General features: G+C 39.9%; 1 long non-coding RNA gene across 1 annotated transcript; it reads right to left on the bottom strand.

Moving 5' to 3' along the window:
• Positions 1-9,517: 9,517 nt before the first annotated feature.
• Positions 9,518-56,773, bottom strand: LOC135275870 (uncharacterized). The gene is made up of 3 exons (XR_010343436.1): positions 56,644-56,773; positions 50,132-50,218; positions 9,518-9,629 (listed from the first exon to the last, which is right to left on the bottom strand). It is a non-coding gene; the product is annotated as an uncharacterized LOC135275870 (long non-coding RNA).
• Between the last annotated feature and the right edge of the window lie 15,316 nt (positions 56,774-72,089).

A 72,089-nucleotide genomic window follows, 5' to 3' on the forward strand; every position in this document is an offset into this window, starting at 1 on the left:
CTAAGATAGAGTTATTTTTGCAGATGTTTAAGTTCATCTGCTATACGCTGATGCTGACTAGTGTTGCTTACAGAAGGGAGTCCTCTTTATGCATTCTAGAAAAAACAATAGCATGCATGAAGTAGCTTGATGTCTATGACACAATATATTATATTAACACTATGTATTCCAGCAAAGATAAAATAACCAAGATCCGTTTTATCTTCCCACCTGAAACAAATAAAAAGCTGGAAACACCAGGTCTCAAGATATTGAACATTGGGCAAAGAAGGATCATAATTCCTGAGACATGTGGAACAGAGGACGTGAGTCCTGCAAGGGCGTCAACTTACTCCCTGGAGCAAGATTCCAGGCTGTGCTGCAGGGAAGGGGAATCCAGGCAGAGCAGCCAGACTCTCTGAGTTGAAGGAATGGAGATGGGAGTGCAGAGAAGCCAGAGAAAAAACTTTCAAGATTTGCAGAGGGTCTCCCTCAAGTATTCAGCTAAGTACTGATGAGCAAATGAGAGTGAGAAAACTACCCAAAGGGATTTGAGGGATCAGTGCCCAGAACTTACCCAGAGCCAATAATAGTGTCTTCACAGCCAGAGCAGACATTCTCATAAATCATGGTTTATGGATTCAATCAAGAGTAGGCAAACTATGACCCACAGGCCAAATACAGTCTGCCACCTATTTTTGTAAATACAGTTTTATTGGAACACAGCCACACCCATTTATTTATGTATCTTCTATGGCTGCTTTAAGGCTATGAAAGTTGAGTAGTTGGAACTGAAACCAGATGTCCCACAAAGCCTAAATTACTTACTATCTACCCTTTACAGAAAAAGTTTGCCGACTCCTAGGCTAAAGTACTAAGAAGTGCCTTGCCTACGTAGTGGGAAAAAATTAATCATAGACTAAGTGCTGCTATGGTCCCAAATAAAGTTTGCTTTTAAAGTAAGAGCCAGGAGATGATCCAAGATGGCCGAATAGGAGCAGCTCTGGAGTGCAGTTTCCAGCTAGAATGCAGAGAGGTAGTGATCACTGCATTTCCAAATGAATTTTTACTGCCCACAGACCAGGAGATTCCAGGGCAGAAAAGCAGCACAAGTCTCCAGCACAGCTGTTTCAGCCGGCACAGCAGGTCTCTGCACAAAAACTCACATAAATCTGGGCAGATTCAACTGGCTCCTCTAATGCCTGGGAGACAGAGTCACCCATCCAACTGAAAAAAAGGGGGCTGAAACAGGGAGCCAGGTGATCTGGCTTGGTGGGTCCCACCCCCGCAAAGACCAACAGTCTGAAACATTCTGGATTGAGAGTTTCACAGCAAGCACAGCTGGGTCAGAATGGTCCAACTCTGTTGGAGGAAGGGTGTCCACCATTACCTAAGTAGTCGACCACTACTGAGGCCATCCACCATTACCAAAACAGTCCACAATCTGCCATTACTGAGGCAATCTGCCTTCAGAGACAGTTTGCATTATTGAGGCAGACCGCCATTACCAAGGCAATTCTAACTATACCTCTATAAACAAAACCACAAGGAAGTTCACACAGCAGCTTGGCAGAGCCCATGGCAGCTCAGCAATGCCTCTGCTGGCAGATTGTGACTAGGCTACTTCTTTGCTGGGCAGGGCATCTCTGAAAAAAAGCAGCAGCACATCAGGAACTTATAAATAAAGCACCACCTTCCCAGGAAAGAGCACCTGGGGAAAAAAAGGCAGTTATGAGCTCCACTGCAGCAGACTTAAACGTACTTGCCCAGCAGCTCTGAACAGAATAACGATGCTCACAGCTCAGCACTTGAGCTCCTATAAAGGACAGACTGTCTCCTCAAGCAGCTCCCTGACCCCCATATATCCAAAGAGACACCGCATAAAGGAGAGCTCAGGCTGACATCTGGCGGGTATCCTTCTGGGATGAAGATAACAGAAGGAGAAACTGGCAGCAACCCTTACTGTTCTGCAGCCACCACAGGTGACGCCCAGGCAAGCAGGGTCTGGAGTGGACCTCAGCAGTCCTACAGCAGGGGGGCTTGACTGTTAAAAGGAAAACTAAGAAACAGAAAGAAATAACTTCATCATCAACACAAAGGACGTCCACTCAGAGACCCCATCTGAAAGTCACCAACTACAAAGACTACAGATAGATAAATCCACAAAGATGGGAAGGAACCAGGCAAAAAGGATGAAAACACCCAAACCAGAACACCTCTCCTCCTCCAAGGGATTGCAACTCCTCACCAGCAAGGAAACAAAGCTGGATGGAGAATGAGTCTGTTGAATTGATGGAAAAAGGCTTCAGAAGGTGGGTAATAACAAACTTCTCTGAGCTAAAACGACATGTCCTAATCCAATGCAAAGAAACTAAGAAACTTAAAAAAAGGTATGATGAAATGCTAAAGAGAATAAACAGCTTGGAGAAGAAAATAAATGAATTGATGGAGCTGAAAAACACAACATGAGAACTTCGCAAAGCATACACAAGTTTCAATAGCTGAATTGACCAAGCAGAAGAAAGGATATCAGAGTTTGAAGATCAACTCAATGAAATAAAATGAGAAGGCAAGATTAGGGAAAAAAGAGTGAAAACAAATGAACAAAGCCTCCAAGAAATATGGGATTATATGAAAAGACCTAATCTACGTTTGATAGGTGTACCTGAACATGACAGAGAGAATGAATCCAAGCTGGAAAACACTCTTCAGGATATTATCCAGGAGAATTTCCCCAACCTAGCAAGGCAGGCTAATATTCAAGTCCAGGAAATACAGAGAACACCACAAAGATATTCCTCAAGAAGAGCAACCCCAAGGGACATAATCGTCAGATTCCCCAGGGTTGAAATGAAGGAAAAAATGCTAAGGGCAGCCAGAGAGAAAGGCCAGGTTACACACAAAGGGAAGCCCATCAGACTCACAGCAGATCTCTTGGCAGAAACCCTACAAGCCAGAAGAGAGTGGGGGCCAATATTCAATGTCTTTAAAGAAAAGAACTTTCAACCTAGAATTTCATATCCAGCCAAACTAAGCTTCATAAGCGAAGGAGAAATAAAATACTTTATGAACAAGCAATTGCTCAAAGATTTCATCACCACCAGGCCTGCCTTACAAACAGCTCGTGAAAGAAGCATTAAACACAGAAAGGAACAACCAGTACCAGTCACTCCAAAAACATACCAAATAGTAAAGAACATCAACACAATGAAGAAACTGTGTCAACTAATGGGCAAAACAGCCAGCTAGCATCAAAATGGCAGTATCAAATTCACACATAACAATATTAAGGTTAAATGTAAATGCCCCAATCAAAAGACACAGACTGGCAAATTGGATAAAAAGTCAAAACCCATCTGTGTGCTGTACCCAGGAAACCCATCTCACATGCAAGGACACAAATAGGCTCAAAATAAAGGGATGGAGGAAGATTTACCAAGCAAATGGAGAGGAAAAAAAGCAGAAGTTGCAATCCTAGTCTCTGATAAAATAGACTTCAAACTAACAAAGATCAAAAGCAACAAAGAAAGGCATTACATAACAGTAAAAGAATCAATGCAACAAGAAGAGCTAATGATCCTAAATATATACGCACCCAACACAGGAGCACACAGATACATAAAGCAAGTTCTTAATGACCTACAAAGAGACATAGACTACCACACAATAATAGTGGGAGACTTTAACATTCCACTGTCAATATTAGACAGATCAATGAGACAGAAAATTAACAAGCATATCCAGGACTTGAACTCAGATCTGGACCAAGCAAACCTAATCGACATCTACAGAACTCTCCAACCCAAATCCACAGAATATACATTCTTCTCAGCACCACATCACACCTACTCTAAAATTTACCACATAATTGGAAGTAAATCACTCCTCAGCAAATACAAAAGAATGATTTCATAACAAACAGTCTCAGACCACAGTGCAATCAAATTAGAACTCAGGATTAAGAAACTAACTGAGAACTGAAAAACTTCATGAAAAATGAATAACTGGCTCTTAAATGTTGACTGGATAAACAATGAAATGAAGGCAGAAATAAAGATGTTCTTCGAAACCAACGAGAATGATGACACAACGTACCAGAATCTCTGGGACACATTTAAAGAATTGTCTAGAGGAAAACTTACAGCAATAAATGCCCACTTGAGAAAGAAGGAAAGATCTAAAATTGACACCCTATCATCAAAATTGAAAGAGCTAGAGGAGCAAGATCAAAAAAACTCAAAACCTAGCAAAAGACAAGAAATAACTAAGATAAGAGCAGAATTGAAGGAGATAGAGACACAAACCCTGCAAAAAATTAATAAATCCAGGAGCTGGTTTTTTTGAAAGGATCAACAAAATAGACAGACCACTAGCCAGATTAATAAAAAAGAAAAGAGAGAAGAATCAAATAGAGGCAATAAAAAATGTTAAAGGGGATATCACCACTGATTCCACAGAAATACAAACGACCATCAGAGATTACTACAAAAAACTCTATGCACATAAAGCAGTAAACCTGGAAGAAATGGATAAATTCCTGGACACCTGCACCCTCCCAAGCCTAAACCAGGATGAAGTTGAAACCCTGAATAGACCAATAACAAGGGCTTAAGTTGAGGCAGCAATTAATAGCCTACCCACCAAAAAAAGCCTAGGTCCAGATGTGTTCACAGCCGAATTCTACCAGACATACAAAGAGGAGCTGGTACCACTCCTTCTGAAACTATTCCAAACAATCCAAAAGGAGGGAATCCTTTCCAAATCATTTTATGAGATCAACGTAATCCTGATACCAAAACCCGGCAGAGACTCAACAAGAAAAGAAAACTTCAGGCCAATATCCATGATGAACATAGATGCAAAAATCTTCAATAAAATACTGGCAAATCGATTGCAACAGCACATCAAAAAGCTTATCCACCATGATCAAGTAGGCTTCATCCAGGGGATGCAAGGCTGGTTCAACATTTGCAAATCTATAAATGCAATTCACCACATAAACAGAACCAAAGACAAAAACCACATGATTATCTCAATAGATGCAGAGAAGGCTTTCAACAAAATTCAACAGCCCTGTATGCTAAAAACTCTCAAAAAACTAGGTATCAATGGAATGTATCTCAAAATAATAGAAGCTACTGACAACAAACCCACAGCCAATATCATACTGAATGGGCAAAAGCTGGAAGCATTCCCTTTGAAATCTGGCACTAGACAAAGATGCCCTCTCTCACCACTCCTATTCAGTATAGTATTGGAAGTTCTAGCCAGAGAAATCAGGCAAGAAAAAGAAATAAAGGATATTCAATTAGGAAAGGAGGAAGTCTAACTGTCTCTATTTGCAGATGACATGATTGTATATTTAGCAGACCCCATCATCTCAGCCCAAAATCTTCTGAAACTGATAAGCAACTTCAGCAAAGGCTCAGGATACAAAATCAATGTCCAGAAATCACAAGCATTCCTGTACACCAATAACAGACTTAAAGAGAGTCAAATCAAGAACGAACTGCCATTCACAATTGCTACAAAGAGAATAAAATACCTAGGAATACAACTAACAAAGGATGTAAAGGACCTCTTCAAGGAGAACTACAAACCACTGCTCAAGGAAATAAGAGAGGACACGAACAGATGGAAAAATATTCCATGCTCATGGTTAGGAAGAATCAATATTGTGAAAATTGCTATACTGCCAAAGTACTTTATGGATTCAATGCCATCCCCATCAATCTACCACTGACCTCCTTCACAGAACTGGGAAAAAACACTTTACACTTCATATGGAACCAAAAGAGAGCCCACATAGCCAAGACAATCCTAAGCAAAAAGAACAAAGCTGGAGGCATCACACTACTTGACTTCAAACAATACAAGGCTACAGTAATCAAAATAGCATGGTACTGGTACCAAAACAGAGATATAGACCAATGGAACAGAACAGAGGCCTCGGAGGCAATGCCACACATCTACAACCATCTGATCTTTGACAGACCCGACAAAAACAAGCAATGGGGAATGGATTCCCTGTTTAATAAATGGTGTTGGGGAAACTGGCTAGCCATGTGCAGAAAGCTGAAACTGGATCCCTTCCTGACACCTTACACTAAAATTAACTCCGGATGGATTAACGACTTGAACATAAGACCTAACACCATAAAAACCCTAGAAGAAAACCTAGGCAAAACCATCAAGGATATAGGCATAGGCAAGGACTTCATAACTGAAACACCAAAAGCATTGGCAACAAAAGCCAAAATAGACAAATGGGATCTAATCAAACTCCAGAGCTTCTGTACAGCAAAAGAAACAATCATTAGAGTGAACAGCAACCAACAGAATGGGAAAAATTTTGCAATCTACTCATCTGACAAAGGGCTAATATCCAGAATCTACAAAGAACTAAAACAGATTTACAAGAAAAAAACAAACAAACCCATTCGAAAGTGGGTGAGGGATATGAACTGACACTTTTCAAAAGAAGACATATATGAGGCCAACAAGCATGAAAAAATGCTCATCATCACTGGTCATTAGAGAAATGCAAATCAAAACCACATTAAGATACCATTTCATGCCAGTTAGAATGGCAATCATTAAAAAATCTGGAGACAACAGATACTGGAGAGAATGTGGAGAAATAGGAACAGTTTTATACTGTTGATGGAGTGTAAATTAATTCAACCACTGTAGAAGATAGTGTGGCGATTCCTCAAGGACCTAGAAATAGAAATTCCATTTGATCCAGCAGTTCCATTACTGGGTATATATCCAAAGGATTATAAATCGTTGTATTATAAAGACACATGCACACGTATGTTCATTGTGGCACTGTTTACAATAGCAAAGACCTGGAACAAACCCAAATGCCCATTGATGATAGACTGGACAGGGAAAATGTGGCACATATTCACCATGGAATACCATGCAGCTATAAAAAATGATGAGTTCGTGTCCCTTGTAGAGACATGGATGAACCTGGAAACCATCATTCTCAGCAAACTGACACAAGAACAGAAAGTCAAATACTGCATGTTCTCACTCGTAGGCGGGTGTTAAACAATGAGAACACATGGACACAGGGATGGGACCATCACACACTGGGGTCTGTTGGGGGAATTAGGGGAGGGACAGCAAAGGGGTAGGGAGTTGAGGAGGAATAACATGGGGAGAAGTGCCAGATATAGGTGATGGGGATGGAGGCAGCATGTATGTACCTATGCAACAATCCTGCATGTTCCTCACATGTACTCCAGAACCTAAAGTGCAATAAAATATATAAAAATAAATAAAAATATAAGTAAAATAAAGTAAGAGCCAAGAGGGTCAAATTGTTTCCAAGTAACTTAACTATGCTCTAGCTCAAAAATATCTACATAAAAACAAACATATCGAGCACCCAACAATGTATTAATAAAATTCATAATTTCTGGCATCTAATCAAAAGTTACCTAACATGCAAAAAAGGATAATACAATCTATAATGTGTGTGTGAGGTGGGAGGAGGAGGCCAGTCAATTAAAATTAACCAAGAAATGATATTGATGATAAATTAACAGACAAGAACATTAAAACAGCTATTATTACTGTATTCCATGTGTTAGTGCCTAAGACTGAACTTGTTGAATAGAGACAATAAAAATACTTTCATGCAAACCAAAATCACAATGAGATACCATCTCATGCTAGTCAGAATGGCAATTATTAAGAAGTCAAGAGAGAACAGATGCTAGTAAAGCTGTGGAGAAACAGGAATGCTTTCATGTTGCTGGTGGGAATGTAAGTTAGTTCAACCATCGTTGGAGACAGTATGGCAATTTCTTAAGGATCTAGAGGGAGAAATACCATTTGACTCAGCAATCCCATTACTGGATTATACCCAAAGGAATATGAATCATTCTACTATAAAGATACATGAACATGTATGTTTATTGCAGCACTATTTACAATAGCAAAATCATGGAGCCAACCCAAATGCCCATCAGTGATAGACTGGATAAAGAAAATATGGTACATATATACCATGGAATACTATGCAGCCATGAAAAGGAATAAGATCATGTCCTTTGCAGGGACATGGATGAAGCTGGAAGGCATCATCCTCAGTAAATTGACACAGGAACAGAAAACCAAACACTGCATGTTCTCACTCATAAGTGGGAGTTGCACAATGAGAACAGGTGGACACAGAAAGAGGAACAACATACACCAAGGCCTGTTGGAGGGGTGGTGTGGTGTGAGGGAGGGAACTTAGAGGATGGGTCAATAGCAAACCACCGTGGCACATGTATACCTATGTAACAAACCTGCACATTCTGCACATGTATCCCAGAACTTGAAGTAAAATAAAAAAAGGAAAAAAAGAAAAAAAAATTAAAGACTAAAATTGAACTGTTAACTATTTAAAACAAAATAGTGATGATTTATTTTAGAATTTTAACATATTTACAAGTGAAATTTACAAGGAGGGGGCTTTCAAAAAGTTTGTGAGAAAATGGAATTAAAAGATAAAAGCTTCATCAAGTTCAAGGCACTTTTTGTAGGTGATGATACCAGCCATGAAAGATCTGAGGGTCCTGGCAATTTCACCATACCAATGTAGTCTTTTTTGCCTCATTAACTGACAATAAAATGGATGATCTTTAAAGATTTTTTTTAAGATTTGGAAACAAAAAGAAGTCAGAAGGAGCCAAATAAGGGCTGTAAGGTGAATGCCTACTGATTTCCTACTGAAACCCTTGCAAAATTATCCTTATTTGATGAGAGGAATCAGCAGGAGCATTGTGGTGGTGGACTGTCTGTTGAAGCTTTCCTGATCATTTTTCTGCTAAAGCTCTGGCTGACTTCTCAAAATACTTTCACAATAATCAGATGTCATTATTTATTGGCCCTCCAGAAAGTCAATAAGCAAAATGTCTATAGCATCCTAAAAAACTGTTCCTAGGACTTTTGCTCTTGACTAGTCTGCTTTTGTTTTGACTGACCACTTCCACCTCTTAGTAGCCATTGCTTGGATTGTGCTTTGTCTTCAAAATCACACTGGTAAAGCTATGTTCCATTTCCTGTTACAATGCTTTGAAGAAATGCTTCAGGATTTGAATCCCAAAGTGCTGGGATTACAGGCATGAGCCACTGTGCCTGGCCTATGACCTTGAATATCAACAACTTATTCACGTTGTTGTTGACACTGTCAAGCAGTGGTCTCTTGGGACTGTCTCCATCCCTATGGAAATGAGTACTTACAGTTTAAAATGAAGAACACAGTTTGGCCAGTTGTCACAAGAATTTAAAAGGTGGTAGAAACAAAGAGGCATTTGTATTAATTCAGACTTTAAATTAGAAAAAAAGATATTAAACCACTAACTTGGCCAGGCGCAGTGGTTCACATCTGTAATCTCAGCCACTTGGGAGGCAGAGGCAGGAGGATCATTAGAGCCTGGGAGTTTGAATCTAGCCCACACAACACAGCAAGACCTCGTCTTTACTAAAAATAAAAAATAAAAAATTTAGCCAGATGTGGCGGTACTTGCCTGTAGTACCAGCTACTCCAGAGGCTGAGGCAGGAGGAATGCTTGAGCCCAGGAGTTTGAGATTGCAGTGAGCTATGGTCACACCACTTCACTCCAGCCTGGGTGACAGAGTAAAAGACCCTATGTCAAAAAAAAAAAAGAAAGAAAGAAAGAAAGAAAGAAAGAAAAACCACTGACTCATGAGACTTGAAAACAAACTACCTTAATAAATTATTTGCATAGTTTGCTAATTAATTAATTAAAAATAAATTAGTTGCATAAGTCCAACATTCTATCTTGAAAAGGAACCTCTCCTAGACTCAACTAAAATTTGAGTTGGTGAGACCTTAGAGAACATCTAAGCCAAAGGTTTTCCCACAGAGTACAAAGAACCCTAGGTGTTAATAAAAGACTATTTAGAACTCCCACAATATGTGAGTGAAAGTCTAGTCTGCTCTGGGTCCCCTTCTCCAAACATATCAATTCTGCTTTAATCAATTTTATATGTTGGATTTTGAGTTAAATATCATTTGAAATAGATGTTCTGATCTCTTCAAAACTATAAAAATCACAATCATAACTCCCTCTCTCACACACACAAACAACACACACATAGATATACATACATTTTGTTGTCAAGCAGCTGAGGCAGACATAGAAAGTGATTACGCTAAGGTCACATAGCTGATACCAGAGATGATACTAGAAACTCTCCCACCAGGTACATTTTCTTCTCCACGTGTTCCTTCTCATGACTAATTAATCTTCCTGTCCTGGACTATTGTAATTCTTACCACGTTGGTCAATTTCAATGTGGAATCGTGGATGAGCAGGTTTTGTTGGATTGATGAATGATCCTAGAGCTTTGGAAACTCTAGTGTGACATCAGCTGGGCCCAGGTGAAATGGTAATCGCCAGTGGATAAATGATTTGGACACTGTAATTTCCCCCGTGATCTAGTTTGCTTGCTTCCGCTGCTTTATTTAGAATGTGCTTTGCTACATCTCCCAACCTTGCTACACTTTGAGTGCCAATAAACGTCAAACAGATTAGACAGGCCCATTACTCAATGGGCACATTTCTAAAAATGGTACAAAGGTGAAATCCCAACAGTTTCAGATAATTGGAGTATTTACACGATGTTAGGAAAACATCTGCTTCAAAAATTCAGAGGTTTAAGAGTTGATATAATGTTTTATTAGGAGCCTACACCACCACTACTCACTGCACAGAAAATATTAAGCCATGTCAGAGTGAATGAGTTTTGAGTACCTATTATATAGAATGGGCTGTACAGAGATGGGCCCTCTAATAGCCACTTAGAGTGAATACATTTTGCTTTTATCAAAAGAGAAGAGAATAGAGCCCACTTTTATAGCTTCGCTCATAGATAAATGCAGGTAGAAAGAAAGAGATATTTTTTCCTTCAGTACTGACCACTTAGGTTTGAGCATATAACATCCTTGCTCTAATATAGTCACTAGCTTCAAGAGGCAGATAAAAGGTAGCAACAGTTCACTAGAACAAATCTTGAATTTTTGTTTATCTTTACTGTTACCACAGTAAAGTGGAGTGAATCACCAGTTATGGAGCCAAGCACCATATACTCTCTCAATCTGTATAAGAATTCTGAGATATAGGTACAATTATTGCCATTTTACACATGAAGAAACTGAGGCTTGGAGAGCTTAAACAACTTGCTTTCGTCACATATCTAGTAAATGAAAAAGCTGGGTTTCTAATCCAATCAGTTTCATTCCAAAGTCTTCACTTCTTGCCATTGCTGTCGTCAGTTGTGCAGAAAATAAGCAGATGAAAGTTGAAATAATAACAACTAGATTAGGTTGTTCTGGTTATTTCATAACCACAAGAAATTTACAATATCCTTCAAGGAATCATCTAGAATAGAGTTTGTTGGTGGGGACACACCCCATTACTAATGGATTAGTGCTAGAATCACACTTCCACATTTCCTCTTCACCAAGATTTAATTACATCTCCAGTGTTTTCTTTGTGATATCGTTCCGTTTTTATACCTAACGGGGTAGTCGGTGGGAAGTTTGTAAATGAGGAAGCTGTATGTCTAAAGAGGGAGAGAGACAGAATATGAGCTGGGCTTTGCAGGAGCCAACCAGTATTTCCAGTCTACGATGCTAAATTTACCATGCAGTTTTTACACATACATAAATGTACACACGTGCAGGCACAGGCCTCCCTATGCCAAAAAAGAGATGGGGAGAGGACAAAGTATTGCTTCCTTCTTTTTCCTTTGCAATTCTGAGGAAACGGCTCTTAGATTCGTAACTTATTAATCACAAATTTTGGTGCTATGTCTTTAGACTGGAAAAGCACCACTTGATTTTCAATGCATATTCTGCTAACGGGTAGGTTTTGCCTCTCAACTAAACTGTACAGGGGAAGGTGCATTCTAAACTGATTGCCCTACTTAGGCAGCTCCTGGCAGGAATGCTAAGATGGATTAACATGCATAACAGAAGGCTTATGTGACCCTGGGAGACGGTAGAACCTGAAATAACCTTAATATCCTGTCAACTTTCATTACCAGACCCCACTGAACAAGAAAAGCCTATTTAACAATCTGTCTGGGAAGGAAAAATCCATATCTTTTTTTTAAACCAGTATTTTTCATCCTGTTCTTTTTTATCCTGGGGATATTTTCTTCCACCTCACTTCTCAGAACAATATCACTGCACTAGACCAAGTAATCTGGCATCCTGATTTCATCAGATTTCTCAGTATATATGGCACTCCACAGCCCCTGCTGCCACAGACCTTCTTCAAACATACCCTCATACATCTGGAACACAGGGTCCATGCTGAACAGTTAGCAGTCTAGTTTTAGCAGTGTGTCTGGACAGAAACAACTCCATCTTCACAGTTGTTTTTCTAGGTTCAGCCCTAGGAAGGTGTTCCGGCTCAAGAAAGAGGAGAAGTTTTAATTCAACTAAAGATTCTAAAGCAAAAATATCTTGGAGAAGTACCTGACTTTCTCAGACATACACAAACCCAGATGTCTGGTCAAGCTGTCAATTGCATTTGCTGAAAGCATCCTGAGTTACTTTAGCAAGCCAAGTGCTGTATGTTCCTCAAGGGAGGTGTTTATGGGAAATTCTAAAAATACTGAAGCACTAAAATCCAAAATAATTGCATTCCTGTCGCTTTTTAACAGCGCTTTCAAGAAATAGACCATTCTTTCTGTCTCAGTAAATGCTTTCCAAATTTTCAAATTAGATGTCATATCCTGAGGTTCCAAACATCTTCCATTCACAAGATATGACTTAGCTATAGATTTAATTCCGTTTAATCAGAGTAGTTGAAATCATGTTTTTAAAAAAATCACTAGGCAGTCGAGAGAGATCTGGATTCTTCAAAATTAGTAGCAGTGTGACCTTGGGCAAGTTACTTCTCTAAACCATTAAAGGGAAGGAGGAAAGTCATAAAATCTGTTGAATGATTGGGCATTTTAGCATCACTACCTTTACTAAATGGTTTTCAGTATTTCTTCTAGTTTTAGTTTTCTATTCTACTGAGTTCTTAAATTGATTTAACAAATGTTTGCTGAGAAATTCTATAAGCCAAGCACATTGCTATGCACTAAAAGAGTCTTCAAAATCAATATGAGGGCCGGGTGCAGTGGCTGATGCCTGTCACCCCAGTGTTTGGGGAGGCTGAGGTGGGCAGATTGCTTGAGCTCAGGAGTTGAGGACCAGCCTGGGCAACATGGCAAAACCCCATATCTACAAAAAATACAAAAATTAGTCAGGTGTGGTGGCACACACCTGTAGTCCCAGCTACTTGGGAGGCTGAGGTTGAAGGATCGCTTGAGCCCCGGAGGTGGAGGTTGCAGTGAGCCAAGACTGTGCCACTGAACTCCAGCTTGGGAGACACAGCCAGGCCCTGTCTCGATAAAACAAAATAAATTAAAATCAGTATGAAATATTAAAGGATTTTTACAGGTTTTTTTAAATGACAAACTATGCCTTCTAGTTTCTTTTTCCGCAAAATTCGGAAGAATCGCTTCTTATACTATGAATGAGGCCACACTGTGAAATAATCCTGTCAGGAATTTGTCATCTTACTCCTTGAGAAATTTCTCAGTTCCTCCCATCCCACTGTGATGCAGTGTGATTTCACTTATCTGAGCTCCAATATCTTTCTATAAAACAGATAAGTTAGTTAGATGTTTAATTGGAAAAAACAATGTATAGAGCAAGAGTCAGAATAACTGAGTTCCAGTTCTGGCTGTGGCACTAAAACATGGGACAATTGACTTGATCTCTAGGTCTCACCTCCCTGATATGAAGAATCTGGTCTTGATGATTTAGCTTATTTCTAAAATTCTTCTAGAGGATTGAGAGAGAAGGAGAGAGAGAAAATCTGTCTAAACTGGCACTGTAGAATACAGTAGTCACTAACAAGCATTTGAAGTGTGGCTCATTCAAACTGAGATGTGCAAAAACAAAAGGATATAGACTCTCTCATTGATAATTTTTAATGAGATATTTTTAATGAGTTAATTGTAATATTGACTTATGTAATGAAAGAGTAAATATTTTAAATATATTGAGTTAAAACAATATATTACTAAAATTAATTTCACCTATCTCTTTTTAATTTCATGTAGTTATTGGAAAATTTTAAATTTTCTAGTGGTTTTCACATGTGGTTCATATTCGTTCCTTGCATTGTATTTCTGCTGGACAGGACTGGTCTAAACCCTCTCAATTACATACTTACTGCGAAGTCATCAGCTTGTGAAGAGTTAAGTAGGTCATATTGTTTTGGCCTGCATTTAAAAAAAAACTTAAAGTAAAAAATAGGAAGAAAAAGAGGATAAGAAAACATGTGTCTGTCTGGGAAGTGGACATGTCCCTTGCCACCTGAAGCCCCTAAGGAGTTCTATTTCTCCTGGCTGCTCCGGGCCTCATTCTGCAGATTTGAATAAGAACAAGCCTGAGAACTAGAGAAGTGGCAAGGCCCTCGGCCGCTATCTTAGAAAATGCAGACAGACTGACAGGAGAAAAACATGCCACTGAAAGTGAAAAGGGCCCAGGAGAAAAAAAAGAGTTGGAGAAGCCTGGCGTTTAAATCATTTGGGGGGAGTCTGAAGTGAGGGAGGAAAGGAACGAAATTGACCACCAGAGCTCTGCCTTCTAAAGCAAATATTCTCTCTCCCTTCATTTCTTCATCCTTGTATAATACTTTCCATTTCATGCCTTTCTTTATAGCTTGCAATTCTCTTTGCTAGGCACTTTCACATACGTATCTCATTTAATTGTGATATGCCTTTGAGGTCAGTATGATTACCCTCACTTTACAATTAAGAAAACAACTGTAACTCACGGAAGTTATATAACTTGCCCAACTTCGAATAGCTAGAAATTATGGTGGGATCAGAATGTGAATCTGTAGCTTCTGACTTCACTGGTTATGTATGTTTCCACAAAGTCGCATCTGCATATAGTTCAACTGTTCTTTCTTAATTATCTTGTGACATATTTTAAACTCAGCTAATTTTCTAGTTGCTTTATGAAGACAGTTTAGAGGTTATTCTCCTTCACATTTTAAACTGCTCCCTAAAATATGACAGGGCTAATTTTTAAAACTCCTTTTCTCACTACTAGCTAAACACTGTCCAAATATTAATCAGATATGAATACTTAGGCTAATAAAATAAGTGGGTCTTTGGCTAATTTGAATAGCTCAGCCAAACCTATGAAGAAACAAAATTAGCAGATACCCTGTCTGCCTTTCAGTGGATAAAAGATTTGAGCAAGAAACATATTAAAACACTTTCTCCAAATGAATTAAAATTAACTTAGTTGATTATGGGAAATCTATAATGCAAATGCGTGAAACTAAACCCTTAAAATCATGATCACATAATTTTGGTCATTTAATTTCAACAAAAGTAGCAAAATATTTTTTCTTTTCACCTTCATGAATCACAGGAAAGAAGACAAATGAAATACATGCACTGTGCTTATTTGAAATAAAGTTTCTTCCTGTTCTATCTGTAATCCCCCAAATGCCAGCATTAATCCATTCTAAATCCACAAGGCTTTCAGTTCAGACCCCAGGGAAGGCGTAAGTAATGCACACAGAAGCTGTGCCAGTTCGAAACCCACAACAGAAGCCAGAGTATCTGAAGGCTTGATTGGGAATTTGACTTCAAACAAATCCCCAAGTGGGGGATTTAAACATATACAGGAGTTGCTATTTTTTTTTCAGTCTAAGTAATAGAGAGTAAAACTAGCAAAATCATTTTTTTGCATTATTTCATTTCAACCGACATTCTCGATTTGTGTTGTAAAATCTTATGGGAAAAGAGGTATCAGGTGTGATCTGTCCTCAGAAATTTCAAGATGGTACAAAGAAATTCAAATACAACAAACACTGACAGATGCAGTAGGTGAAAATTGTTCCCATTGCCTAGTAACTTTTTATTTGCAAAATAATTTTGAGTTGTTTTAAGTAGCATTTTCTCTACTGCATTTGAGTATATATATAATGTTTCTATATTACATTAAGATAAAGGATAGTAATTAGAAATCTCACCTATTAAAAATCATTAGAAATTAAGATACAGAATCTATAAGAGACATAATTTTACTTAGAATATTTCAGTGCCCAATAAACTTTCATAAACATGTCTATAATATTAAAAAGGTATTTCTATGTGTAAATAAGTTATAGGGAGCTTGGAATGCAGAGTTCGATAGGTAGAAAACAGACTTTTTTCTCCTTTTCAAATCAGGAAAACTGTGGTAGGAATGTATGTACTGAGTATTTCTTAGTAACTCAAACTAAGCAAAGTCAACTCGGCTGGGTGCTGTGGCTCTCACCTGTAATCCCAGCACTTTAAGAGGCCAAGGTGGGCAGATCACCTGAAGTCAGAAGTTCGAGACCAGCCTGGCCAACATGATAAAACCCCATCTCTACTAAAAATACAAAAATTAGCTAGGTGTGGTGCTGGGTGCCTGTAAGCCCAGCTACTTGGGAGGCTGAGGCAGGAGAATCACTTAAACCCAGGAGGTAGAGATTGCAGTGAGCCAAGATGGCGCCACTGCACTCCAGCCTGGGTGACAGAGTGAAACGCCGTCTTGAAAAGAAAAAAAAAAAAAAAAAGAAAAGAAGTCAATTCAGCACAAAATAATTTCAAAGGTACTTTACCTTACACTGCAGATAAAAATTTTTATATAAATTATATTTGTGTGAATTAATTATGTTAAATGACCCAAAGCATGGTCATCATTTAAAGAAAACCTCTGGTGACTCATTTATTTTAAAAAATTAACTGCTTCCTCATTTATCTGTGTTGTAAATTAACTCTTCATTCAACAAGTAATTAATGAGCACCAATTATGTGCTAGGCACTGAGTCCACAATACTTCTCAAGGCAGCACGTTCCCATTGTCAAGGAGCTTGGAGTACACAAGGTGAGACACACAAACAAGTGACTAAGCAAGTTCATTTAACAAGCACAGCCGGTGCTGAGTTACCAAGGAAATAAACATGGCATGTGTTGGAGAGTGGCTGGTGGCCTACTTCACACTGGATAATCAGGGAAGGCTTCTCCAGGGAAGTGGCATCTAAACTAAGATCTAACCGTCGAGAAGGAGCTTATCCATTGCACAGAAAGAGAACAAGGATATAATGTGTTTTGTGGGACAAATGATGGTAGAGAAAATAGAGCTTAAAGGCCTGAAGAGTGAAGAAGCCTAGAGGATTGCTAGGAAGGGAGGAAGGAGCCATAGAGGAGATCAGGTAGGCTGGGCTGTGATAAAGGGATAGGAGTTTAATCCAATCTGTGTTTTGGAACAATCTCTCATGCTGCCCTTGGAGAACTGATTGAAGACACGCCGCATGGAAGCTGGGCCACATGTTAGGAGGCTACTATATAAGGGAAAGATGATAGTAACTGGACTCCGTGGTTGCAGTGGAAACAGAGACAGGGCAGTGGACTGGAGGAGAAAAACAGCAAGGCTTAGACAGATTCGATGCTGATGGATTAGGCTTGATAAAGACATTTGCATTAAACATGCCTCCCAGATATACGTACAATGCAGATCTTTATAAAAACCCCTCTCCATTTACCATAAGGACGTGTTTTTCCAGTATACTCGTTCTCATAGTTTGCTAGTTCACTGCTTGTGAAAATTCTGGTTTCGTAAGAATTTATTTAAACTCTCAAATACAGATCTTCAGTATCATTCATAACTGAATTCCTATTTAAAAATCTATTGAGCCAAACATGGAAATCTGCAATTCTCTCTTTTCTACATAATACTGTTAAAGCGAGCCTTATTTCTTTTTTATTCCTCTTCAACAGCTAGTAACGGCTTCCATCGATGTGGTTGTCCTCGCTATTTTTGTCACTGCTGCTGCTCTTGTTGTTTTCTAAAGATGACTACAATCCTTACTAGTTAACCCAGAAATGATTAAAATAATTCATATAAGGAGGCCACTGTTTGGAATGGGGCTTTCAAGTATTCTACTTAAGTCTACGCCAAATTAACTGGCTTCCATCTCTTGAAAAATGTTAGATGACTTCATCTGATTTCCAGCCCTGACTGAGTAATGCTTGGAATCTGGGTATCTAAAATGTTCACACCACAAAACAAAGCTCATAGAAACCTACCAATTTCTACTGAGTTTTTGGTTCCATCGTTTTCCTCTACTTTAGTTTTTACCAGTTCATGTCAATGGTCTAGATATTATAGGAATATAAACTCTAGGGTTCCTGGTATTTTCCAAGGAATTCACCTGAGCGTTGGGAGCATGTGGAATAGTCAAGAACAGAGTACCATGGTGTACCTTCACAAATAACTCACAAAGAGGCAGAAATATGTCAATAACCCTCAGCAACGACCCCAGGCAACACCACAAACAGAGGCAGACTACTAGGAAAGAAGTCACTATGAGAGTGTCCCTTACATTTTCAAACAAAGGCCTGGTTCACATTTGGTGCTGTGTTGACTCACACACAAAAGGATGATTTTATTGAAATCTTCTCCAGTTGCTCGTTCATCTGTTGAATTTTTTTTTTTTTTTTGAGACGGAGTTTTACTCTTGTTACCCAGGCTGGAGTGCAATGGCGCGATCTCAGCTCATCCTCCTGAGCCTCCTGAGTAGCTGGGATTACAGGCATGTGCCATCATGCCCAGCTAATATTTTGTATTTTTAGTAGAGACGGGGTTTCACCATGTTGACCAGGATGGTCTCGATCTCTTGACCTTGTGATCCACCCGCCTCGGCCTCCCAAAGTGCTGGGATTACAGGCATGAACCACCATGCCCGGCCCATCTGTTGAACTTTTACTGCACTTTTACATCTCATACTCAAAGTAAGATGAATTCTTTGAGTTATAGGATCACTGTGACTTCTATCTGCATCAATCTAGGTCAGCCTCATCAAATTATGAATATTTCAGATGGGAAATAGTAGATACCTAGGCAAAAGACTCATGTCTGGTTCCAATTTGAAATTGCTTCTTCTCATCCCTTTTCAGTTCTAAATCTCTAAGGTTTTGAGGCTAAGTACTTTCAGGACTGTTTGTTATGACTAGAACTAAGGTAGGGATGCCTGTCAGGACCCAGCCTCCTGCATCTTGTTTAATGTGGAGGAACTTCACTCTCCCTACAGCCCTTGCTCCCCACAATCCCTCCAAGCACAAAATCTTAAATAAGAGAGGCCAGGCCTTGAGTTTCTGAAGCTAATGATGAAGCCAAATTGGCAGTGTAGTCTAGTAGCAGAAATGTGGGTGAGCTTTGCTATACAGAGCTGGGTTCCAATCCTCTATCCACCCGTACATCTCAGGGATGTTGAGCAAGTTATGTAGCTTTACAGAACCTCAGTTCAGTTCTTCGAGAATAGATATTACAACTCCTCTCTCACAGATTTATTATGAGGAATCAACTAAATAATGTCCCTGTAAGTTCCTGGCACATGATAGGCTACCAGTGAATCTTATCATAGCAGGAGTCCCAGCTGCATTGTTTGCTGCTGATATATTCTGCCAAGTCTGGCTGCCTGGTAGGGTGGGTCTGCCAGGAGACTGTTTGCTTCAGAAACTGAAGAGCCTCCTGGGAAAAAACTCATACAGAATGAGACTGTCAGACAAGCTTGGCCCAAGAAGAAAAAGCCTCAGTTATCTGGGGGAAAAGTTGGCTTTGACTCTGTGATATTACCCCATCCCCCAAACCAGCCTCCATCGGATGTGCTCATATCAGAGTCCTAAGGAGAAAGAAGACTCTAAACAAAAACAAAGAGCTGTTTTCTCTGAAAACATCTGGCTCACCCACTTACATTTCTTCCACTTCTCTTTCCACACACACTCGAGCACTGAGGAGCATTCTGGCTGGCCCAATTGCCAGGAGATTCTTTATTCTCTTGAATTAGTGGATCTGGCTTACTAAGCCCAACTCAGAGTTGCAGAACTTGGATTCTGCACTTGGGTTACTCAAATGAATGAAGCAAGCACCTGGCTTCCCCCTCCTCCTTCCTGAGCCTGCCTTCTTTGGATGAATTTGCATTACAGGGACCTCTAGAGGGACTTAGCTTTTCTAAACAAAATACAAAAGTCCAGGTTTTGATTAGCAGCCTCACAGGGCAGCCCACCTGTTACACTGACAAGCACATTGCCCGGTGAGCCACTATGTCAAATCACTTCCCCACTTCTTCCCAAACAAGGAAGCAGATGCTCAGTAGAATCAGGGCAGTGTCAGGAGCTAACCTTGAAAATTGGCCTAGACATGAATTGGAATGACACTGCAGAGATGCTTAAGTTTTACAGGCTAAAAGTAGCCAAATCTGACCCATTCAGAAGTAGGCCTTACTCTTTTGACACTGAGGCCACCTTTGTCTCCCCTGTCCTCCTTCCATGCCTTGTACTGTGTCTTTCAGTAGATAAAAACACCTGAGGTCAGGAGTTCGAGACCAGCCGCCAAACATGGTGAAACCCCATCTCTACTAAAAATACAAAAAAATTAGTCGGGCGTGGTGGTGGGTGCCTGTAATCCCAGCTACTTGGGAGGCTGAGGAAGGAGAATCTCTTGAGCCCGGGAGGCAGAGGTTGCAGTGAGCCAAGATTTCACCACTGCACTCCAGCCTAGGTGACAAGAGTGAAACTCTGTCTCAAAAAAACAAAAACAAACAAACAAACAAATGCTTGTGCATTTTATCTCCATTGTTCACAGAGTAAAAGCATTTCCCCACACCAAATCGTGGTTTAAAGCTTTATCACAAGCTTCCTATTACTCAGCAGAATCCACTCTTGTTACATATATACGGTGATCAGAAAGTTGCCCTGGTTGAACACAACTAAACGGCCTTCAGAAACTATTCTCGAATTTCAGAGTACGTAAGACGAAGCCCGCCTTTCACATTCTCCTTCAGGGGTCTCAGACAGGGCACAGAAATCTGCATTTTTTACAGGTACCCAAGGGGATACCAATGCAGATAATTCTCAGAATTCACTGTCAGGTATTCTGAATTAGAAAAAGTCACTTAAGATTTTAAATTATATCTATTGATTTGGCACGATAATTCGACAGCAAACTTGACAGCAAAATTTTTTTAAAAACTGCAATGTAGAGCATCTTTCAATAAACATGAACTGAATCAAAGGAATATTCTCTAGTCTGTAGGTTTCTCCTGAAACTTCCAGATCACTTACATTCTGCAGTGATGTGCCTGTATCCCAAGATGCAAATTACCTACCTCCTGAATCCTCCTCAGAGACTATTCCACTCAGAACAATGCCACAATCCAGTTACCTAGTCACCTTCCTGTCCTAGGGTCATTAGAAGGGTCCATGATACACCAGCATAAATCACTGCTTCTCAGACAACCTCTATACCAATTCAGATGGAGGACTTTTCAGACAGCCTATGATGTTTATGTTCTATCTATTTCTCACATCCAAGAGGGCCCAAGCTTAATTTATCTGTCTGGACCATGATTCTACTTCTGATGCCAACCTTAAGTTTTCAAAGCTCTGACACAAAATGACAACAGAGGTTTTGCTGGCAGCAAAAGGTGACAGGTAAAAAAAAAGCATGTTCATTAAAGTGTGATTAGAAAGTTCCTGAGCTACTGAAACCTTTATTCCTGTCTCAAACTCCCAAAGGTCTCCTTGCTTCTAGAACATATTATTTTCTGCCTTCCAGGGACAAATCTATTTGACACATTTTTGTCACCTACAAATCAATGGACAAAGCAAGCACATTCATAGGGCTTTAAAGCCTTCAGAATTCAGACCAACTTGGGCAGGAGTCATGATGAATGTTTAGAAATGTGGGAGGAAGGGGGCTACGAAGGGGCTGGAATTTAGACAGAGCAAGGGCTACAGTAACTGACCTAATTACAGTAACAAGCTGTGCAGGTCTGCTGGGTAGATAAGATCCAAAGGGACAAGACCCAGTGTTTGAGTGTTCACCTGCTTGCAAGGCACAGGGGTGAGAGACCCAGGCAGCTGCAGTCATCCTGGGGTATGTATATGCATTAGGATCCAGGAAGTATTTGGGACGGATGACATGTTGTAGAATACAGTTTGGTTCTGGTTTGATTTGAGACACGGCTGTAAATTCAGATTCAGAAGTGCAAACTTGCATAGAGACGACAGTGGCCGGCCAGCCAGACACGATGTGGCGGAAGGGACACTAGGAAGTGCTGTGATTCACGGGCTGAACAGCAATTCAGCACTTACCGCAGGTGGTAGGCAGATTAGAGGTTGTGCAGCAGGCACAAAGGGTGATCAGGGTCATAGCTAAGTCATAGCTAGATCAGCAGACCTCAAATATGGAAGTCACTCCATTCTGAGCCCATATGCATCCTGGGGGCAGCGGCAGGAGAGGTGGCTATAATAAAATATTTCTTTGTTCTGGCAGAGTTAACTCAGGAACTAGTGTGGCACCAGTGGAAATAATAGTAGCTCTGTGCCTTTTGTGCAATGACTCATCAAGGCAACTGAGACACACTTTTTGACACCTAGATTCTGTTGAAATAATGCAGGCTACATCATAAAACACATCATCTATACCACTGTGGGCACCACACCCAGGTTTCCCACCATCTATGCTTCGCGTCACCCTCCCAGTCAAAGAAGATCCTTCTAAGGAACCAAGAGTGCCCAGGCTGATATGCAGGATTATAACAGCCCCACATTACACGTAGGATTGTAACAGCCCCGCATTACACGTTGGGTTGCAACAGCCCCGCGTTACACGTAGGGTTGCAACAGCCCCGCGTTACACGTAGGGTTGCAACAGCCCCGCGTTACACGTTGGGTTGCAACAGCCCCGCGTTACACGTAGGGTTGCAACAGCCCGCGTTACACGTAGGGTTGTAACAGCCCCGCGTTACACGTAGGGTTGTAACAGCCCCGCATTACACTCAGCTGGCAGCGATGCCCTCCAACTTAACCTTCCAAAAGTACCTTCCTCTTTCTTTGTCCCCACCACTCTTACCTTCATGAGTTTGACAATACCATCAAAAGAGGTCTACTCAAGCCTAGCATAACCAGCCAATATTTTGGAGGTGAAAATAAAAGTGATTGTATGCCAACCAGGTGGTAAATAAAGTGAAATCAAAGGTATAATATCACCAAGGCAGAAGTACTCAGCTAAAAATTGCAGATGCAAATTTTTCATGCTTTTGAGTTAAAAAAAAAAAGGAACAAATGATATGGGCAGTGTTTAAGCCTAACATTTCTTCAACTCGGAGGATTTTTCTGTTGAATATAAACAGGCATTAATTTGTATGTGTTTATTACTCTTAATTTTCAAGCACATTGGAGGTCAATTAAGAAACTGATAAACCTCTCTCCAGAAAAGATTAAAGGAGAAAAATATTAACACACCTTTAATATGCTCGCCAGAAAATAGAACTTGGTAATTATTGCTAAAGGTAAATGTCCATGTTAATATGACCAGATGGAAGGCTAATGAAAAGCTTGTCCTTCGCTTCTCACCTCAAATAACGGGCAAAATGGAATTCTCATTTGTAATGTAACAATAGGCACACATTAAATTGTTTTATACTGGAATATAAAAGTAAAGCTTAAAAGAAAATTAACATCTGCCAAATACAAAAAAAAAGGCTTTCTAATGTTTATTCGTACAAACTTCACAACATGTCAATTTAATAAATTAACAGTATATTGATTAAATATCCTAAGAGGTAAAGTTATTTAGGATCATACATGTTATCTACGTGATGGTTAATTTTATGTATCAACTTAACTGGGCCACGGGACACCAAGATATCTAGTTAAATATTATTTCTGTGTGTATCTGTGAGGGTATTTTTAGAATAGATTAACATTTGAATTGGTGGACTGAGTAAGATAGATTGCCCTCTTCAGTGTGGGTGGGTACTATCCAATCTGCTGAGGGCCTGAATAAAACAAAAACAAAAAAAATAGAGAAAGTTTGCATTGACTCTGCCTGACTGCAGAAACCAGGATATTGATCTCCTGCCCTTGGTGTTTCTGCTCCTCAACCTCTGAACCCGCACTAGAATGTATATCATCAACTCTCCAGCTCTCACGTCTTCAAACTACACCTGGGTCTCCAGCTCGTAGACAGAAAATAGTGGGACTTACAGCCTTTCCAATCATGTGAGCCAATACCTTATTAGAAATCTCTTCCTGGATTTCATATATTCATCCTATTTATTCTATTTCTCTGAAGAGCTCTGAATAACACAATCTATAATCTATAGCCAACCAAAATCTAAAGTTTAAAGTGATTGATGGATCTTATTAGAACAGGTTTGGAGGGGAAAAACTCTAAATGAAAGCTCCATTTCAATCAATATATGTCAAGAAATCTGGGGTAAGTAAACCATGCCTCCCTGTCATTAGTAAGTAGAGATACTGCAACTTGATTACAGGCACTGCAACTTTGGTCTTGAATGGAAATAAAGGAACCCACCTTTCCATCATCCATTCATTCGGCAAATCTTTGTTGAAATCTATCAAATACCTGACATTATGCTAGACAACAGAGATTCGAGTGAATTCAGTGACTTCAGTCTCCCCACCTGAAGTTGAAAGAGATGTTCCCTTTTCTGCCCTCCTATTATCAGTTGACCTGATACATGAAGAACTACAAAATGTAAAAGATGATATGGATTTGGTAGAGGAAGAGAAGGAAGACAGGAATAATAAGTGCTGAGGCCAAATCCACAGACAGAGGCAGATGTGAAGGAGCCTTTTAGCCCATGGGCTCTGCATAGATTGACATGCACTCTGGGAACTACTGAAGATTTTAAACTTAGCAGTAATGTGATCATATCTTTGTTTTAAAATATTTGGAGATGGTTTGGGATCAAGCCTGGAAGCAAGTGGGTCAATAACGAACTGTTGCTGTGATCAAGAGAAAAACATAAGGTGACTTGCTCTATAGCAGGCGTGGTGGAGATATAAAAGCTTCAAAAAAGGCAAACGATACTTAAAATTTAATCTCCTCTGGACTTAGTGATTGAGTGGATATAAGGGATGGTGAAAGGGAGAAGGCAAAAACGATGTTTCACTTCATCTTCCTAAGCTGCAATTTTCTTATATATAAAAAGATTTATTATCACAACAGTATGTACATTGCAGGGTTGTAGAGATCAAATGAAAACAACGAAGCACTTTGTAAACTGAAAAGTTCCATATGTTTGTTAAAATCAACAATCTTAAAAATCTTAAGGGAAGAAATTCTCTTCTTTGAACTTTAATTTATTCACCTACAAAAATAGAATAGTTAGTTTCACTCATGCACAGGGACTTCCAGCTCACCACCAGGCCTCAGACCAAGGCTGGAGGGCTGGGTGGGCAGTGAGATTGAACAGTTGCTGCGCAGTGAGGCCCGAGCCCAGCCAGCAGGAGCAGCTGGTCTTTGTCAGTAGGGACACCACAGAGCTGAGCTGCCACCAGCCTAGATGTGGTCCCCTGGGGCTCACTCTTTGGGAAAAGGATGGCGCAGAGCAGGTGTCCTGGACCGCATCCTGGTGGGGCCCCAGCAGCTGTAGGTGCTGAACGCCTTCCACAAGGCTGTAGGGGATCAATATCTGTGGGCAGCAGCTCACCCAGTGTGTGCTGTGCCTCGTCAGTGTGCATGTGACAGCTGTTCCATCCTTGGGAGGTAAGGAAGATGAGTGGATGGGGCTGAAAACACAGCAGGGGCCCCTTACTAGATTCAGCCCTACTGGATAGTGAAGAAGCTGCTGGCCACCAACACTAATTGCTTCTGTCACGTGGCAGCCCCACTCCATCTTCTGGCTGAAGAGCCCGAGGAGTTCCGTGGCGAGCGTGGAATCAGGGAATTGAGCTGTGGCACCAGCAGTGGAGCCTGGTCACGAAGAGCGTAGTGCCCCTGAACAGCAGCCACTACACCTGCACAAGTTCAATAACATCCAGAGATGCACACACTGGACTCTGCAGGTGGCGGGTAGGAGGGAAGCTCCTAGGCCCATTTACAATCCCAGAGCATCTCCTCTCTGATCTATTCCGCATGGCGGCTACTGGCCAACCAGACAGCAGTGCTGGGCAGCGAAGTGGAGTTCCACTGCAAGATGTACAGCAGTGTTGCAGTTGGAGGTAAATGGCAGGAAGGCCAGCCCCAGCAGCAGGCCCTACCTCAGCATCCTCAGAGTGGGCACCACTGCTGGCTCGCTTGGGGGTCAGTGGGGGCGTGGGTGCCTGGGGCTCCACTTCATTGAAATCTAACAGCATGATAGAAGTTTTGCAGTAGCCTACCAAAGACAAAATTATGGCACCAGCCAGGAGGCAAAATCCTTTTCAGTGAGCAGTTCTCTTGGACGTGAACTTGCTGCTGGTTTACATGGCATCTATCTTGAACCAAAGTCCAAAATTAGATGCAGCTTTTTTAGCAGTAAGAATATGCATCAATCCATAAAAGTGAGACTCACTCTGATAATTATTGTCCCCCATAATATGTCAAAAACATTTACTTCTTTCTCTGTAACTTTGTGCTCTCTGAATTCCTATACTGATTCCTTGGCAAACTTGCACTTTTGGTGCAATAGTAATTGCAGTTTTTGCGTTGTTGAAATTGATTATTTGATATTGGGATACAGTCTTAAATAAATATGGTTATGTTATACCTCCTTTTGTTAAGGCACATTTCTTGTTTATGATTTTTTGCTGATGACTTATTACTTGCTGTTTATATTTATTTTAGACTATGGAAATCATATTAGACAAAAAGGAAATTCAAGCAATTTTCTTATTCAAGTTCAAAATGGGCCGGGCAGCAGCAGAGACAACTCACAACATCAACAATGCATTTGGCCCAGGAACTGCTAACGAATGCACAGTGGAGTGATGGTTCAAGAAGTTTTGCAAAGGAGATGAGAGCCTTGAAGATGAGCAGCATCGTGGCTGGCAACTGGAAACTGACAAAAATGAGTTGAGAGCAATCATTGAAGGTAATCCTCTTACAACTACCCTAGAAATTGCCGAAGAACTCAACGTTGACCATTCTATGGTTGTTTGGTATCTGAAGCAAATTGGAAAGGTAAGAAAACTCAGTAAGTGGGTGCTTCATGAGCTGAGTGAAAATCAAAAGAATCATCATTTTGAAGTGTTGTCTTCTCTTATTCTATGCAGCAATGATCCATTTCTCAATCAGGTAGTGATGTGTGACAAAAAGTGGATTTTACATGCCAACCAGTGACAACCAGCTCAGTGATTGGATGAAGAAGAAACTCCAAAGCACTTCCCAAAGCCAAACTTGCATCAGAAAAAGGTCATAGTCACTGTTTGGTGGTCTGCTGCCAGTCTGATCCACTACAGCTTTCTGAGTCCTGGAAAAACCATTACATTGGAGAAGTATCTTCAGCAAATCGATGAGATGCACCAAAAACTGCAATGACTGCAGCTGGCATTTGTCAAAGAAAGGGCCCAAATTTCTCCATGACAATGCTCCACCACATGTCACACAACCAGTGCTTCAAAAGTCAAGCAAACTGGGCTATGAAATTTTCCTCATCCACAATATTCACCTCACCTCTCACCAACTAACTACCACTTCCTCAAGCATCTCAACCACTTTTTGCAGGGAAAATGCTTCCACAACCAGCAGGATGCAGAAAGGGCTTTCCAAGACTTTGTCAAATCCCAAAGCACAAATGTTTACACTACAGAAATAAATAAACGTATTTCTTGTTGGTAAAAATGTATTGACTGTAATGATTCCTATTTTAATTAATAAAGATATGTTTGAGCCTAGTTATAATGATTGAAAATTCATGCTCTTAAACAACAACTACCTTTGTGTTGAGAAATGCCGAGAGTATGATTGTTGAGAAATGCCGAGAGTATGATTGTTGAGAAATGATGAGTGTATGATGAAATTATATTGTTTGCTAAGAAGAATGATTGCAAGGAAAACCTAGCCACGACCCCCTAGTGGAAAACTACTTGGGACTTTCTAAAGTGGCAAGAGAGTATATGTATATCATGCACCAGTTAAAACAATTCTTTAAGAGTGGGATATGTGACCCTGCCCCTGGGGCTCCCTCTTGGAGAATACTTTTTAGTTTGTCTGTGATCAGTGGTAAGCAGGCCCAGCTGCCTACGTAGTTTATTTTTGTTCTATGAGAAAATACCCAACATGTGTCTGTTAATAATAATCACCTGTTCAGAGAGAATAAATAAGTTGGTCAGAGTCTGCTTGAGTCCTTCAACCCGGAATGCTGTCAGCCCCCTGAGGCTCTCAGCTTCGAAGGCTGTTGGCCCCCAGATAGCCCCACTTTGTTGTTCTATCTGGGTGTCTGCTCCTTAATGCCTTAGCGCCCCCTGGGTGGGGGTCTCTATGGCCAAGCTGGACTCAGGACCTTCGCACGAATTTAATATTATCAATCTCATCTCTTTAACAAACATGTTTTTTTTTTTATTTTTGATTTTTGTAGGTACATAGTAGGTATACATATATTTATGGGGCATGTGAAATGTTTTGATACAGACACACAATGTTTAATAAGCACATCATGGAGAATGGGGTATCCATCCCTTCAAGCATTTATACTTTGAGTGACAAGCAATCCAATTTCTTTTGTAATCCTTTTTTTTTTTTTTTTTGGTAATCCTTTGAGTTACAAACAATCAAACCTTAACACTATATTAAAATACACAATTATCATTGACTACAGTCACCCTATATGCTATCAAATAGTAGGTCTTATTCATTCTTTCTATTATTTTGTACCCATTAACCATCACCACCTCCCCCACAGTCCCTAACTATCCTTCCCAGCCTTTGGTAACCATCCCTCTAGTCTCTATTTCCAAGAGTTCAATTGTTTTCATTTTTAGATTCCACAAATAAGTAAGAACATGCAATGTTTGTCTTTCTGTGCCTGGCTTATTTCACTTAGCATAATGACCTCCAGTTTCATTCACGTGGTTGCAAATGCCTGGATCTTTTTCTTACGGCTGAATAACACTCCATTGCATATGTATATCACATTTTCTGTATCCATTCATCTGTTGATGAATACTTAGGTTGCTTCCAAGTCTTAGCTATTGTAAATACCGCAGCAACAAACATAGGAGTGCAGATATCTCTTCAATACACTTATTTCTTTTCTTTTGGGGTACATATCCAGAAACAGAATTGCTGGATCATATGGCAGCTCAATTTTCATTTTGAGGACCCTCCAAACAGTTCTCCTTAGTGGTTGTACTAATTTACATTCTCACCAACAGTGTACAAGGGTTGCCTTTTCTCCACATCCTCATGAGCATTTGTCATTGTCTGACATTTAGATATAAGCTGTTTTAACTGGGGTGAGATGATATCTCATTGTAGTTTTGATTTGCATTTCTCTGATGAGCAATGATGTTGAGCACCTTTTCATATGCCTGTTTAACAAACAGGATTTTAAGATCTACTATAAAATTATGATACATAGTATATTTGCATTGGTACAAAAATAGACACATAGAACAGTGGAACAGAATAGAGAAGTAAGAAATAAAACTGCATCCCTACAATCAACTGATATTAAACAAAGTTGACAAAAGCAAGCAATAGAAAAATGATCTCCTATTCAATAAATGTGCAGGGAACACTGGCTAACCATACACAAAAGATTGAAACTGGGCCCCTACCTCTCACCATATACAAAAATTGACTCAATATGAAATAAAGACTTAAATTTAAGACCTCAAACTACAAAAATGCTAGAAGAACACTCTCTGGACATCAGCTGAGGCAAAGGAAATACTCTCTGGACATCAGCTGAGGCAAAGACTAAGTCCTTAAAAGCAATTGCAACAAAAACAAAAATTGGCGATTGAGACCTAATTCAACTAAAGAGCTTCTGCATAGCAAAAGAAGCTGTCAACAGAGCCATACAGACAACCTGCAGGTGGGAGAAACTATTTGCAAACCATGCATCTGACAAAGGACTAATATTCAAAACCTATAAGCAACTTAAACAAATCAGCAAGAAAAAAACAAATCACCCCATTAAAAAGTGGGCAAAGGATGTAACCAGGCATTTCTCAAAATACGATACAGAGGCAGTCAACAAACAAATGAGAAAACACTCAACATCATCAGTGATCCGAGAAATGCAAATCAAAACCTCAGTGAGATACCATATCACACCAGTCAGAATGACTGTTCTTAAAAAGTCAAAAAATACTAGATGTTGGCAAGGTTGTGAAGAAAAGGGAATGTTTGTACACCATTGGTGGGAATACAAGCTAGTTCAGACCCTGTGGAAAGCAGTTTGGAAAGCATTTCACCCAACAGTCCCATTACTGGGTACATAACCAAAAGAAAATAAATCCTTCTACTAAAAAGACACCTGCTCTTGTATGTTTATCACAGCATCATTCATAATAGTAAAGACATGGAACCAAACTAGGTGCTCATCAATGGTGAGCTGGATAAAGAAAATGTGGTACATACATGCCATGGAATAGGAATACTATGCAGCCATGAAAAAGAATGAAATCATGACCTTTGCAGTAATGTGGATGCAACTAGAGGCCATAATCCTACGTGAATTAACACAAAAACGGAAAACCACATATTGTATGTTCTCACTTATAAGTGGGAGCTAAATATTATGTACACAGGGGCATAAAGATGGGAACAATAGACACTGGGGAATCCTAAAGGGGGTAGAGAGGGAGAGGGGAAAGGACTGAAAAATCTCCTATTGGAAACTATGTTCAATAGGATAGATGGGATCAATAGAAGCCTAAACCTCAGCATTACACTAATCTAATTTAATTTTTTTTTTTAATGAAGTAGAGAGAGTGCCTTCCGACTCTAACATTCTATGACTCTACGACACTCTTTTGACAAGGTAGAATAATTCATCCAATTTCTTGAGATGAAGTGAAAAGACAAGCCAGTAACCAGCCACTATTTCAAAGATGAGTCATTAATTCTGCTCTGTGATCTCATATATAATGGGCAGGCATTCATCCATGCAAAAGACCATTACCAGTTCTCTGTCAGGCCTGTATACAGAAATGTGGTTAAAACTTAGTTCCTAGGATGAGCTGCTTCTAGTCTAAGATACCTGTGTATTATTTACATATAGTAGTTGCTTGGCATATCCTAAATAAACTTTCCTCCTTCCATCTCACAAAATGCAAGCCAGCCACCCTTCCTACAAGCTCAGACATAAATAAATGCCCTATGGTTTTCCAAAGAAGATCAGTCGGGCCGGGCATGGTGGCTCACGCCTGTAATCCCAGGACTTTGGGAGATCGAGGCAGGTGGATCATGAGGTCAAGAGATTGAGACCATCCTGGTCAGCATGGTGAAACCCCGTCTCTACTAAAAATACAAAAAAATAGCTGGGCATGGTGGCGCGTGCCTGTAATCCCAGCTACTCAGGAGGCTGAGGCAGGAGAATTGCTTGAACCCAGGAGGCGGAGGTTGCGGTGAGCCGAGATCGCGCCATTGCACTCCAGCCTGGGTAACAAGAGCGAAACTCCGTCTCAAAAAAAAAAAAAAAAAAAAAAATCAGTCCTCTTTTTCTCTAAACCTATTCATATTTGCCAATGATGACACCAGAATCTAATCCTTATGGCAAATCAAATTCCTTGTGTATTTAAATCGCCATAATCATTGTTACAATTACACTTCAAGTTTGACCAATTAATTCTTCATTGATTTATCTAGAAAGAGTAAACATAAAAAACAAGTTTAGCACTCTAACTTTTGATCTCAACAGATAAATCATTCTACAAAATTTCAGGAACCAAGAACGTTCAAGTCATTTCCTAGCTTCCCTTCTCATGTTTAGGCCGTCCTTGAATCTTGTATGATAGCTCATCTCCCTGGACTTACATTGTCCTCGAGTGTAAGAAAATAAGATATACAGAACATTACATTTGTTTAGCATTTCTCTATAGGGTCAACTATTTGCTGCCACTGTGATCGGGGAGAAATATAAGTCTTTGTACCTTCTTTTCTGTCTGAAATATAATTATCTGCATTGGCATCATTCTTCAAAGCATTAGTTTCATAGAGATTTCAGCTCAAGCTTAAAAGCCACAAAGTACATTTTCCTTTGCAACTATTTCTTGGTTAGCAGCTGTAGTGAAAAAGTTACAATTTATGTGGGAATTAAGAAAAAAACTTCTGCTTGAAAAAACATGGGAGCAGAAAGTCTTAAAGGAAACTAATTGGTAATCCAGCCAACGAGGGTAATTCAGATAGATAGATAGATAGATAGATAGATAGATAGATAGATAGATAGATAGATAGATATAGATAGATAGATATAACAGAATTGAGGGAAATGACTATTCTAATCTGTCCTAGTTTTTGTTTTTTTAAGGATAACATCCGTTCCAATTTTTTTCTAAGTATAGAGTTCCTTATTGTTTCTAGCTCATTTACTTTCCTCTGTCTCTCGCAGAACCACACATTTCACCACTGTTTTGCATATGGGAGGCATAAACAAAACACGACATTTTAAGGCATGATCCCACGGGGCTTTCAAGAAGTTTATATTTCACTGGAAACTCTGAGAATCTTTTGCCCAGCTAGGAACATCTGCTTCCTCTTAGCAACTTTAAATACGCTTTGATCCCAACGTTCTTCAATATCACCCACACAATGTATTTGAGGTTTTCCTGAGTAAAATGAGAGAAGAGAGTGACATTTGAGTTGGGGACAAAATGCCACTTTCCAGGAGACATTTAACTAAAGCTTTTGCTCAGGAATTAAAAAACACAGTTTGATTGTGGCTTATTTTTGGTTCTTCCTTAGAAACCTGTATCTGAATAACACTTAGCATCTGTGTAGCATTTTTAAAACATTAAACAAATTACTCCTCAACCAACCCTTTGGTAAGTCAATTAGGTAGAATATAATTTGTAGATGCAAAACCAAAAAATGAGCAGGCCAAATTAGAATTCCACTGTTTACTTCATGCTTCCCATTATCCCTCTCCCCAGACCACCAAGAGTTTCCGTATGTCAGCACAATTTTACTCGAGATCATCTACAGACAGTCACACACTGCATAATAACATTGCAGTCAACGGCAGACCTCCTATATGACGGAGGTCCCATAAGATTATAATGGAGCTGAAGAATTCCTATTGCCTAGTGACATTGCAACCATCAGAATGTGCAATTCATTAGTCACAAGTTTGTGGAGAGGCTGGTGTAAATAAACCTACTGTGCTGCCAATTGTATAAATGTCTTAACACATACAGTTATGCACAGCACATTATACTTGATAATGTTAATAAACCACTGTTATTGGTTTATATATTTACTATCCTATACATTTTATAGTAATTTTAGAGTACACTCTTTCTAGTTATCAGGGGAAAAAAGTTAACTGTAAAATAGCCTCAGGCAGGTCCTTCCGGAAGCATTCGAGAAGAAGGCATTGTTATCATAGGAATTGACAGCTCTATGCACGTTATTGCCTCTGACTTCCCTGCGATACACCACGTGGAGTTGGAAGACAGTGATATTGATAATCCTGACTCTGTGTAGACCTAGGCTAATGTGTGTGTTTGTGTATTCATTTTTGACAACAAGTTTTAAAAGGAAAAATATTGGGAGGTCGAGGCAGGTGGATCACGAGGTCAAGAGATCGAGACCATCCCGACCAACATGGTGAAACCCCGTCTCTACTAAAAATTCAAAAAATTAGCTGGGCGCGATGGCTTGCCTGTAGTCCCAGCTACTTGGGAGGCGGAGGCAGGAGAATTGCTGGAAACCGGAAAAAGGAAGTTGCAGTGAGCGGGATGGCGCCGCTGCACTCCAGCCTCGTGATACAGCAAGACTCTGTCTCAAAAAAAAAAAAAAAAAAGATAAAAATAAAGGCTTTTAAAATAGAAAAAGAATATCGAAAGAAAATATTCTTGTATAGCTGTACAATGTACTTGGGTTTTAAGCTAAGTATTACTACAGAAGAGTTAAAAAGCTTTTTTAAAAATTAAAGGGTTTATAATTAAAAATTTACAGCAATCTCAGGTTAATTTAGAATTAAAAAGGAAAATTTTTAATAAATTTAGTGTGGTCTAAGTATACAGTACTTATAAAGTCTGCAGAAGTGTGTGGTAACGTCCTAGCCCTTCACATTCACTCAGCACTCACTCACCCAAAACAACTCCTAGTCTTACAAGCTTCATTCATGCTAAGTGCCCTACAGGTCCAAGTATACGATTTTTTACCTTTTATGCCATATTTTAACTGTACCTTCTCCATGTTTAGATAGGAAAAACGCTTTTCAATGTATTATAGTTGCCTGCAGTATTCAACACATTACCGTGTTGTGCAGGTTTGTATCCTATATGAGCAATAGGCTATAGCCTCAGTGTTTAGTAACCTATACCATCTGGGTTTAAGCCCATTCTATGACATTTGTACAGTAACATAATCGCCTAACGACCCGTTTCTCGAAATGTATCCCCGTTGTTAAGCAACATAGGACCATGGTAACATTACCATGTGATAATTATCCATTTCAAATTTATAATACTCCAACAGCTACATTATTTTGTTTCCTTCATTTATTAGTTCATTTCAAAAGCACATACTGAGTGCTGAGTAAACTTTTAGACGCTGTCATTCATTTTTATCCAATTAAATACTATTCTAGCTTAGGGTTCAATATACTACCACCCTGTATTCTGTTTTTGTAAATAAAGTTCTGTTGGAACACAGCCATATCCATTAGTGTACATATTGTCCATGGCTGCTTTTGTACCCTAACAGCAAAACTGAGATTGAAGCTTCATCCAGTATTTGTCAGAGAGACCGTATGGCCCACCATTACAAAATATTTACCTTGTGGCTCTTTACAAAATAAGTTTGCCAACCCCTGTTCCTTCTCAGTAATTTCCAGACACCTCACCTAGTTGCACAGGTATCTCTTGAGAATCTGGTTAAAGACACAGATCCTGCATCCTAGAGATTCTGATTCAGTAAGCTTGTTGGAGTGGAACACAGGAATCTATAATTTTAAAAACCGCTTCCAGGTGTTTGGTTTGTAGTATTCCATTTGAGGAGTGCTGCTCCAGCTGACGCAGTCTACGGGTATTCACGAAGTACCCGTGGGATGGGATTAATGAAAACTTTCTTGGAGATGGTAATTATCTCCAAGTCTTATGGATTTGGATTGTTAGCAAGAGAATACAGACTGTATTTTAGGCAACAGAGAAAATGGTATGAGGCAAGCTATGGAGGTGAGAAGGGACAAAAATGAGCGAAGTATGCATGGAGGAAACAGGATGAACCAAAGATCAGTGGAGTGATGAAAGGAAAGATTTCATTTGTGTAGAATTAGGAATCAAACCAAGAGATACCCTTGAAGGTTTATTGAAAAACACTTTAAAATACAAATTAATCGTTCAAGATCTGTGAGGCGCAGTAGAGCTGATCCAGCCAAGCAGTGTGCCCCAATCTGAGAACAATGGAAGCTATTGATAATATTGTGAGTTAAGGTTAGGGTACTAAGTTAAATCAGTGGCTACTTCAGAGTTTGAACCTGCAACTTTAATCTCTAGGGCAACGTTCTTAAACTTTAACAGACATCAGTATCACCAGGAATTCTGGTTAAAACTCAGAAAGCTGAGTCTCTTCCCAGAGTTTCTAGCTTCAGAAGTCTGGGACAGGGTCTGAAATTTTTATTTCTAACAAATCTGCAGGGGATGCGGCTAGTGCTACTCTGGAAACCACTACTGTAACAAAAGAAGACAAATGGCTGAAAAAAAAAACAGGGTCGTATTGTACTCCCGTAAATAGGCTTTGTCATGGTCAAGCCCATGTTGATGAACCAAGGCAACCATGCTACCATACCTCAGGTTTGAACTTTCAGGGTTCACTGCCAATTTGGATACAAACCACATGGTAATCATAGGATTAGAAAATAATATAAATAATAGTAGAATAGGCCTTAGAGATAATTAAGTTCAACGTTTTATTTTATAAAATAGACGGAGAAACTAAAAATCAGAGAGGTTATACAGTTTAACTGCATGCAGTTCCTAATGGCAGCCCCAGGGTTTCATCCTTCAAAAGGAACCTGCGTAATAAAAACGCGTAATATTTTCTATTTAAAAAATAAGCTTGGTCTGTGTCCCCTGAGTTTGCTAAAGAGCTTACAAATAGCAACTATATATAACCCATCATCTAGTAATCATGACAATAATAAAATCCTCATTGAAGGGAGACCCACATCTGCAGGATTAGCCAAAAGAAAATTAGTCAAGATTAGAAATCAATTTTGGTTCCTGAGGAACTGGTCCAAAACTTATTATTATATTATCTCATCCCTTGAAAAGGCAAACCATCACACTGCTAATACCGACTATATTTTATTTAGCTCTTTGTTGTTCTGCTGAATTTCATGTGCAGGGAAGGAAATAGACGCTTGATTCAGGTTTGAGTTCTATTGCCTGATGATGGGTAAATCACACTCAGGTAACAGCTGCAATTGATTGAGAGTGACATCTAAGCAGAGATGCTTTTAGCTACCTCTGGGCTCCGAGGACACTTAGAAATAATTCAGGCATGGTTTCTTATCAGCTGGGTATTAGCAGCCTGTAAATATGTAGCCCTCACTCAGCAGAATCGGTTCTGACAGAGTAAAAGCCACCTGGAAAACATTTAGATATACTTCTTTAAGAGGTTGTCTAACTACTTTTTCCCCAAGGGACAACCAATCAGCAATACATTATTTCAGCTTGTTAACATGTGGGATGTGTCAGGCTTTTGTTTTGCCTTGTTTTGTTTTCTGTTAGTTTGTTAGCTCCCTGTGCTCCCAGTTCATCTTTCAAATGTAGAGTAAAAGGATCCATTTCTTTGTCCAGCCTTACATCATACGTAGATAAAAATGAATTAATCTTTCATGAAGTAGCAAGTGGGTTATATGAAGGCAATTGCCTTCTAGGCTTTACATGATGGCTCTTGTTCATTTTATTGGGTTCATCAACCAAATGGTTATTTATTCATATATCCATTCAGTATGTATTGAACAGCGCTCCGTGGAAGGCATCTTGACAGATTTGAGTTGGGTTTTTTTCTTCCCCTCTCTTGTAATTATTGGAAAAGAGGAAGGCATAGGCAAATGCTGCTCCCACACCAGACACAGTTTGAGTCCTGTTTTCCCTTTGTTCCATGGTGACATAATTTCTGCACTATCGATCGGTTGAAACTTCTACCTAACAAAGATTACTCTTCTGCCATTTTCAAGGTGGTGAAATAAAGGATCCAATGATTTCTTCTTTGGGTATAATAAAATATTCTGTTTTATAGTACCTGTGGGTATTATCAAATATTCTATTTCTTTATAAGTTAAATACAACTTGTAGTTAGCTTTTAAAGTACATTTTTCCTCAGCCTGATATCATGAGGTGTTCTTTGCCCTGGTATTTTTTGTAAACTTACCCTAACCTTGAATGAAACCAGCGTTAAAGTAAGGCCTGTCTATGCACTAACTTTTAAGCATGTATCAGGCATACCTACCTCTGATTTGGCAGCTTTCCTTCCACCTAGAATGAACTCCACCTCCACAAAGACTATAAATCCTTCGATGACCAACTTGAAGTTTAACCACGTCCCCCTCCCTGCCCCACATCGGACCCCTTCTGGGGGCTACGGCAACCCGCAAAGAGATCATACTCTTTACTCTCACGACACTGATTATTCACTACCCACTTGCTACACCAGATTCTGTCTCACATTATGAATGGTTGTTTTATGTGCACTGTAAGCTCTTTGAGGACAAATTATAGGGTCTGTATTTTTTGTATATATCATAAAGCTTAACAAAGGATTAAACTGGCAGTTTAGCTTGAATGGGAGGAGAAGGGTCTCAGGAATGTTTAGAGTAATGGTCATTGATAGAGAATATTTATGGGGAATTATATCCAGAAGAAAATTATCTATGGGGTCAACTAAAAAGCAAAACATCAAAACTTTGAGTCACTAAGGTTAGTTGCTAAAAAGGTTAACCAAATTTCTGAAGTCATCGCAGGTGAATTTTAAAAAGTGTTTTTTGTGTGTGTGTGTAAGAAAGTTGGGGAATTAAATAATCTTCTTAATGCTATATAATGCAGCCTTGCAGTAAGTAGTATGTTTATTCTTAAAAGAACGTTAGAAATCTTTGCTAACTAATTTACTCATAAATCACTAACTAAACCAGCAAGGTGTAAAGAAGGCTATAAAAGGAAATACAAATGGTTATAACAGTATCAATCTAAAAACCTAACCATATTCTAGAGAGTTGAGAGGAGTTATTCATTTAGTGATGCATCGGGGCTGGAGTTCTTATTGTTGGTTTGGTTTTTGGTATAAAGAGAGTTTATCTGGCTTTGGTAGTAGACAGCGTCTCCCTCAGTAGTGTCTCTTCTTGCAAAGAGCTCACAATGCCAGCGTTTCACACTCTGGATGCTAGGGTATTTTACTTCACACAGCAGAATGGGAAACAAAACCTCAGACACTGCCCTTTCTGCTGAAGGACCAAAACATGCTTCACAAAACTTGTCAGAAGGAGATGGGAAGAGAGGGCAGCAAAAAAGATGATGCAAAAACACGATTCCCAGTTTTCATACATGAACCAAGTACTAGAATTGGAAAGAAAATACTCAAACCGGGAACTAAATGCGTCACAATTTTAAATCTAGGCTAATGCCAAGCTACAAAATGTAGGTTTAAAAAAAAATCAATGTTCTCTGATCCCCCAACTTGTATTTTGGAGGGCACCCATTCAGGTGGTTTCTAATAATCCTGGCATTAAGACAAACAAACAGGGAGGTATGGGTGGGTGCGGGCAGTCTCATGCTAACACACAGTGCTACCGATTTATTCACCCTTACAGCAATTTTAAAATCAATTCAATATTTCCTGGCTAGGCTGACGTCACCCCTCTCATATCAGAGTGAAGGACTGAACTGCTTGCTCTGTGCTTATTAAAATTCTGTATACCATGCTATGCTGGAGCCAATGTCTATTTTCAGGAAGGCTGTAAAACAAAGCAGTAAGTGTTCTTGTCTCTGAGGCCAAGGTGGGGAGTACAGCAAGAAATTATGAGGGAGGAGGTCCTCAGAAAGAAAAAGAGGGAGGGAAGCATTAATCTGTTAATATTTACCAAATTCTTGCAATAAAACGAAGTGTCACACATATACATGAATAAAGCGTCCAAAACACCGACATGAATTCAAGGACACGCCAAGAATTCTAGCCTTAGAGAGGCCAGCCGGTAAGGTAGTAACAGACAATTTCATCTGGGAAAGCGACTTGCCACCCAGGAAACTGAAAACGCCATTCTCAGTTCTTTTGTTATTTTTATTAAGTAGTTTTTCTTTTCGCAATCCATTTATAAAGGAAAATATGTGTCACCCATCTTAGTACTATTTGCATAAACGTGGAGCCTAGTTCTTCTGGATATACATTACATGTGTGCATATGTGCCGGTGCACGCATACATTGATACGTACAAATATATGTATGAATATATATCTGTGCACAGGACCTCCACGTCACAGGTGCTGTGGTGGAGGAACGCGCTGAGGAATGACTGGCTTCAGCTTTGCCTGGATCTGAGGGCTGCATTTGCTCCTGCTCTGATGGAGGAAGGCTGACTGGCTATATGGAGCCTTAGAGTTCATAGAACTGAAGGAACAACGTTGATCTTTCCCCCAGTGTAAGAAAATGGACCATTTGTACAACTGTGACATCAGCTAGGTCTGCAGCAGCACTGTGGTTCATCCCCCAGCGGAAGAAGTGAACTCACCAAAGGGGGGCTACACCTGAGGACAGTGATGAGACGCTGCCCTGAGAATGCTCTTGGAGGAACTTACACGCTGCGCTCTCTTCAGTCCCTCCTGATAGGTAAAACCAGACTCACTGACAGAGAAAAAAAGACCTCAGATTCAGAATAGGACGGTCGTTTTGGTTTTGAGCTTCTATATCGTGTGTGCTTTACACTCAGACAACAAACAGGCCCAACTTCAAATATTATCAAGATATTCTCAAGTTGGTGACTTGCTTTTTTTCCTTCTTTTTCTTTTGGCAATTCTTCACACACACACACACACACACACACACACACACACACACACAGAAAGAGAGAGAAGGAGAGAGAAAGAGCCACCAGGGCCATGCATACGGTAAGAACCAACGCTTTTATTCAAAAAGGGCAGGCTGACCTTTCAGAGTTCGTTAGAAACGCACCCCAGAATAAATGCTCACACTCTCATCTCTCTAGCATAAGACTCCATGTTCAACAGCAATGAAGAATTGCCTGAAGGCTCAGCTTCCTTCGCCCGCTGGGTCAAGGAGAAAGGAAAATAGTCTTCAAGGAGGGGGCGGCATTGTGCCTGCTTGGTGTGGAAGGGATCCAGCCACCTCTCTGCCCACGTTCTCTATTTTCAGAGACAGCCTGGTTTCAGCCTGAGCTGTGGCCTGGGCCAGGAGCAGGCCCGGGGGAAGGAACCTCCTACAAATGGGAGTGTCTGGAGGAGGGAAGGGCATCACTAGAAATCACGCCATGGGGTGATGGAAAGGGGATGCTCCCAGTCTTTTGCTTCCTGGTACAAGTCACGTTGCCTTTTAAAATGACATGGAGTGGGGTGCATCGTCCAGTGGACATGACACAGCATAGTCCCCCAGGATCCAAGGAACACAGGAGGGAGCTCTATGCTCTCTTTCTCCTAGACCAACTGGGTTCAAACCTCAGTTCTGGCATTTCTCAGTTCCATAACCTAGGGCAAGTCACTGAATCTCTCTGTGCTTCGATTTCCTTGTCTGTAAGTTGGGATGGGTAGTAACAGTCCCTACCTCACCAGGTAGCTTTGGAGGACTAAATGAGCAAATTCTCAAAGGGCAAATTCTCAAAAGGACTCGGATCCCGGGAAATACTCTGTAGGTGTCAGGGTTGTATCCCACCTGATTTGCCATCAACCTCTGAAAGGTCCTGAAAGGAAAAAACAGAAGAGAACAAGGCAACTGTGCTCATGCCCCGCCATTGGACCCTGATGGTGCCTGACCAGCCTTCAAATCCCACCCTGACTGCCCCTATGTGTCTCTGGGGCTGGTGAAAACAGCATTGTGGGTTGACTCCGATGAAAGGCATAGCTGTCCTCATTACCCTGAAATAACCTAATTAAGAGAGTATAAAAGAAGACATGGGCACTGAAAAAGAACCTGGTCCACTTATTGACTGTAGGAGTGTAGATTCCAGAATCTCTGTTTTGAACCGAATCTGAGCCCCATTTATTATTAACAACATGAGGGAGAAAATGGCACCATTGAGACTTTGTTCTTGATTTTATTTTGAGTTCATATTACCAACAAATACAGCACCCGTTCCTTAGGGAGACATGCCAGTCATCTGCAACCTGCTTGCCATGTGCCATCATGGCTGCAGGAGAACTGAGCAGCCAGAGGTTTCTGGATCTGAAGCTGCAACGAAATGTGTTCTTGTAACTAAGACTGAAGATGTCATTCTTAAGAAGAATGTGTGGAGGCTCTTTCTCTATCCTAAGCGTATATTTTCTAAACCAAAAATCAAACCTAGTATGTGATAGAGAATTTGTGTGTGGCTTCTGGGATTGCCTTTGGGCTATCTTTAAGGGAACAGTTTGGATGCAAAACATTGGCCTTTGGGGACTACGAAGGAAAAACAGGAAAGAATATTTGACTAGCCTGAAAAAGTCAGGCACTCACCATATTCATTCATGTGGCAGAGAAGTAAAAGACGGCAAGTAGAAAGCTGTTTTAATGGACACCCATGGCTACCACTTATAAGGGTTGCCCTCTTGTCCTTACCTTGATCTGAATGGGAGAAACTGTAATTGAATTTGAGTCTCCATTTGTGGTCATGCGGAGAATCGCCAAATAAAGCCAGCTCTCTAACTGTATCCCTATTCTGTGCCTCCAAAGGGACGACCATCAATGTACCTGACCACACTCTCCTTGTCCCCCGGTCATTCTAAAGGACAGAATGTCCTCTTAAGCATGTTTGATTTATTCAGTGTGTTCCTACACTTGAAACTGGAATGGAAAGAGATGCTATTCCCCTGACAACAGAGCTCTGCCTAGAGAATCACTCTAGAGTAATAGTAACTAGTCTTTGGAGTTACACTCCTTGGATTCAAATTTTAGCTCCCCAGCTTACAAGATGGGTAACCTGTGTAGGCCCAGTTTTAGCAACAGTGAAATGGAAGTAACAACCAGCTCACTCACTGATATGCCTATGAGAATATAAGCAAAGAATTTGGTTGGTAAGAATTTGATTAACGTGAAGTGTTATTACTAGAAAAGAGAAAATAATGTGGTGACTATCAGCATTACAGTCTAAGCAATCAACAGTCTTCTAGTCTTCTAGGGACTTTGAGAAGAATAAAATACAGAGCACTTTCTTAACATTAAATCATATTAATATATTAGACTATGAATTGAGATATCATTTTTATAAATAAGTTAATTAGCAGGTTTTCAATGAAAGTATAACCTAGCGAGAAAATGGTTTGGTCATTCCTCCTCGATCTGAACCTGTTGATTTATTAATATGTGAGCAGACCCCCCCTCATATGGAGTCTACTGAAAAATGGCCCCTTGCACAGTGGAGACTATGATTGTTCACTTGCATTTTGGCTGAGAAGCCAAATAAACTAATACATAGTTAATTATGTGTAAACCACAACCACGTGTGTATCTCGGAGAAGATTTTAACTATCAGATTTGTAACACAATTTTAATTAAATTTCAAAATTAAAGATATATACTTGTAAAATTGTGGTTATTAGTGCTGAACTCTGCTTTCTGCATTTTTTTTCCCTTTTGCTATACGGACTTTAGGGTTTGTTTGTGTTTGGGTTATTTTTGTTTTTTGGTTTTTGATTTACAAAATAGGGGATCTGAACAAAATATACCCCGAAGCTATTTCTTTTTAAACTTTTATTATCCTATAAATTCCTCAAATATCAACTCCATGTTACTTTGTTTAGCAATTAGTGACAACAGTTTTGAAGAAGAAATTGAGAGATTTGTCTCTAATACAAAATCTGGTTTATTCCAACTGCAGGCAGAGTCTTTTCATAATTTTGTGCACCACAACATAAAAAAGTTTCTACTCTGTGTGTCATTTGCAAATAGGAGACAATCAGGATTCAAAAGAAGCCCAAAAGAGCAGCAGGAGACTCTAGACGGCACAAGATAAGGGATAGAATCTTAGAGGGATGTGATGTATGGTGCAGCTGAGGGGAAGGAAACAGAGAGGTAAGTTTGTTTTCAAATATTTAATGCCTCCCTATTCTGGGTCTAGGTATTTTCTGATCTTTGCCCACTTGGCCTACCAGAAGCAGTGGTAGCTCCTCATCTTCCCCAGCCCAGCCTTTTCTCACAGCTTTCCCACATCCTGTGCTTTGCATACTTATCACACTCAGACTACCGCGTACCCCGTACACCACCACACAGGGCAGTGTCAGGGAAAGCAATGTAATTAATGATTGCCATTGACCATTCAAGAGAAGCTGCTTCTCTGCAGTTAACAAGCAGCCTGATTCCAGTTTCTTTCTGTGCAGTAGGCTTCATTATCACCAAGGTTCTATCAAAACACAAACAAAGAAAAAGCCTGGAATAGGGATTTTCCACTCAACCATTTCACAGATCCTTTTAATTTAAAAATGAAAGGAAAATGTATACATTGAAGAAACCACAGTACTAATAGGCATGTTTGGAGATTCTTAACCACCATACAAATGGGCTGACCATCTTGAAACTGAAAACAGGAGTGAATTCAATCTATTGGCAAAGACTTATTAGGAGTCTACCATTCAAGCCGGTGTATCAGCTCCTATAGAGTCTACGCTATAGGTTTCTTGTTCCTCGAAGAGTTTACAATCTAATTAGGGGAAAAAAAATAAAATTGAGATAATATATTTTGTAGTTTTTGCAAGGAAAATGTAACAAAACATGTTCACTTGCCAATAGTTGGTTCAAAGGGTTAAGAATTTCGAAGACACAAAGTCAGTATGCAACCTGGTGGCCTAGGAAGGCTTTCCTGCAGAGATGGGACCTGACCTGAACCTGTCAAGGCACGAACAATAGACTCTGGACTGGCTGGGAGAAAGAGTGCAGGCTCCCAAGGTAAACAAGAGTAAGAAGAACACCAGAGAAATATTATACCAAAGGAGGCTGCTTGCAAAAGGCATCTTCAGAAGCCTTGGCTGGCTGGAGTTGAAGTCTCACAAAGAGGAGCAGAAGACGGTGATAAAACAGTGTCTGTCTTTGGCACAATTTAAAGAGACTTGAGCCCACTATATTCCTCTAATTATATTCTCTCGGTCAATAATTGCTGTTGTTGTTAAGCCCCTGTTATATGCAAGACACTGTTAGAGGTGGGGAAGGCAGGAGAACAGAAAGAAAAGATCTAATTTGAGCTCAGGAGCCAGACATAAAAACAGGAAATGCTAACAATGCAAAAGATACCAAACCAAACAAAAATCAAGAAAAAAAGTGCGAGGAGGGAGGTGAGTTGGCACATAATTAATCCATCTGTAGAGGGAAGCAATTACTTTGTCTGCTAAATACGCTTCCCTTCTTCTAAGAACAAAAGAGGTTTCCTCTACTTCTGAGTCTTGTTCCTCCCAGCCCCCGACCTCAAACCCTGTAATATCCCCGGGAACTGCACTTTCTTTCATGGCCCCACTCCCCTGACCATAATTGATGGTTAAGGAATGAGTCCTAGCAGCATGTAAGTCCTCTGGTGCCAGTTTCTTTTTGTAACCAACTACATCCTTGCTTGACTCTTCGTTTGATTTTGCAATCATTTTATCAATAATGAGTATCCAGCTAGTGAATTTCCCCTTTTATAAAGCCAATTCAAATTGAATGACTGTCACCTGCAATTCAAAGAGTCTTACTAAACTTCTAAGTGATTGAATTCTGACTTGCATTATAATTGTTTGCATTCTTTCCTCCAAACTTCTAGGTTGTAGAGCAAACGCTGTATCTCACTCATCTCTGTGTCGCTAAAGGGGCTAGGTCTACGATTTGTACTAAGCAGACAGTATCAAGTGAGTAATACCAGTTATAGTAGCAAATAAATGCCCAGCTCTTTGTTTCTTGACACCTTACAAGTCTATATCTCACCCACATCGATGGGTGTTCTTAAAGGGGAAGTGGCTGTCATCTAGGTGGTGTCTCGGGGACCCAGGCACCTTTCATGTTGTGGCTCCACCTCCCATGGCCACGGATCCTGTGCTGGACCTGCACAGGCAGGAGCAAATAGCATGAAGAGGGCCCAGAACTGACCTGCACCTCTTCTGCTCTCATTATATTGGTAAGAAGCAGCCACATAGATACAAGGGCTAGGAAATACCATCCTAGCTGAGCAACCGTTCTAGCAACAACTCTACTCTATGGAAAGGAGGCAGTAATCTTTGGTGGAAAATTGAGCTACAAGAAAGAAGGAACAAGAAAGAAAGACAGATGCATGGGGTGGGAGAAGGAGGAAAGAGAAGAGAAAAGAAGAAGGGAAGAAACAAAAAGAAACTTTAGAGCAAGGTGAAGAGAAGATTCACTATGGGGGTTAGAGATGGGGAAAGATTGCTTCAAGAAGCAGGAATTGAATTGAATTTTCTTAATGCTATAAAGCCCACTAAAAACATCACAGATCATGGGGAAAAAAATGTAGAGGAACTCCGCTGACTATCTTAGTGAAATGGCAACACTTCTAACATACAATGTTTTTAAGATCCTCTAAATTATTACCCTTGGGATCTAAGCAATGTAAGTCAAAGGTCATATCTCCAACAGCCTTCCTTGTCAAAATTATCTTCACAGGAAGCAGTTGTCATGTAAAAGCACAAATCAAACAGCCATTTCCTTAATGGCTGAAATTCCAAGGAGCAGAAGTCTTAAAATGGCTGTTTCTTCTAGTCAATTAAATCCCAGATATCCCTTCGTGAGGACAATATACAACCCTTGGAACAAATAGAAACATTGCAAAGCATCTCAGGAGATTTTCCAAGTGTTTTAAAATTCATTTTTCTCCTGAGAACATTCAAAGCCCAAACCCCTATATTCCTCTGGTTATATTCTCTCGGTAATGGCATGGCGGTGGATTCTGGTCGTGAAGATCCCAGTTCTTAGGGAAACAGAAGATAGTCAGGGAAATAAGGGTTTCCGACAAGTCCAGACCCCAGTTTTGGAGGGCCTCAAGAACTGCACAGTGTCATAGCAAGTCCTCAGGCACTAAAGCGAACTTCTAAAACGCAAAGACCATATTCAATTCACCTCTGTATTTCTCGTGCCTAGCACAGTACCTGACACCAAGCAAGCATTCGATAAATATTTGATGAATAAACGAATGAATGGAGCTGGAATTTAGTGATGACGTCCTGGATGCAAATTGAGTATTTGGCCTCAATAACAAAGAACAAAACAAAATCTAGAACTGGGGCACAAGACTGGAGCAAGACAAAGAAGACATCCTCTATGCTGAGTTTCTTTAAATACTTTCAGTTGGAAACCAGTGTAGTTACAGAGTCAAGAGCAAAGATGAGTCACCAAGCAGAAGTCAAAAGGATTTAGCTGTTTAGGTGGGATTGTGAGTCAGAAAGCCAAGAAAGTTATTATTTATAAATTATCATATAATTTGATTGGAAAAGGCCAATAGTATTAAAAGATCTGGTTTTGTTCCTCATAAGCGTATCTGTTACTGCCGAGAAGCAAAACCAGCCTTGTGCAATACTGTAGAATAAACCTCACCTTCTCATCTCCCCTTTCGTCATCATCTTACAGTCAGCAAATGCCCCTCCACATGTCCGATGGCTTTAAATTTTAATCACCCCTTACCACCCAAGTCATCCAAGGACGATACCTCTTGCTCTGGCTTCAGACATTCTCATCCTAAGTGCACCCATCTCGTGTCTCAATCATCAGGCTCTGATCTAGCTGGTGAGACCTGCCTAACTCACTCATCTGCTCGTGAATTCAGAAAGGCCATTAATGATAAATTCAGATAAAATATAGTCTTGTTTATTAGCGTCTTCTGGAGACAAGGCCTATGCCCAATGGTGTATCTCTAATCATGAAAATTTCCAAGTGAAGTAAGGCCACTGGGGAGGAGATCGGGGCTGGCTGAACTTTCACTGCCCTTTAAATCACACCAGGGGAGGCAGCTACTCTTTCTGTCAGCTCCGGCAGCCTGGCTAGCAAACCCTTTTAAAACAGCAACTGTCCTGGTTAAATTAACACTGAAAGACCTCTCATGGCAAAACCTTAGCCTGAGGCCAGTCAGAAAGATAACGGTTTCATTAGCTGGTATCTTTTCAAAAGGATGCCTGAGTCATTTCCCTTTAGACAACTCTGACTCCTCTATTTCTGGTTATCTCAAAACACTTCTTATAAATTAATAGTTGAAAGCACACATCAGTGGTTTGTGGTATCCCTTATATACGCCTTTGAAAAAAAAAATCACCAGATATCTAAAGAACAAAATTAAACTTTTCCTCCAAGATTTTAACAGTAACCAAACCACACCTGCCTCAGCAGTTACTGATGGCCTAAGCAGGGCCATCCTGCTACAATCCGATAGAGTTTCAGGGTGTCTCTTTGTGCTCAAAAAGTCCTGGAAATACCAGGCTGCCAAGTTAATAAAAGGTAAGTGTTAGCAACCATTGTGTAGTTTATGAATTTTACCCATTTTTCTTTTCCTAGTGTCACTACTGCTGCCTTACATTTTTTCAGAAATAATAGAGTCTAAGTGAATTCATATAAATATATATGCATATATATACATATACGTATATACACACATTCATACATATGTAAAGTCACTATTCCTAGACATATTCCCAAAGGAAGCTGCCTTTTAAAATGTTTTTCCTTCAAAATAACAGAGTAGGTTATAGTCTTTGTTGTGAATTATAATCGTCTCACATATTCAGCAGACAGCTCTCTAGAAACTCAACCAAATACATTTTCCCTCTTGAATTGAACAGCAACAATAACAAAAAAGAAAAGACTCTAGCACTGAAGAGGAATGTACTTAGATCAGGTTTATACACTTTATAGAGGACGATAAATAAAGTCACTCTGGAGCCATAAAGGCCAGAACTAATTGACACATTCAAGGATTCATGAAACCCATAGAATACCTTTAGCCAACAGAGGACAGGAAATTAAACGTACAATGGACTGTATGTATGAAGCAGACCCAGGGAAGCCAGTCAAATAATAGGAAATGGCAGAGGAAAAGTCAAAAGAGAAATCAAGCCAGCAGCCACAGTCTTTCATAAGCTCAGACACCTGAGGATACCATTCTGTGACCCCACAGTTTACAAATAATAGAGTGATGGTGCTGAGTCATAATGAAAAGGTTAGGTCACATCTGATAGCCTGTTTAATAAGACAGGCAGATGAGTAATGCATCCTAGTTAATTATCCATTAACAATGGTTTTCAGAAAGGTTTCATACATAAAATATATCTTTAAGAATCTAAACACTGCAAGTACTTTATTCCTTAATGCCAACCAATAGATGAAGTGTGAGTATGTCAATTAATCACGTTCAAGAACTGAGAGTAATAAATGTAGAAACTGTCAAATGTCTACTCTATTATTTTTTAATCCAGTTTTGTTACTTACAAGTACTTGGAATATTTTTAATTTTAGAGGACCCGTTTTAATAACTAATAATTAGATATGCATGTTCTCAAATTAACATATTGAATGTTGAAGAATAATCCTTCTGAAAAGCTTCTGTATAGCCATTTCATTCATTTATCCAAGTATGCCAGGGATATTTCTTCACTTCTTGATTCTGGAGATACAGTGGCGAAAAGGTTTTGCCTATCCAAATGGTATCCCAGCCCCAGTATGATTTTGCTCTTGCTTTTGCTCAGAATCTAAAAATTCTTTGCTTGTCACTCAGATTCTTGTAAATTCTAAATCAACTAAGTTTAATATAAAGTGGCAATTGTGCTAAGCAGTTTTAGCCTCTCAAGAAATATCCAGATCAATACAAACCCATCCGTGATCACCAGGACTCAGAATGCAGCCATGAAGAACCAAATAAACAGTCACTGAAGTAAAATAAATGCCATGTGAGAGCTATAAACACAAGACCTGTTATGAGAGCAGTGACAAAGGAGTAAGCGTGGTTTAGTGTGTATGTTTGTGTGTGTGTGTATGCACCCACATATATACATATATATCCATTAACAATATATGTGCGTGTATATGTATATATGTGTAGTGTGTGAGCATATATGTATTCCTGGCTGGAAACTAAATATATGGATAGATAAATAGATGGATAGATAGATAGGTAGATCCAGAGATAGCTATGTTTTGACTCCAGTAACAGATAATATCGATGCTGTACTTCATGAAAATAAAAACATAGCATAGCAATTTTGGATTACAGTATCCACCACTAGACAAATCTAACCTGGAAACATGCTTCTACCACTTAGCTGTGCAATCTTGAAGAAGTTACTTGACCTCTCTGAGCTTTTGTTTTCACCTATAAAATAAAGGTAATCGTAGTACCTAATTCAGAGAGTTATTAAATCCTTTCACAGAAGAAAATCAAAAATCATTGATTATTTTTACTTCTGATTTGTTAGTAGTATATAAAAGTATTTTAAAATAGTCTATGCTCACCACACATTCAGAGTATTCTGGTTTTCATTTTTAAATTAGGTATAAAATATTGTGTTCAAGAGTGCAAACAAGGAGGGGGGTTGAACACTTCAAGTACACAGGTATACACGGCCAAAAGGACAGCAAGCAGCAAGGCGGAGGTAAGCGCTCCAGCTCCGCTGGAAGCTCTCCTGAACGAATGCCCAGATATTTTTAGATTATTTTTTAACTGGAAAACAGACATACACACTAAAAGGCATAGAACAAACAGCCAGAAATATTTTGCTTTGATTTTTCATGGGTTATTTTTGCAGATCCGTCTTGCTGTGTGGATTTCATTGTGAATGAAATGAATCTGTGAGCATGCTTCCATGGAAACCTGTTTCTTTGTGATTGGCTGAGCGGTATCCAGGCACCTCAACAGTACCTCAGAAAGTACAAGTACTGTTAATATTTAACAGACACAGTAAAACCTACCAACCCCAACCCCGTGGCATTTGTTACGCAACTCACCATTAGTAAAGAAACGCAGGTCCATCATAGCGTTTTCTCACCCTCGAAATATCCTTGCGAGGTTTCTGTCGTCGCCCTTGTTAAAACCTGACGCACAGAGAAACAGGAGCAGGGAGTGGAGGAGGGAAGGGCAGGACATGAAGAAAAAGGCATAAAACCTTGAAGATGTGATAAGATAAAGCCTTATCATCCTTGTAATTGATATTGCCTCCATTTTATTTGTTTTATTTCTAAATAGGACTGATTTAAAAGGAGAAAAGTGATTTGCCCAAAAGGAATGTGTCTGCCATTTTACATTTAATCGTGATTAAGAAAGAATCGTGTCACCTAAGACAATTTACATAATCATGAGCATACTGGTGTGACTAACTAAGCAAGATGAGGCACATGATACATATTAAAAGGCCCAAAGGGGGCAATGTGTATTTACCAACGTCCGTGGGAAATTGAGGGGTTTTTTTTTAAGCATATATGAGTTGAAACTCCCAATGTGGCTTGAAGTAAGAAAAGCAATGATACAAAGAAAAGTCCCAACGTGCAAAAGAGTTAAATATCCAAGTAATCATTTTGTCTGCAACCTCTACACTGTCTGGATACCTTAGAACTTCCTCTGTGTATTCAACATTTTACTTACGTTCTATCATGAACAAATCAACCACTTAATAAGAGACAACAGTACTGGAAAGCAGCCAGAGTTTTGAACATTTGCCTATATTAACATTCCACTTAGGATACTGTTATTTGAATATCTTATTTGAGATTATTTGAGTTACTCAACTCCTGATAGAGGATATAAATTGAAAGCACTTTCAAATGGATGGTAGGGGACATTCAGAGTCAGAGTTGGGGAAGAAATTCGAGTCCTGGGGTCCCTATTCCCAACACTTGGATTATATATAAGTTATAGTACACTGCTGGTTTGCACATCTTTTTAAACTAAATCTATTCTTGTGACTTAATTTTTGTATCTGTTCCTGCATGTAATGCTTTGTTAAGAAGCAAATTACTATAAGAAGAAAATTACTGTATTTTGAGCTTATATATTAATGACTCTATAGAGATGTCTTGATTTTGTGTATAAATCTAATGAAAATCAGATTATGAAGTGCTACTAGGCAAAAATCTCTGGACTATATCTAAAGCTGATATTTACTGAGAGCCCAGAAGATAGTTGTACATGTGCCGTAAGTCATTAAATTGATACGAAGTTGAGTAATAAACTGGATTTAAAAATATATAAACAGTATTATCTGAGTTGTGATAAACTAATATAAATGTATAAAAGACTGCAAAATTATACATCAAAATATTAACCATAATTATCTCTAGGCTCTTATAAGTAGAATTTTGTGCTTTTTTTCTTTTAATGTAGACTTTATTCTTTCCACATTTTTCAAAGTATGTGTTATTTAAAAAGGAAAATGTGTGTATTTTAAAGATACTGTCAATGATCTTTTCATCTTTCTTTGTAAGGACAATTAAACCTTAAATGTATAAAGAGCCTCGCACATTTTAAAATATTTCACATCCATTATCTCATTCCAGGCACACAATAGCCTTGGAGGAAGGTATTACAGAGAGTGGAGTCTCACAGACAAGGAAAATGAAGGCCAGTGGTCAGCCAACTTGCCAAGACGGTAGGGGACATTCAGAGTCAGAGTTGGGGAACAAATTCGAGTCCTGGGGTCCCTATTCCCAACACTTAGATTGTATACAAGTTATAGTACACTGCTGGCTTTCACATCTTTTTAAACTAAATCCATTCTTGTGTCTTAATTTTTGTATCTGTTCCTGCATGTAACGCATTGTTAAGAAGCAAGCAGATGCTAGGCCAGGCGCGGTGGCTCAGACCTGTAATCCCAGCACTTGGGGAGGCCAGGGTGGGCCGATCATTTGAAGTAAGAAGTTCGAGACCAACCTGGCCAACATGGTAAAATCCTGTCTCTACTAAAAATATAAAAAGTATATAAAAACATTGTGGTGGTGGACACCTGTAACCCCAGCTACTCAGGAGGCTGATGCAGGAGAAGCGCTTGAGCCTGGGAGGCGGAGATTGCAGTGATCCGATATCGCGCCACTGCACTCCAGCCCGGGTGACAGAGCAAGATTCTGTCTCAGAAACAGAATCAAGCAGATGCTCAATAAACATTTGTTAATTAACTAACAGTATTTCCCTTTTTGTGTTCTTTTTCTTAACTCATTACGCAGCTAATTGAAGAATAACACTTCAGTCAAATTTTCCTTTATGTTATTTTCTAAAGTTTGCAGTTCTGGGGATTTAAAATATGTATACTTTCCTAACCACTTATGCAGTTTTGAAGAAAAGAGTATAAGAGAAGATAACATGAATATGCATCTAAGCAGTTTATACAGAGCAATGCCTAGGACGGAGCAAGGGGTGCCGCGTCAGCGCCCGCTCTCCAGGCCTGGCGGACAGCAGAGAGGGAGAGGGGAAGGCAGGTGTATACTTTCCAATTCAGCCCCCTTCCCAGTCTACTCCAGAGTGAGATCAGCAGTCAGGATGAACGGAGATCCAACGGACAGTCCCGGGGTGCACGGTAGAAAAGAGGGGAAAAATGAAAAGAGCAATACCCCAGGATGCCAGGATGTAAGGGAAATTACTAGTTTCAAAGTTTCTTTCCTAGGTCGCTAATTCGTTGTTGGCATCACCAGAGTCACTGCTAACACATTGGAGGAGATTAGAAACGGTTCTCCTTCTTCCTGTGGACATAGAGTAGAGTAGGGGTTGGGTAACAGCCCTGGCTTGTCCCCTGGCCAGGAGGCCTCATGCAGTAAGCAACCTGCACAACCGTGTTCTGCAGCCCTGCTCATGAACTGGAATAACATAATCAAGACGGGTCTGCCTCTAACTGGAGGGTATTTTCCACTCCTTGCCAACAAAGTATCCTTTGGTTGATAAATATACATGCACACACATCTGATGTATTACAGAGACAAAGAGGTAATTTTCAGAGTCCAGAGGTAAATGAGTTATTTCCCTAGTTAAAAGAAAAAATGGATACCCTCCTCATGGAGTATTGTAATGATTAAATAAGATAATATATGTCAAGCACAATGCCTAGCACTAATCAATCCATAACGCGTTGGTTCACTGCCATTTTCCCTTGCTAATACTGAAACTATTTAGCTAAAGCTGCTGTTGCTGGAGTAATTTTTAAAATCTCTTTCTTGCCATAAATCCCAAAACCTTCAGGTTTCCCACATAGCAACAAAGTCTATCCCCTCCCTACCACTATCCTCACACCATGTGCATTTTAGAGGAACAGGCAGTCTGCCCTAGATGCTGAATCCATGTAGAAGAACTGCAGGTTGGTTTCATGTGAAATGTTAGAGCAAAACCCAAAGCCAGGTCTGACTTTACATTTCATCATGAAACGAAAATTTGGCCCATGTTTGCAAAAAATGTTGCCAGCATTTGCTATGGGCCGGTGAGCAGAAGATTCCAGATTTGTTAAAGCCAGGCAGAAGTCAGGCATATCTTCCAAATGTCATTTTGAACACTGACCCTGAAAGAAATGCTCAGAAGCTGATGCACATCACTGTGCCGGAAAAATGTGCTGAGTCACAACTTCTGATGAACTTGGGTCACGGCCCTTCCTACAGTGCTTCTATCTTAAATGAACTCTACAGGCAGGTGAGCTGTTTCTGAATGTTTATTATGGCCTCTGGAGGGGCAGTAAGTTTTCTCCTTTTCTATTGCTTTTTGGTTAAAAAATTACGAATGCTTAGAGAATCCACCTGCCATCCTTTGGCTAAATTAAAAGGCAGTGGTAAGAAGACAGCCATGCTCTGTTAGTGGTCCCAAACTTGGCATTGATTATTAGGCTGGCACAGGGGGACACTGTTTTCAAAATAGCTTTTATCCTATTGCTAAGGCAGCTGCAGCCCTCTCAGAACCTCTGAACCCTGGGATCTCACAAGTAGACAATGACAACCACTGTGTTTATATTTTATTAAAAGTTTTGTAACCTGGTATAGCTTTAGCCAGAGATAATTTTTAGAGGATGAAACTCAAGGCAGTTATCTAACATGTGGTATGAATGAAAATTTGTACAAATAGGGGAAACTCTAATGAGGCAAGCTTGAGAACAACGGAGGACATTTTACAGAATGTCCAGATCAAATGCTAGAATTAAGCAACTGAAATCAGAATGAAAATATAGGCAAAACAACACAAAATGCAGGCATCCTAAAGCTTGGGAAATAAAAACAGATTCTTTTCAGTTTGAGAATAAGGTGGGGGATGAGATAACAGAAAACAAGCTAAGATCTTACGTTCCCTTTTGGAGTCTTTTGAGTTGTAAAAACTTCCCAGCTGAGCATGCCAGATGAGAGGAGATCCTCTGAGATGTGGAGGAGAGAGAAAAGTAAGGTCCTGGATTTGCCCTTTGACTCTCACCCCATGGTATGTCCCCTGCATCTGACCAACATTTTAGTGTTCATGAAGATGAGGACACACGCGCCTCTTGGCAAACAACTCCAGATCCTGGAATCTCACCTTTACCCATTCTCATAAGTAAATCAGTAGCCTCTACTGTGATGCAAAAAAAAAAAAAAAAAAAAAAAAAACTCTCAAAAATAAACATATGGGCCTGGCGCGGTGGCTCACACCTGTAATCCCAGCATTTTGGGAGGCCAAGGTGGGTGGATCACCAGGTTAGGAGTTCAAGACCAGCCTGACCAACATGGTGAAACCTCATCTCTACTAAAAATACAAAAATTAGCTGGGCGTGGTGGCACACACCTGTAATCTCAGCTACTCAGGAGGCTGAGGCAGGAGAATTGCCTGAACCTGGGAGGTGGAGATTGCAGTGAGCCAAGATCGTGCCACTGCACTCCAGCCTGGGCAACAGAGTGAGACTTTGTCTCAAAAAATAAATTAATAAACATATGAATAATTTGAACCACATTTCCCTTGTTTGGAATTTCTGAAGCACTTTATTGGCTCTCAGGATTTCTGATCCTTTATTACGGTCATTCATATGTGTCATATCTCCCTTACCACATACCCTGAGCGCTAAGTGCAGGGCAATTTACCGCTTGGTAATTCACAGATCCTAGTAGAGTACCTTGAGTGAAAGAAATGTGTCAACATTTGTTCATCTATTCACAGTATATCCGTATACTTTCCTAAGTCCAAAAGCGATACATAGTTAAGAACAAAAAGCCATTTGAACTGCAGAAGAGAATAGTTACAGCATCATTCTATTTCTTGCCGAATGTATCTCCAGATTCATTTTTTCCACAAGGGTAGGAATAAGGAGCTTTGCTAGAATACAAGGTACTTTTGCCAGGGTACCAGAGTAAAGACAACATGGTCTCTGCACATCAGAATCCATGCAGGGACACAAGAAATTGAGAAAAATCATCGCAACAATGTAGTAATGGACAGTTTTGTGCACCAGATGTAATCAGGGCTCACTGCAGCCTTGAACTCCTGGACTCAAGCAATCCTCCCACCTCAGCCTCCTTAGTAGCTGGGACCACAGGCACAAGCCACTATTCCCAGCTAATTTTCTTTTTATTTTTTGTAGACACGAGGTCTCACGCTGTTGCCTAGGCTGGTCTAGAACTCCTAGGCTTAAGATATCTACCCGCCTCAGCCTCACAAAGTGCTGGGATTACAGGTGTGAGCCACTGTGCCCAACCTAGTTTTGCTTTAAAATGACTTAGAAAGAGGGTGATGGTGGGACTCCAGAACAGGACTTATCAATCAGCCTTCTCCTGGAAATCCAGAGAACTTTGGGCTCCCAGGAGAGATATTATCAGAGATGAGGCTGAAGATACACATAGTCTTCATGTCACATAGGCTTGATGATTTCATGTCAATCAAGTTCAATACTGATTGCCATGCACGTGGCAGTTGCTTCATATTTGCTACACAAAGCAAAGGTAGGCTGGGGCAGACAGCTTTTGAGCTATAAGCTCTTTAACAAGGTAGGCTATGGAAGTATAAATATGGATGACACCTACTTTCTTAAAGACTCATTCTGCTCCCCAGTTGGTCTTCTTAGGAAAAGGGAACGCCTCCCAAGAGGTAGGCAAGCCCAGGGTAATCTCATTGTACCATCTAGGCCTGAGAGAGAGAGTCTACGGAAATATAAGATAGGAGCATGGAGCACTGTCTGAATTATCTCTGTGCTATTCCCAGTACCTAGACAATATTTCACACAAAGTAAGCCTTCAGGAAAAATTTGCCCAAATGAATGAATGAATGAATCAGGAAAGAACCTAAAACAATAAGCCCAAACATAGACCAGAGGCCACACAAACTGAAGTCATTCTTTTATCTTCCTTATTCATATTGAGATTTTCACCACCACCCTAGAAAAGTTCCTTAGTTCAATACTTCCTTGACTCTTCCCCTTGCAATGTTTGAGAGGAGGAATCAGAGCCCTCCCTGGATATGGAAGTATGTGCAATAAATTCATCTTTAAAGTATGCTCGAAGTTTTGCTGAGAATACACTAGAGAACAGGAGAAAGCACTTACTTCATTCAGCCTTAAGGTGAAAGAAGTTTTCTTGGAAGTGAAGCCATTTGAGCTATTTACATTCCATGAGAACCACAAAGTCTGCCCTTCAGAAGAACTCTGTACTTAAAACATGAAGAGAAAGGCAATGAGAAACTTCATGCTTCTCCCTATTAAAAAAGAAAAGAAAAGAAAAGAAAACAATAATAAAATTGTCACAGATATCAAAGACTCTTTCCTGGCAACTTAATCCTGAACTTATTTAAAATGCTGGTAGCTTATGCAACAGTTCAAGCGGAAGAAAAAAATTAAGATGACATCAAATGGGGCAGGGAACATGGACTGAGAAGTTAAGTATGTGTGTAGGTTTATTGGGAGAATGAGCGAGATTTTTCCTAGATCCATCTCAAGGAGAGAGCAAAGCTTTGTGACCCAGATGTCCGAGGCTTGACTCACTCCAAGGAAGAGAGTTTTCATGAGCTTATGCTTCCAAAGGAGATAGTTGTATTATTCAAGAGGAAAGCTCAGACATTTCTAAAAGATATGATCTTTTTATCCCAGTGGACCTTAAGGCCCCATCCTATGCAGAGCTACTAATGAGATGATGGAGGCCTAGGTCTAAACCCTGAACCCTGTGGTCCAGAAAGGATAAAATGCAATCCCCAAGGCCAAGTTAGACAAGCGGGGTGTGGCACCAGATACACCCACTTCTCAGTGAGCCCCTTCAGCAGCAAGACTAGAAGCCCTTCCTCAGATTTTCTGAAAGGTGTAAGATCCCCTGTTCCATTGCAAGGAAAGTGTGGGGCAAAAATACATGAGATTAAATTTCCTACCTGCATTGCAGGGAAGAGAAGTGAACAGAGACAGATTTATTTGAACTGAAATAAGCATTTCTTGGTCCCAGAGGTGAAGAGCAAATTTATACCCATTTTACAAGTTTGACTGAAGTTCACATTTGCCTTTTAGAAAACAAAATCAAGTCCTTAGGTCTTTGTAAATGAACTACAAAACTCCACATACTACGAAATACCCATATTTACCTCCCACACAACAAGTCAACTGGAAAAGCAGCCAGGCGTGAGAAATTCACCTGATTTCTAACTTCCCAGAGCTGGAAGAATGTCCGTCTCAAGGAGTTTCAGTTACTGGACTCAGGTGACCCCAGGACTTCCTCCCTTAATAGCCATTTGAAAAGAGGGAGAAAGAAAATGCATAAACCGAAATCCTCTCTCTGGTCAGTCATCGCTTCACCAAATACATAAGAACAAAGTGGCTAATGTTGAAATAAAGCTAATGTGATACATCAGTGTTAAAATGCATGTTTTGTTTTGTTCTGTTCACAGAATCTGTTGACAATGCAGAGGGGGAGCAAGAATTCGATGCGGGCATTTCACTTTTCTAGAGAGCAGGCATTCGTTGGTTCTTGAATCTTTCATAAGAGGCAGAACTTCTAGCTTATTGTGTTTGAGAAAAAGAAAAACATTTTTTAATCAAAACAGAGGGGGGTCTGCAAAATGAATACCAATGAAATGGGCAAGCAAGCACATCCAAATAGGTTTTGTTATGTCTTATCAACATTCAAGGGATGGGAGAAAAAATAAGAAGTGTTCAACTGTTGAATCAAGAATTCTTGTCTCCCTGTCTTGTAGCGAGTCTGCCAAATGCCTTTTTTTTTCTCTAAGCCTATTTTCCAGTATCTCATAACACTAACCTGATTGATCACTTGGTCGCATCAGCCAAACTCATTAGGCCAATTAAACAAGACTGAATGTGAGGGAGAATCCAGCTCACTGAGCATTGGCAGTGTGACCGCGACTCAGCTTCTACGCATTCCTCTTAGTCGTATTTCAAGTGCTGTGATCTTGCGTGGGTGGTTTGACTTATTGAAGGGGACACATCGCCACTCAGAAGGACTTCTCAGGACACTGAAGGGAAGAAAGTATTAAAAACCAGGGCGATCTGACAAAAATAGGATGCCTGTCACCCAAACCCTAAGGCAGCTTGCACACGGTGCCATATTTTAAACATGAAGGAAATAGACTCTGTCTTAACAGCCTGGTTCTATTAGGAGAGTGACTCTCTGAGAGCCCTCTTTCCTGGTAAATATCCAAAGAGCAGCATTGTTCTGAGGGAGACTCAGGGCTGCAAGGTGGCCATGTGTGAGCAGGCACTGAGGGTGTGGGCAGGGGCCGGCAGGCTCCTGTGTGTGTTCATGATACCGGGTGCCCTGCTGAGAGGCTGAGTCATCCTGGAAGAAGGAGGACCTTTCCCTAATTGGTGCGCAAAGGTCAGACATTGATGCAATTTTTCTGGATAGGACACATTTCCTCATCTGTAAAAAGGTACCACATACACCGGCAGCTTGGAACCTGGGTAATAAATAGATTGGATAATGATTTATAGTCCAAAAACTTGACAATGTAGAGATAAAAACTGCCATTTTTAGGAAGTCTCTTGAATTTACTTTGACTCTTGAAGGGTCTCTGCAACAACCCTGAGATAATAAGGCTTTTGGGAAAAAACAGCCAGAGATTTGGTCCCAGCCTGTTTCCTTCAAGATATGGGAAGACCGCGGAGCATATGAGGGGCACCGACATGTTTTTGTCCACAAACTTAGCAAGTCTGAGGACAAGACTGTGTCTTATTCACTATGCATTCTTAGTATCATGAACTCAATACATCTGCGTGGTAGAAATGTATTAAAACTCATTTTAATTTCCAGTTTGCTCTTGCTTCCAGTAAAAGAGAGATGGTTAAAACCTATCTTCATTCTTTATATCCACAAAATTCGACCTTATGTTAGCTTGGCAAAAAAGGGATCTTGGTGAAAAATTTTCAAAAGCTATTCAATAGTACAGGAACTGCAGTGCCTTAGTCCAACCCGCTTAGATTGGACTCTAGACAACAAGGGTCTAGAGAGTTCCAGTGACTTCTTGTAGGCTACACAACCGGTTGGACACAAAAGCAGGACCAGAACTCAGGACTTCGGACAAACCCAAAGTCTTTCTTCAATGCTCCTGTGATTTAGAGAGCAGGCACACGTACCTCTAAAATAAAGCTTTTCCCTTATGTTAGGCACTGACAGCCTCCCATACGCCAAAATCTTGCACTAAACCTGTGGCCGCTTTGCAAGCACCATTCCCATTTTGCTGGTGCTTCCTCTGCCACCACCCAAACAGCTGTACCTGCTGTACTCTGTACCACACATCAGTTTCACGACACCCATGTATATGGGTCTGCCCAAAGAATACCAACCATAAGCCCATCATTTTCAAATCTGGGGAGACATGAGCTATAAAAAAACACAATAAATGATCATTGCAAGACCGCAGAGCAAGTAAATGTGTCATATACTATACTTGAACATTGGAAGGGCGAGGCCAGAGCAGTCATAAACCAGGAATCCCCTTGGAGTCATAAGGGAGTGGTCTGGCTTTGCAAATATCATGGATCAGAAATAACAAGGAGATCCACCTCAAGACAGCCAGGATGAAACAGAAGAGTCATCTTCAAGAAGTGCTTACTATTGTCTAATTCTATGCTTGTAGGAAGCACTCCAGCGGCTGCTACTAAATAAAATGGAAATCGCCCCCAAAGAGCGCTGGACTCAAGTCAACCAGTGGAACAGCATTTAAAAAGATATTTGTCTAGGGAATGATTATACATTTTCTAAACTCCATTTCTAATAATTGGAGCGTCATATGTGGCTGGTAACTTGATAGAAGTGAATATACAAAGGCCTTTATAACAGACGGAGCATTTTAGGCTAGAAAATAACAAGCCACTTCTTCCCCAGGCAAAAGGAGCCAACTAATTGAATGTGGTGGGAACGTAAAAATTCAGAGCCTCAAGCACGTGAAGTCACTTAGACATTTATGGTTTGGGATGAACTTGAAAAATACAATAAAGAAAAATCTACAATGAGCAACAGATTTATGGGCTTAAAATGTACTTCCATTTGTTCTTAAAAAGCCTTCTGGGAAGAAATTTTCATTATATTTTGGACAACACGATGTTCTATCTTCTGTATCTAGAAAGTTCAAACTCAGCTAACCAGTGATGATGGAAAAGAAAATTGTATTATATCTTGATATTTTTGTGCTTCTGTTCAGTATTTTCTCAACTAAGACCACTTAGTGCCTTCTATTGATCTCCATTTCATATTTATTGGGTGCCAGTGCTCCAGACAGCACACAGAAGACCTGATGAAAACTACATCAGCAAAGCGGAGCAGAAGGCGGGGCAATGTTCCAGTAAGTTTGGGCAGTTACCTAAAACCAGACGCATTTCTATCAGCAGGGTTCTACGCACAGGTTGTTTTTTTAAATGTCTTGGGATTATAAAAGAGGATAGAAAGGGATGATCTGGAAGAAACCTTTGAAAATGGCTTTCTAGAATTGTATTGATATGGTTTAAACTCTCTAAATCATACTATTCAGCTAATAATAATCAAGAAGATTGAGGAATGGGTTGTGGGAAGTGACAAGTGATTCCTTAAAATAAAGTTGGTTTCCAATTCAAGTTTAAAATAATGTAGTATTTGATTATATATAATCCAAAGTATAAAGCACATACTGATTTTTAAATGGGAAAGAAGGAAGGGATGGAGGGAGGGAGGGAGGGAGGAAGGGAGAGAAAGAAAAAAGAAAGGAAGGAAGGAAAGAAGGAAGGAAGGAAGGGAAGGAAGGAAGTGGGAGTGAAAAAGAAAGAAAAAGAAAAAAGAAAGAAAGAAAGAAAAGAAAGAAGAAAAAAAGAAAGAGAAAGAAAAAAGAAAGAAAGAAATAGAGACGGGGAGGTAGGGAAGGAAGAACCCTCTGTGCAGAAGAATTTCGAATAATTTCTGTAGAGTAGACACTTGACCCTCCAAGAGGTGAGGCATAATTCCCCACTCTTTTAAGTATGGCATGTACATAGAAACTCATTTTCAAAGAGTACGGTGTGAAAGGGAGGGAAAAAATGACTTCACAAAGAAGAAATCGGGCAAGCACTACCTCAGTCAGGTTACCAACAGGTTACCTCCATCAAACATCAACAGTGAGAAGTCGTGTTGACAGCATGTGCCCTGGATATGATGTGGTGGTCTTTCTCCCCAAATCCATAACCCCAGTCTACTCATGAGAAAAACATCAAACACATTCCACTTGAGAGATATCTACAAAATACCCTACCAAAACTCAATATATTCAAAAGCAAGGAAATTCTGAGATACTGTCACAGCCAAGAGGATCCTAAGAAGACAAACTGAATGGAAGGTGGCATCCTGAATGGGATTCTGGAAGAGAAAAAGAATATTAAGTAAAAATTAAGGGAGTCTGAATAAAGTATGAACTTTAGTTAAAACTGGCTTATTTATTGTGACAAATACACCATACTAATTCAAGATGGTAAAACTAGGAAAAACTAGGTGATGAATTTCTGGGAACTCCTTGCTATCTTTTCCTTTTTTCTGCATTTTTCTAAAACTACTAAAAGAAAATTTTATTTTAAAAAATAAAATGGAAGCTGGTTGTGACAAAGAAAGAAATGAACTATAGAAGAGGTAGGCATTGAAAGGAAATAGAAGTGAACAGTCAAAAGTAGGAGCTCTCATGAATAGGGCTACAATGAACATTCACATGCATGTGTCTTTACAGTAGAACAATTCATATTCCTTGGGTATATATCCAATAGTGAGATTTCTGGGTCCAATGGTAGTTCTGTTTTTAGCTCTTTAAGGAATCACCACACTGCTTTCCACAATGGTTAAACTAATGTGCACTCCCACCAGCAGTGTATAAGCATTCCGTTTTCTCTGCAACCTCATCAGCATCTGTTATTTTTTGACCCTTTAGTAGCCATTCTGACTGGTGTGAGATGGTATTTCATTGTGGTTTTGAATTGCATTGCTCTAATGATCAGTGACATTGAGCTTTTTTCCATACACTTCTTGGCCATATGCATGTCTTCCTTTGAAAAGTGTCTGTTCATGTCCTTTGCCCACTTTTTAATGGGTTGTTTTGGGTCTTTTTGGCAAATTTAAAGAAATTGAATCAACCTAAATACCCATCACTGGTAGCCTGGATAAAGAAAATGTGGTACATATACAACATGAAATACTACCCAGCCATAAGAAAACACGAGATCATGCCCTTTGCAGGAACATGGAGGAGCTAGAGGCCATTATCCTTAGCAAACTCACACAGGAACAGAAAACCAAATGCTGCATGTTCTCACTTATAAGTGGGAGCTAAATGATGAGAACACACAGACACAAGGGAAGGAACAACAGACACTGGGGCCCATTTGAGGGTAAAGGATGCGAGGAGGTAGAGAAGCAGAAAAAATAACTATCGAGTACTAGGCTTGGTACCTTAGTACCGGGACCGTGCAACAAACTCCATATGACGCTTATTTATTTTATGTGTGAAATAAATAAAATAAATAAGAAGTTTACCCACAAATCAAACCTGCATTTATGTACCCCCTTACCCTAAAATATAAGTTAAGGGGAAAAAAAAAGTAGGAGCTCTCAATCAAGCAGAGCTTGGGAGAAAAAAGTCAAAATTCATCGTTAAATGCCAAAGAGAACTGTTTGGAACAATGTGTCAAGAACAGCTGTGAGGTATTCATAAGCATAATTAGCACCTTGACTGACTGGGAGTCAAAAATAAGCCAGCTCTGTAGGAGTGAGCCCGCCAGGGTCATAAACAGTTCCTGCAATGCCTTCAAAATGACACAAGGCAGCCCACAAGAGGAACGTGTTAGGTAAACAGAAGCTGGGTTTGTAACAAGAACTCCTGTGTTATGTGCTCTCTCTGTTGTTTCTAATTAAGAGGAAGAGTTGAAGCTTGTTTTTTCAAAATTATCATTTTGACGTTTTTGTCACTTTTACAAAGACTTTTACGTCTAGATACCGGCAATCCATGCTGCTCACTACCTTGAATTTTGCCTAGCAGAGGAGAACCTGAAACCAATTCTTTGCAATGCTACATCCTACCAGCCTTTCGTTTCGGCTGCAGGTTCTTTATTTGGAGAGGCTGAATCATCCATTTCTCACCTTTCTCACCAGCCAAGTATTTTTAACTTACTGTCAGCTACACAGTGAATTTAGGTCTATAAGGAAAAACTGCATTTTTTACTTTTTTGCTTTTGACTGCTGAATTCAGAAATGCATTACAGCAAAACAAACAAACAAATAAAAAGGTAAAGTGTTTTCTGTAAAAATAATACTGGTTTGTTTAACATTCTTCTCCATTTTTTTTTTTTAGTGCTCAAAGTGAGTCTTTGCCACTCTAAACAGAGACCACTTCTTACCTGATGACAGCTTATTTGCACTAACCCAAGTAAAGAAAAACAGTGTACAAAGGCCCTGAGATCTCCAATGAGCTCCAGGGATAGATGGGTGGAAGAGATGGTTTTATCTAACTGCCTGCACTGGGAGGATCTGATCCAGAAGCTGAGCCTCTGTGTACCTGCTCTGCTAGACCTCAAAATCTGGAACAGAAAAGGAACAAAGCTTAAACTGATGTTTTAGTGCCATTTACACACTGATAAGAAACTCAACATCACGAAAACAATTTGTTCCAACATCTAAAAGAAACTATTAGAGTTACATTGGGTTCTTAGAAGTAAACTAAGAAAATGGAAGTAGGTAAGCCAAGCATTTGCTGGAAGAACAAGAGAGAGATGTGTTTCTCATCATTAGCATATATATGGACAGCATAGAAATTAAAAGCATTTAAGCAAGATTTTTGCTTCTCTCTCTGTTGTTATTAGTGTAATAAAGAAAGAATGGATTTCCCGGTCAGGGATAGAAAAGAATATGGCCATGACTGGACTTGCAGAATGGTGAAATTCAGGTAATACAATTCTATGTGCTGCATTGAAAAACAGAAAAGAATAGATTATGCCTTGGAAAAAGGAGCACCAGGAAATACCAAGCCAATTAAGATAATGATTAACAGATTTGCTGCCTGAGCGCATACTCCATACCCAGAATTGGTATGCCACAAAATGTGGAATAGTGAAATTACGATGGGGAAAGGTCACCTATAAAAGGTGACCAGAGCAAGATGCTTTGAAGTTATGAAGGTTTGAAGGCAAGCACAGGGTAGGGTCTGACAGGAGGAAGGATGAGAGTCTATGCAGAAGGAATGAGCTACCCACTGAGCTATGCAAGTTTGAAGAAAACTCCAGAGCATCTTCTCTGTCCTCAGAGTCTTTACAGCTACTTTAGATCTTTACAGATATCTTAGATGGGCAAAAAAAACCTCAGTTCTGTAACAGAAAAGCAAATAATTATAGTAAACACTTATATAGCAATTGTTTTATGTCAGATGCATGTAAATATATTAACTTACTTAACGTTTACAATAATCCTGTGCAGAAGGGACTTTGTTCTCCCTATTTTACAGATGAAAAAACTGCGACACAAAGAGGCCAAGGGACTCGCCCAAGGTTGCATAGCTGATAAGTGCGCTCTTAGCCATTACATGCTGATTCACATCTTACATAAGCTACCTGCCACCAGAAAAGCTTATAGCTGTGTTGTCACCTAAGACAATTAAAATAAACTCTTTGGAGCCACTTTGCTTCTTCAGATTTATGCTCTCACTCAACCATTCCACAAAGATATTAATACATTAAATGCATACTGTTTACCATGCACTATTATAGTATCCGGGTGTAAGGCCGGTCACCTCACCAGGAGCTCGGACACACACACCCTCCCCTCGCCTGGAGCTCAGACACGCCCACACCCCTCTCCCTCTCTGGGAGCCCGGACATGCCCCATCAGAGCCTGGAAACCTCGTCATTACTCCACGCCCACTTCTGCACTTGACACTAGGCTCTGCACTCGGCACCTACCCAGCTGTTGAAGAACCCCGCCAAAATGCAAAAGAAGTCTTGTAAATCTACCCAATAGCATTCAAACCCTACCTACCTGCCAATAGCAAGCTTGCCCCACCCACGCCCTGCTCTCCCACAACCAATCAAACGCCTCCACTCCCTATAAAACCCCACGTCTGAGAGGAGTCCATGCCACTTCTCCAGCCCCTCCTGTCAGACCGCAGAACCTCGCCTGGGAGCTGAATAAATTCGCATTGGATCTTCTTGCGCTGGCCTCAGTTTCCTCATTTTAAACTTGGCAATAACCCTTACAGCGGGGATACGAAACATTCAAACATCCTTGCCTTCCTGAAGCATACATTCTAGTGAGGGACAACAGACAAATAAAATAAATAAGCATCATATGTAGTATATTAGATGGCAATATGTATGGTGGATACAAAGCAAGAAAGAGAGACAGAAACGACAGCTGAAATTTTAAATTTTATACTTCCTAGAGTAGCTGAGGGAAAGACCAAGCAGGTAGCACTTCAGGTAGACAGAGCAACAAACATCAGTGTCCTCAGGCCAGAAAGGGACACAAAGTCCAAGGAGATCTTGTGGCCAGAATGGATTTATCTTTGGTTAAGTCCCTAGGCCAAGTCTCAAAATGTGTTATATCACAAATATAAGTGAAGTACAAGCAGTCCTCAAATTATGTATACTTCACATACTGCTCTTCTACTAGAAGGATTTCCCTTCATATGTCATCCTTCCAGAAATAACTCAAAAGCTACCGACTCCTCCCAGATTCTTCCTTCATCTCTTGGAAAAGCAATATGTGTCTTTTCCAAATTCCTTATTGTATTCGCTACTTCCCACCTTGCTTTTGATTATACTTTATCTTATACATTCATTGAGAACAGAAAATGGACTTGGTTCATTGTTTAATTCTCTACTGAGTTTGGCCTTGTTCATCATCAATCTTCAATAAATCGCTGTTGAAAAGATTTGAGTGCATGCTTTCTATCAGATTAAACTCCGTATTATACTAATATTACTAACTTCACAACTCTATTTTATTATAATAAGGAAAGATATTTTAGCCATACTTTCTCAAATTTTTGGTTGCTTGATACAATTTTTTGCCAAAGTATTTCAACTCATCAATATGTAAAACTTCAAGCTTATATTTTAAGCTTAAATGATCTTAAGGAGTAACACATTTTCCCACACAACCACAAACAAAAAGAGAAAGATTCATTTCTACGACTTTGCTATAAATAAGTAAAAATGGCAGATTGCAAAATATCTTTGCTTATGTAATCAAAACATAATAAAGAATAACATACTTAAATATCTCAAGTAGAGAGAATATCTTTAAATGTGGCTGAATTTCCATTTTTGCCCAATCTGGCAGTGACCAGTGGCTTATATCCTATGATTTCCTGACTGAAAAATTTATTAGATAGAATGTCTTTCTGTAAGGAATACTACAAAATCTGACATGGGATTCCGAGGATAGTACACCTAATGATTCACTACCACACTGCTTTCCAAAATGAAGAATTATAAAGACAAGGGAAGACAGAGAAGGGCAAAATTTAAAATATCTTCCCCAAAATTCTCTTTATTCCTCTGATATAGAATGAATGAAGTCAGTAATGTCATGAAACTGATTTGAAACTGACCAGACATCTATTTCGACTTCATGGTTATTCATGGTTTTAAGAGTAGAAAATAAATGTGAAAATCAATGGTGGAAACATTTTGGAGAAACAAACTCCTTGTTTGGGATTGTTTCCTCCTTCTGTGTCTACCTCCATGGAGTGACTGTAGGTGGTATGACCTGGCTAGGGTGTGCAGGGCTCTATGCAGAACATTCACTTGGGGAAGCTGGCCCCTGGCCTGAGGAAAGCTGTTCAAAGATCCTGATTGAGGCTTCAATTTATCGATAGACGAACACTACTGACATTGAGAACTGGATAACCCAGAAGACTTCAGCTCAAGGACCTATAAATTAACCAAGACTTCATGTCTTATTACAGAGGGGAGAGGCGGGGATGGTAGATGCAATGCTCTGGCTATCAGACCCTAGAAATTGCTCAACCCCTAATAAACACAACTCAATACTCTGTGCCATCCTGGGTTTCAAAACATGAGCCTCTTAGAATATAGAAGCTATTTTCCCTTTTTCCAACCCCTTTTTTAAGTCTAGAAGTATCCTTCTTTCCAAATCATAATGACATTGCTTCCTCAATTGTCTTGAACATAATTTTTTCCCAAAACTAATCCTAGCTGTCATTCTCACCGTCTTCAATCATTCATGCAATAAATATTTCCAGAGCACCTACCATGTGACTGCGTTTGCAAGGCAGAATGCTGAACAAGACAGGTATGGTTCTTGTATTCATTAGGGACAGAGGGAAGGATGAGTGCCCTGAAGAGCAGTAAACAATGACCCTCAGCCCACATCTCGATACACAATGGCTTATTTAAGAATATGTCGCACAATAAAAGACATTGGTAAACACTGAACCTCACAAAGTGAGGTTCTAGGGAGAGGCAAGAATCATATCAGAATCATGGGAGGAGATTTTCCAAGCTCCACAAGCCCAACAATAGTTTTCACCCCTCCCACCTAACTGCCTCCCACCCCCACTCCAATTCCAATGTTAACCTTACCACCTCCTCTCCTGCCCAATATAACGGAAACATTTGGATTTTTCCTTCTTAGCAATTCTTTTCTCTGCAATCTATAGAGGGTATGTAAGGCTGATGGGGGGAAAATAGAGTACATTTTGGGCTTTGCATTTTCACAACCGATTAATGATTAGCAGAGGCAGGCACTTGAGAACAAGAAAAAACAAAACTACTGGAGATTCTGAAGATTTGGCTTTGCATTACAAAAGATAAAATCTGGAAAATTCCTAACAAAGCATTCATGGAGCGGGAAACATTTCAGAGGAAACTGACTGTGCAAAGAACAGCTTTCCTATCACGTGGAGAAGAAACAATAATTTTAAGAGCATGCATGCTGTGAGGACCTGAAAAGTGGCTTGGCACACTGACAATCCCATCTCTCATAGGACCTTGGTAGTGTGCACATCAGAAGTAGCAGGTGAGAACTGGGGATTTCAGACAAAAAGGGGCCATATCCTGGCTTTTCAGGGTGTGGTTCAGATACTGCCCAGCTCACAGCAAAGCCCTGCGTTCAACATGATGCTAAGCTGTAGGTCAAAAGGTGAGAAGGAAGAACATAGGTGCAGTTCTCAAAGCTGTGATTTCTGCAGGGTGGTACATGGAAAACAGTCCAGCGTACCTAAGAAGGTGTGTACCTATGAAGGTGTGTGCCTAAGAAGGTGTGTGCCTAAGAAGGTGTGTACCTTAGAAGGTGTGTGCCCAAGAAGGTGTGTGCCCAAGAAGGTGTGTACCTTAGAAGGTGTGTACCTTAGAAGGTGTGTGCCCAAGAAGGTGTGTGCCCAAGAAGGTGTGTACCTTAGAAGGTGTGTACCTAAGAAGGTGTGTGCCTATGAAGGTGTGTGCCTAAGAAGGTGTGTACCTATGAAGGTGTGTGCCTAAGAAGGTGTGTGCCTAAGAAGGTGTGTACCTTAGAAGTTGTGTGCCTAAGAAGGTGTGTGCCCAAGAAGGTGTGTACCTTAGAAGGTGTGTGCCTAAGAAGGTGTATGCCTATGAAGGTGTGTGTCTAAGAAGGTGTGTGCCTATGAAGGTGTGTGCCTAAGAAGGTATGTGCCTATGAAGGTGTGTGTTTAAGAAGGTGTGTGCCTATGAAGGTGTGTGCCTATGAAGGTGTGTGCCTATGAAGGTGTGTGTTTAAGAAGGTGTGTGCCTATGAAGGTGTGTGCCTAAGAAGGTGTGTACCTAAGAAGGTGCACACCCCCCAATAAACATACAAAGAAAAAGTCACAGAAGTGGCTGAGAAAAGAGCTTACCACTCACTGTTCCAGGATAGAGGATACAGAGTGCATAAACCTTCCATGGTGGCAAGACCAAAGATCAAATGGAAGGAGACTCCACTGTGAGAACCAGAGATCAGAGGATGACAGGAAAATCAGATTTTCTTTCCTTATGCCACACTAACCTGTCAGGAACTTCAGAGAAGCAGAAGAATGGATGAAAGTTCTGATTAGACTGAATTTTAGACCAAATTTAGATTTTAGTTTCGATTTAAACTAGAAGTGAATGTTGTCAAAGTGATAACATTAAGTTTTCCATTAAAAGCAGAAATAGGAACTAGAGAGCATTAAATTCATTTATAGAGATAGAAAGTTTCAGCTTTGCACATCCAAGCTTGTGGACTATTATTATTTATAAAACTCATACCTTTTATATTGGCACAGAAGAACAGATACTCCCCAAGCAAATTTATAAACAGGGAATTACAGGAGACCAAATTCTAAGAGACACACCATAAATCCAAATTATCTTCTTTCTCAGCACTTCTTTGAAAGATCATGGTAAACTTTAACACAAAGATAGTAATGGGTGACCAATTCAAACATTTCATAAACCACACTGATTAATTAGTTCAGTTGAAGTGTATTGGAAGCTGTTTCTCATTGTAAATTTTGGTTACAAATAAACAACCCTTAGCAATTAATGTTATAAACTAATAGTTTCCAAGCTAAGCAGTGCAGATGCCTTCAACCAACCTTCCACCACAGAGCTTTCTGTCCCTCTCCGGGCTGTTTGTGTCCCTCCAGCACTGCGGTCAGCCAGCATGCTGAGATATAGTGCCGGACATCCGCACCCAGGCTCCCATCGTTGAGTTGGGCAAGCCAGACAAGAAAGACACTTAAAACCCTCTTTGATATAAATAATAGTTTTTATTAACTCAGACAAGGAACCTAACCTTTTTTGTAAGTCATGTTGCCCTGGGGACTCAAGTGGAACTTACTCCCACTAGACTCACCAACTATGTGTTCCAAATCTTCCTCCCCACTCCCACACTAACCTATCATTGTGCTGGTTTATTACGACTATCCACTTGAAATGTGTCTGGTTAGATACAGCTCCTCATTTCAATTTGTCAAGAGCACTTTGTGAGCTAGTCTTCATCTAAATATTCACTTCTCCCAATTTAAGTCCATTTGAAAATTTCATCAGCATCCCATTAACGTCCACCTCTGAAACACTGATGAAAATAATGACTGGTAAAGGGTAAAGACAGAGACCACTCTCGGGTATGCAGTGGAACTCTTATTCATGCCCCCTTTGAGTTCTGTTTTCAACCGGTTAGGAATTTCACTCGCAGTACTGGGATACAACCTGCATCCCTTCTTACTGTTCTCCAGGATACCATGAATGACTATCAGATTCCAGCCAAAGTTGCCACGTGCTACACTTTTGTCATTCCTTAAATCTCCTGATCTACCAACTCTATGCTATTCTTTCATATATAGTTTCAGCTCAAGGATAAAAGGCATTGACTATTATTCTAGAGGGAAAAGAAGGACTGCTGGGTGGAATTCCCAGGCCCTTGTTCAGACCAGCCCTGGGAACCGTGACTTGCCCAGAGATAAGACACAGCCTATACACAAAGGTTAACCAGAAAATAACTTATTTGGAAAACTAAAATAAACCCATATGTTAAAAGGAAAAGTGCAAGGGGAGAGAGTGAACAGATTTGAGGGTAGAGAGAGAGAAGAGGGGCCAGACCTCGTAAGTCTATGTTAGGGAATTTGGCTTTATCCTGAGGACAATGGGGAACCATTGACTGATATTGACAGTGACATGATCAGATTTGCATTTTACAAAGATCACAGAAAAAGACTTTTCTGGGAAGTCCTGCTTTGACAAGGAAGTGGAAATAGTTGACCTCTAAGGTCCCTTACAACGCAGTCTTTGGTTATACTGCTTAGCTAATCAGGAAACTCAAATAAAGGTTATCTTCATCTAGGAAGATTTGCACTTCTCCTTTCCTGAAAAATTGTCTGGATTCATCACTCCCATTGTGTGTGTGTGTGTGTGTGTGGTGTGTGTGTGTGTTTGTACACGTGTGCGTGTGTATTTGCAGGGCTTGGTATAGCTAACATCACAATATCCTAGCATCCTTGCATATGAAGGCAAAATAGATCTTACCATCACTACACGCTTCCTGCTCAGTAAGCCACACTACCAGGAACTGATACAATCAGTGAGCCTAATTTGTAAGTTGCAAAGTACATGAGTGCCAACTACCAATGTTGAAAGAAATCAAGGAAGTGACAAAAGTTTGATAGAAACTTGATTAAAATTTCATTATTATCAAGTATCATGCTGTCCAAAAAAAACAAAAAGTAACATGATTAGATAATAAATTCAGGATTCCTTATATCACTTGTTAAGAAAAATTATCCATAACTTGTAAACAAAAAGGACCAAAAAATGACTGCATGTTGTTTCAATGTCACACTCAAACAATGTTTAAGAGGTTCACTTGGGGGTTATTTATTTTCTAAATAATCTACCATGACTTGCCTTTGCTATTTAAAACACAAATCAAGGGTTCATGCTCTGTGAAGTTACATGTTATTTTACGGAAGCAGTATTTTCTAAGAGAAAAAATAACTCCAAATTCTATGATTTATTATCCTACTGGAGATTTACTAGTTTGTTTGTAACCTAGCAATCTAATTTAACATCTTTTTATTAAATTG

The sequence above is a fragment of the Aotus nancymaae genome, unplaced genomic scaffold, assembly GCF_030222135.1.
Source record: "Aotus nancymaae isolate 86718 unplaced genomic scaffold, 86718_ANA_hifiasm-v0.15.2.pri h1tg000019l, whole genome shotgun sequence".
Classification (NCBI taxonomy): domain Eukaryota; kingdom Metazoa; phylum Chordata; class Mammalia; order Primates; family Aotidae; genus Aotus; species Aotus nancymaae.